At 39.3% G+C, this 68,145-nt stretch overlaps 3 protein-coding genes across 4 annotated transcripts; 2 read left to right on the top strand and 1 right to left on the bottom strand.

Moving 5' to 3' along the window:
• The first annotated feature begins 1,745 nt into the window (after nt 1-1,745).
• KRT12 (keratin 12) lies at nt 1,746-7,743 on the top strand. The gene is made up of 8 exons (XM_012452041.3): nt 1,746-2,315; nt 2,698-2,780; nt 3,746-3,902; nt 5,151-5,312; nt 5,405-5,530; nt 5,674-5,894; nt 6,482-6,552; nt 7,305-7,743. The coding sequence occupies exons 1-8, from the start codon at nt 1,746-1,748 to the stop codon at nt 7,400-7,402; spliced, it is 1,488 nt and encodes a 495-aa protein (XP_012307464.2). The 3' UTR covers nt 7,403-7,743.
• A 26,939-nt stretch (nt 7,744-34,682) lies between these two features.
• Nucleotides 34,683-50,436, bottom strand: KRT10-AS1 (KRT10 antisense RNA 1). Its single transcript, XM_064369248.1, is given in 7 exon segments — nt 34,683-35,120; nt 35,123-35,242; nt 35,245-35,347; nt 35,349-35,442; nt 35,444-35,776; nt 36,831-36,917; nt 50,357-50,436. Coding segments are annotated over 5 exon segments (561 nt in total). The 5' UTR covers nt 35,515-35,776; nt 36,831-36,917; nt 50,357-50,436; the 3' UTR covers nt 34,683-34,947.
• Nucleotides 47,025-51,442, top strand: KRT10 (keratin 10). Of its 2 annotated transcripts, XM_012452040.2 has the most exons (8): nt 47,025-47,633; nt 48,462-48,544; nt 48,905-49,061; nt 49,149-49,310; nt 49,399-49,524; nt 49,843-50,060; nt 50,405-50,781; nt 51,066-51,442. In XM_012452040.2, exons 1-8 carry the CDS (start codon nt 47,025-47,027, stop codon nt 51,170-51,172), a joined length of 1,839 nt encoding a protein of 612 aa, XP_012307463.2. In that variant the 3' UTR covers nt 51,173-51,442. The 2 variants fall into 2 exon arrangements, 1 of the variants encoding a protein (XP_012307463.2); XR_010339779.1 differs by lacking the exons at nt 47,025-47,633; nt 48,462-48,544; nt 48,905-49,061; ... (1 more) ...; nt 49,399-49,524; nt 49,843-50,060 and having other exon boundaries at nt 50,674-50,761; nt 51,066-51,154.
• The last annotated feature ends 16,703 nt before the right edge of the window (nt 51,443-68,145 follow it).

Here is a 68,145-nt window from a genome sequence, read left to right on the forward strand (position 1 = left end):
CAGTGTATAACTTATTAATAAAATTCAGTATAAACATCTTTGCAAAGAAACTGTTATTTACACCCAGAAATTTTATTTCCTATCATCAAATACAGAGCAAACTGAATTTAGAAATCTGAATCCAACAAAAAATTTCCAAGAATCTACAATCCATATTCTAGACCCAATTATTAAAGTTCAAGTGATAGTTGATTATATAAACTTAAGAGAAAAGCAGATTGTAAAATCTTATATTGAATCAATTACATTCAAAAATGTATATAAAATACTCATACAAACATACATCTTCTTTATGTTTTCTGCATCTTCCAAATTTCCTACAATAAATACATAGGGAGCTATATTTCTAAAAACTAACTATAGAACTATTTTGCAATGAGACATGTGGAGACTTGGGTCATCATCGCAAAGAAAATGTGTAAAAGAAAAATGCTTATTCCTTCTTATCCAATCAAAATGCTCACAATTTAAATTCCTAAGGGAATTCCGCCACCCTGGAATTGTGCTACTTTGTTTCCAGGTATCTGCAACTCTCACTGAAAGCAGGCTTCTTTCAAGTTAATGCATTTCCATAAGAATATTATTGTTTTCATGTCCAATGTATAAGCCATATCATTTTCAAAGGTAAATAGTATATCAAACAAGAAAGTATAAGAATTTTATGTCTTAAAAACTAAAGACACTGGATACAATTCCTTGAAGCATGCTTTGCAAAGTTTTCACAACAAAGTTTAAAATATAATCTGTTAGTTTATTCTATATTGTAAAATTTATCCTTTTACATCATAGCAGTCAACTGAAATGATTTGCTAGCTTCTTAAACTTGGGGCTTTAATCATTTCTTAATTTAAACTGTGTTTCTACATTCTCCTTTTTGATAACAGCAATAAAACCTGAAGTGTTTACACAATCCATTCAACTAGTCAACACATTTATTGTGCACCCATTATGGGTAATATCTGTCGAAGGAATAAACATAGTAAGTGCTGAGTGTACAGCAGTGAGCAATCAGACAAGGCAAAACTGCTGAAACAACCATAATACTCTACTCAAAAATGGTACTTTGCAGAATTGAACAATCAGAGGGAAAAGAAACATGCAACATCCTAATGGCAAGGTTTTAAAATCCTTGAAAATGCAAATTCCAGTATCAATCTGGAAAATGCATTCATTCTCCACCTTTCACCAGTGCATTTCACAGCTGCTTCTGAAGCTGTATTCCACTATAAGGTATGCTTGATCATGACGATTTCACATTGGATTGGTTTTTCCAAAGGAACCAAATGGTTTACATTGGATTTTCCAAAGGAAACAAACAGAAAAGATGAAGGAAGAACTTAAAAATGCTTTAGGTTTAGGAGGAAGTATTTAATGTATCCATTCAGCAATCATTCATTTTCTTCCTACTGTGTACAAGATGCCAGGCAGTACTGGGAATACAGGCAACAGACTAACTTGGAGGAGAAAAATTCCTTATGACAAGCAAACTCTACTCCACCCAGCTTTCTTTTTCATATCACAAATATTTAATGAAAATGATTATTCAATTATTTCTATATCAATGAATTTTCATTATACATAAATCATTCACTTGTTGAGCTGGCCAAAAACCTGGGGGGAGGCCCCCAATTTTGAGTGGAGAAAGTGAACTTTTCAACTGTGATACCCATCTTGCAGCCTATAAAAGGTTAGCTTTCTGGCTTACTGATACAACTTCCTCCAGTTGTGGCCACCTTCCCCAGGCTATGGATCTCTCCAACAACACCATGTCTCTCTCAGTGCGCACCTCCGGACTACCCCGGAGGCTGTCCTCGCAGAGTGTGATAGCAGGCAGACCCAGGGGCATGTCGGCTTCCAGTGTTGGCAGTGGCTATGGGGGAAGCGCCTTTGGCTTTGGAGCCGGCTCTGGGGGAGGCTTTTCTGCTGCTTCCATGTTTGGTTCTAGTTCTGGCTTTGGGGTTGGCTCTGGAAGTTCCATGGCAGGAGGATTGGGTGCTGGTTATGGGAGAGCCCTGGGTGGAGGTGGCTTTGGAGGGCTGGGGATGGGATTTGCGGGGAGCCCAGGAGGTGGCTCTCTAGGTATTCTCTCTGGCAATGATGGAGGCCTTCTTTCTGGATCAGAAAAGGAAACTATGCAAAATCTTAATGATAGATTAGCTTCCTACCTGGATAAGGTTCGAGCTCTAGAAGAGGCTAATACTGAGCTAGAGAACAAAATTCGAGAATGGTATGAGACACGAGGAACTGGGACTGGAGATGCTTCACTGAACGATTACAGCAAGTATTATCCACTGATTGAAGACCTCAGGAATAAGGTAAGATGATGTCTTTCGGAGGGGCTTTGGGAATTTCGTTTTCCTTTTTACCGTTACCATATCTTACAGTGATAATCACCTACAACTTTGATATTTTCCAATATGGCTGTACGTGCAGCAATTTTCTCATCCCAGGTTGTTTCATTCCATTTTATCATTTACCAAGAAGTGATTGTATTTCCTTTATCTTTCTGTAGGAAATCTATATTTCTTTACTTCTCAATATTACTTTATACAGACATTGTCTTAGAGAAATGAAACTCTCTTAAACTCTAAATAAAAAGCATTTAGCATCACCATTTTTACCTTTGTGTCAAAAACATATTTGTATAATACCAGTTTTTTAGGGCTTCATCTTGCGTGTGTCCCTCTCTTCTGCCAGATCATTTCAGCCAGCATTGGAAACGCCCAGCTCCTCCTGCAGATCGACAACGCGAGACTGGCCGCCGAGGACTTCAGGATGAAGTGAGTGGAATAAACGGAGGATTGCGGGCATGTCCCGCCACGTCTTCTGCCCTCCTGTCCTACCTTCACTGATATAAAGTATTTTAAATCTTCTGAAGTTCACATGCTCCATATATTTAGTGTTTTGGTAAATTCACATAAGGCGTTCTAGAAAGTAATCAGAATCTAATGCAATTCACATTAAATGTCCTTAAATTATAAGTTGCTTAAACCCAGGGCTATGGATCACCATATTTGTAGTGTGCCATTGACTCATGATGTGACTGACACCATAATTCTGCCAGTGTCTTAAACCTCAATTTTCCATGTATCAAAATGAGTTAATAATTTTTTGCCAAGGGGTTCAATGAAACCATCGTTTTCCTAATGACATATGCAATGGAAAATTACCCATGTACTAATTTTTATATTCCTTCCTCCTTTTCCATGCTCAACTCTCCCAGATATAAGGAGGAAATACTAATTTCCTTTTTGCTTCACAAAATTTCCACACACACAGGAAGTTGCAGTGGCCATGGTCCTGAACCTGTAAAATCTTGGTAAAAGCCACTAAAGAAGTATCAATGTTTTCAGTTAAATCATGAAGAACGTTAAGCAAAAAGAGCAACTTTTTTTCAATGCTTTTAGAAATTCCACTTAGAGAGGGGCTGCTGCTGTTTATAGCCACAGCAGCCAGCTAGAGGGAAAATTATTCCCTGGGATGCTGTGCTATTGGGATTCATAGCTGGTAGGAAAGTACTGCCTCATTGATTTTTCACTTTTCTTCTCCTCTCCAACTGAACTGTAAACAATGGTGGGGAGAAAAAAAGAAAGGAAAAACACAAAAGCAAAAACTGCATCATACACTACAGTGCTGCCATTATTAAGTAGTTGCACAGATTTAAGCAAGAAATTGACCTGAAGATCAGTGGCTTTGTTCAAATGGTTGTGTTGATTCCCTAGACTGCTGTGCACTTGGTTTTCAGGTATGAGAACGAACTGGCCCTGCGCCAGGGCGTAGAAGCCGATATCAACGGCCTGCGCCGGGTGCTGGACGAGCTGACCATGACCAGGACCGATCTGGAGATGCAGATCGAGAGCCTGAACGAGGAACTGGCCTACATGAAGAAGAACCATGAGGAGGTGAGTCAGACAGGGCAGCCTCACTCCGCTGCTTTTTTTTTTCTCCCAGACTCGAAAATTACAATTTCAAATTTAGAAATCTGGAGTCGGGACAAGTATGGAGAACACATTGTCTCCCTGTTAAAATGGCTATTTGTTTTGGATTTCTGTGTGATGTGTGTGTGGTGGTGGTGGTGATGGTGGTTCCTGTTAAGGCTTAACAAATTAGAGGCACTTCCTGATTTTGTCAATTTCATTATAAGGCAATGACAATAGGAATGCTAACTGTCCTAATTCAGTGATTAAACAAAAAAAAAAAACCAAAAACGGAGTAGGCCGGGCGTGGTGATTCATGCCTGTAATCCCAGCACTTTGGGAGGCTGAGGCAGGCAAATCACAAGGTCAGGAGATTGAGACCAGCCTGGCCAACATGGTGAAACCCCATCTCTACTAAAAATACAAAAATTAGTTGGGCATTATGGCAGACGCCTGTAATCCCAGCTACTTGGGAGGCTGAGGCAGGAGAATTGCTTGAACCCGGGAGGTGGAGGCTGCAGTGAGCAGAGATCATGCCACTGCACTTCAGCCTGGAGACAGAGCAAGACTCCGTCTCAAAAATAAAAAAAGTCCTTAAAGAAAAAACTGAGTATTTTAAAAGTTAAAGAACAAAAGTCTACCAATAATATATAATGTTATATATGTTGGAGAAATTGGTTATACTTAGCATAATGCACACACAGAGAACTCTGACGTCTCAAAGTGCATTTTGGAGGCTGGGTAAGGAAGGGATGCTGGCAATAGGAAGTTTCTACTAGATTTTCAATGATTGTGGCACAAACAGTGTGCAAGCCTGGGTACTGTCTGCAGCCCTCTGTTCGGCAGCTGTAGGTGAAAACCCCAACAAGTACACATCAGGCCTCCTTTCATGTAAAGAAGCAGGGCCAACTCATCCATTAGGCACAGCAGGCACAGCTCCCAGGGTCTGTGGTAATTTCAGGGATCCATGAATATGTCTTAAGTTCTTGTAAAATCAGAAGAAAAACAGGAATTTTTAGGTTAAAAAAGTTTTAATATATTGTATTAATATATTTGCCCTTATACCAACAGTCATAAAATAGAATTTTTAAGAGAGAGAGAGAGAGAGTGTGTGTGTGTGTGTGTGTGTGTGTGTGTGTGTGTGTAGGAAGAGGCGCAGGAGGACAAATGCATCCAGGGCCCACGAAGTCACAATGGGCCCCTGTGCCTCTCTCTCTCACGTGCTGCCTCCAGGAGCTCCAAAGCTTCCGGGTGGGCGGCCCAGGCGAGGTCAGCGTGGAAATAGACGCTGCCCCCGGAGTGGACCTCACCAGGCTCCTCAACGATATGCGGGCGCAGTATGAAACCATCGCTGAGCAGAATCGGAAGGACGCTGAAGCCTGGTTCATTGAAAAGGTAACACAAACAACAAAGCCTTTGATACATTCACAGGAAGGCCTGCGAGCGAGCGTGGCTCTCGAGTCCCCTGGCTGTCTTTACTGTTGCAGAGTGGGGAGCTCAGGAAGGAGATCAGCACCAACACCGAGCAGCTTCAGTCCAGCAAGAGCGAGGTCACCGACCTGCGTCGCGCCGTTCAGAACCTGGAGATCGAGCTGCAGTCCCAGCTTGCCATGGTAGGCTCTTGCGCAAAAAAGATGCAGCATCCTTTGGACTTCCAAAGAAAATGCTGCGTCCAAATTACATTAGCCCGTTGGCTGCCCTCCTCTTTTCGGTCCCCTCCATCGTTATGTCTCTACTGTTTCCCTCCCACGTGCAGAAGAAATCCCTGGAGGACTCGTTGGCCGAAGCCGAGGGTGATTACTGCGCGCAGCTGTCCCAGGTGCAGCAACTCATCAGTAACCTGGAGGCGCAGCTGCTGCAGGTGCGCGCGGACGCAGAGCGCCAGAACGTGGACCACCAGCGGCTGCTTAATGTCAAGGCCCGCCTGGAGCTGGAGATTGAGACCTACCGCCGCCTGCTGGACGGGGAGGCCCAAGGGTGAGCAGACAACGGAGGCTTCAAACACCTTCAGGGGCTGACCAAGCGTGGACAGCAGAAATAGAAGGAATGGGGATTTAGTTGACAGAAAAACAAAAGTCTAGTAAAGATATATCTGGGTTTTGCTTTGCAAAGTGTTTTCACCCATTATCTTACTTGATAATTGATAAAATGCTGCAGTGAACAAAGGCACCAGGTCAGAAGCAGATTTTAAATGAGTACACCTTGTACTACAAAAGTCACTCACTCAATTTCTGATATCAAAGACCTGATGATAAGAAGGACACATAGTAGCCATCTGAACCACCTACTCTAACAAGCTTTCCAAAAGTGACCAGAGTCTGGACTAGCTGGAAGAACCCAGGCCTACAAATTGGGAGTTCAAGATCAGTCTGACAACATAGAGAGACTCCCATCTCTATGAAACATTAATAATAATAATGTAGATAAAAACTGGGATGAAGATGTCAGAGTTTGAGGATTAAGTTAAAAGAATTAAGTTAACTAAGTTAATTTCTGAGAGTAGATCTTCTGTTAAAAGCCAGGCTGCTCCACTTTTTGATGTCATCTCCTTTGTTTTCTTACAGTGATGGTTTGGAGGAAAGTTTATTTGTGACAGACTCCAAATCACAAGCACAGTCAATTGATTCCTCTAAAGGTATGCAGAAACCCTAGAATCACCTAGAATAAGTCAGAATCACATTTATTAGTGCAAAACCTGTAAGATCTCATTGAACACTGTGTTATTATTAATTTTAAGTATATTTATATTCTGAGCCAAGGAAAAATATTTATGCATTCCTGCACAAAATTAGTAGTCTGTACTGTATTAAAACTTTTGGGGGCCTGGACACGTGGCTGATGCCTGTAAACTCATAGCTCTGGGAAACTGAGGTGGGAGGATTACTTGAGGCCAGGAGTTCATGACCCACCTGGGCAAGAGGGAGACAAAAAATTAAGAAAAAATTAGCTGAGTGTGGTGATGTATGCCTATGATCTCAGCTACTCTGGAGGCTGAGGCAGGAGGACTGCTTGAGCCCAGGAGTTAGAGGTTATAGTGAGCTATGATCATATAGACCTGTCTCTAAGAAAATTAAAATTAAAATTAAAAAATAAAAAGAATTGGCAATCCCAGGAGGGAAAAAAAAAACTACTGCTACAAGGTATTATGATCACCATAACCACCTCTGAATTTTTTTTTATGTTTACATGTGTGTACAAGGCAACACTGAATAAATTTCATTTTCATTGGATAAAATACATTTTTAAGAAGTAAAATTTACTTTTGAAAGTTTAATTAGATGGATTGTATTAACTGATGCTTAATTTAGAAGCTTACATTAAACAACCAATGTTGGATTAATCTCTGAAACACTAACTTTTGCCCTCTTATTCCATTTTTATCTTTAGACCCAACCAAAACGCGAAAAATCAAGACAGTTGTGCAGGAGATGGTGAATGGTGAGGTGGTCTCATCTCAAGTTCAGGAAATTGAAGAACTAATGTAAAATGTCACAAGATCTGCCCCATGATTGGCTCCTTAGGAACAAGAAATTTACAAATAGAAATTATTCCTTTCAGTATTAGTTCAGTATTTTTGTCTGTTTCATTTTCTTTGGATTTCCTATTCACACTGAGTCCTTTTTGCCCTTCTGAACCAATATCCAGTCACAAGTCATTTTAATCATGTTGATCTCTATAACAAATCAAAATTACCTTATATCTTTCTGGACATGGAGTAGTCTTTTAATGAACTTTCTTCTGGTAACCTGGAATATTTTTTAATCATAGAGCTTTAATCAAGTAGTGTTGTTTTAATAGAGTTAATTGTAATAAAGATGAATGGTAATAATGTGAAATGTATGCCTTCTTGGTTCCAACAGTAATGTCAAGGGCATAGAGAGATGTTTTCAAAATACTAATAATAAAATAGAGGCTGGGAATGATGACTCGCATCTATAATCCCAGCACTTTGGGAGGCTGAGAGGCAGGATGATTGCTTGAAGCCAGGAGTTCGGGACCAGCCTGGACAACATAGAGAGACCCCCATCTCTACAAAACACTAATAATAATAATAATGTAGCTAAAAACTGGGATGAGGATGTCGGGGTTTGAGGATTAAGTTAAAAGAAGATTCTTTTAGAACTTCCTTCCTTTTTCTGTAAGCCCATCAAGGCTGTAGCAAAATTAAATTGTCCACTACAGCAGTTGAGAGTTGTCCTATTCATGTTCTAGCACTATCTTTCATGCAGTCAAGAAACGCTGAGCCCTGACAATGTGCCAGTTTAGAGGCTTAGTGATGAAAAAGATATGGTCCTTGCCTTGAGGAGCTCATGGTTGAGGGCAGAGATAAACATCTACCAGGAATGGTTTACCGTGAGACTGGTTGAATAGAAGTTCAAAGGACACATGGAGGGAGAAATGAACAATTTTCCAGGAAAGGGAACAGGGCAAATACATGTGAAAAGACAGAGGATGTGAACAAACATTGCTCTGTTCTCCCTTCCCCTATCTGGCAGCAGTGAGGCCCAGGGTGGGGTCATTACTGGGGCAGGTCAGATCCACAAGTCGATAACAGAAATCATGTTCTGCATTAGGGAAAAAGGCAGCCAAAGTCTAAGACCTAATAGACGGTGGCTCAACGTGGGTTGCCAAATTCAAAACTCTAAAAGGAAAACAGGCAAAATTTAATGATTAAAAGCCTGGGCTCTAACATCACACTGGGATCAATTTCTGGTTCTGCTACTTAATAGCAAGTAACATGTTCCTCAGTTTTTTAAAGTGGAAATGTCAGCGATGGCTGCGCCTGCTTCATGGCATGGGTTTTGTGAAGATGAAATGAGGTAGTGTACCTAAAGCACTAGGAACCCGCAAAGTGTTGGCATCTAGAAAGTACTCAACATTTGTGTTTTATTGTTATGTACTGTATGGAACCAAAATGGGATGAAGAAACAAGGAGATGTGGTGAGCAAGGCGCGTCAAAGGAGCAGAAGGGAGAGGGAGGGTTGTGCTAGACTGGAGGAATTCCAGAGCTGAGTCTAAAAGCCAAGAGCTAGTCAGCCAACTTAAGCTGATTTGCTTCAGTATGCAGCTTTTCCTTTTAATATTATTTACATGGCCAGATGCAATGGCTCACGTCTGTAATCTCAACACTTTGGGAGGCCAACATGGGCAGATTGCTTGGGCCCAGGAGTTCAAGACCAGCCTGGACAACATGGCAAAACCCTGTCTCTACAAAAAAAAAAAAATTGCCGGGTGTTGGGGTGCACACCTGTAGTCCCAGCTACTTGAGAGGCTGAGGTGGGAGGATTACCTGAGCCTGGGGCGGTCAAGAATGCAGTGAGCTGTTATTGTGCCACTGCACTCCAGCCTGGGCAACAGAGTAAGACCCTGTCTCAAGAAAAATAAAAGAAAAAAAGATTCTTTAAGGGTTTCAGATCCTCCACTTACCTCACTTTATTATACACTCAGCTCTCTTGGTTCAGCACTCACCTTCCAGCACACATTCTAGGGTGACTTTACCTTTCAGACTCAAAAGGATTACAAAGTCTCTGAACAATCTCCACAGTCCCCAAGTAATAAATAAAGGATTCTACTTCCCCAGTGCTCAAAAGTGCCTGCAAATAGTTACTATTTTAAATAATATGTTTTCCTTACATCAGAATGGTGTGAGACCCAAAGGAGAAAGGATTTTGCGGAAGTATAAATGCAAGAGTCATTTATTAGCTAGTATCGTAGTTTCTCAGCATTCCCTTCTCTTGGAAATTATTTTCCATGAAGCTCCCAGAGACATCACTCCTTAAACAGCTTTTCCTCAGACTTCTCTCTGTGACTGAATGTTGGCTCAATCCTCTTGTCTTCTCTCTACACTTCCTCCCCAGGTAACTCATCAAATCTCTCCCCAGCCTCTCCTCCCCAATCTAATCCCACGGTTTTAATACCATCTACACATTGGTGACTTCTGTGGCAGCCTCCAGCATGGCTCCAGTGATTCCCGCCTCCTGGTCTTCATTCCCTCGTGTAATCCCCTCCCACAATTAACAAGGAGCAGATTTATTAAAGAAGTGATGGTATATGATCTCCAAAGACAGGTCACGAAAGCCTTTCAGTCCTTCCATGGCTTCCTGGATTGTACGCTCTGGGGGATGTTAGCTACTGGCAAGGTTATATCATGGGGGCAAAAACTATCTGAAAAAAAAAAAATCGTGATTGCACAAAATTTCCCACTGAAGCTCCACTGGCTAGGATTTCATGGCACAGCCAGCAAGACCCAAACAATAGTCCTTTTCTGATACTATCTCAGCCAAAATATCCTGTAAGTCTTCACTTGGCAAAGGAAGCATTACGTTACATTATGTAAGTTCACGTTGCCCTATTCTCACTGACAAGAAATGCAACTAGCACAGCATCTATCAGTCCCTTTGGGCTGCTAGAACAAAATACCTCAGACTGGGTGGCTTAAAAATAAGAGAAACTAGGCCGGGTGCGGTGGCTCATGCCTGTAATCCTAGCACTTTGGGAGGCTGAGGTGGGTGGATCACCTGAGGTCAGGAGTTCAAGACCAGCCTGGCCAACATGGTGAAACCCCATCTTTAAAAATAAATAAATAAATAAGAGAAACTGGCTGGGTGCAGTGGCTGACACCTGTAATCCCAGCACTTTGGGAGGCTGAGGCTGGCAGATCACAGCTACTTGGGGAGGCTATAACCTACAGTCTCAGCTACTCAGGAGGCTGAGGCAGGAGAATCACTTGAAGCTGGGAGGCAGAGGTTGCAGTGAGGGGAGATTGCACTATTGCACTCCAGCCTGCAACAGAGCAAGACTCTGTCTCAAAAGATAAAATAATAAATAAATAAATAAGTAAACAAACTAACTAACCCTGCGTGTTCAAGTCATTTGCAATGTGTTGATACTGGAAAGTTTATCTTTTAAAACAAGAAAGAATAAAAAAAAAAGCAAACCTTTTAAAATGAGCAACTTAATAAACTAAAATCGTCTTATTTAACTAATACTCAGGAGTTCAAGACCAGCCTCGCCAGCATGGTGAAACCTTGTCTCTATGAAAAATACAAAAATTAACCTGGCATGGTGGTGCACACCTGTAGTCCCAGCTATTAGGGAGACTGACGCAGGAGAATCGCTTGAACCGGGGAGGCAGGGGTTGCAATAAGCCAAGATCTCACCACTGCACTCCAGCCTAGGTGACAGAGAGACTCTGTCTCCAAAAAAAAAAGAAAAGAAAAAAGAGAGAGAGAGAAACATTTCTCATAGTTCTAGAGGCAGCTTCAGTGCCTGATAAGGGCCCACTTTCTGGATCATACACAGCTTCTTCACGACATATCCTCACATGGCAGAAGGGGCAAAGCACCTCTCTGGGGTCTCATTTATAAGGACAATAATCCCTTTCTCCAGGGCTCCACCCTCATGACCTAATCCACTCTCAAAGGCCCTACCTCCTAATACCCGGACATTGGTGCTTAGGTCTCAACATACAAATTTAGGGGGACAGAAACTTTCAGACCATACCAACATCCTTATGATGAGAGTCTAGCCCTCATTCACTAGGCCACAAGCCCTAATTCAACACAGATGTGAGATGTCCCTTTGGACTCAGCAAATAATGAATTGCAGAAGTGGAAGGTCTGTCTTGAAAGAAAAGAACTGCTAAGAAAAAAAACCTGAATAAAGAATCCTATAGCAAAAGACAAGAATATTGTTTATGATTATCCTAAAATCTAAAATTTTACAAATTTAAATTTTTACTTTTATATGCATATGTTGTGTGTATAAGCTAATGGAAGGTCTGGAAAATATTGTGTATATACTGAACTGTTATAGTAGTTATCTCTTGGGGATTAGCAAGAGGTTTGAAGAATACCTTCATTAAAATGTTTAACAAACAGCATATATGACTCCGATAATCAGAAAAAATAAATAACTTTTATTTTCCCAAACAAATGGTTTTGCAAATAGGTCACAGCAGGAAGGAACCGCCTAGAAAAACAGCCATAGGTTGCCAAAGCTTTATTTCTTTAGGCTTTGTAAGAGTGCCATCTTCTGGAGTCTGAGGAAATGAACCTTAAAATAACCCTGGCCAGGTTATTCCCAGCACTTTTGGAAGCCAAAGTGGGTGGATCACTTGAGGTCAGGAGTTTGAGACCAGCCTGGCCAACATGGTGAAACCCTGTCCCTACTAAAAATACAAAAATTAGCCCAGCGTGGTGGCACACACCTGTAGTCCCAGCTACTTGGGAGGCTGAGGCAGGAGAATCACTCGAACCCGGGAGGCGGAGGTTACTGTGAGCTGAGACTGTGCAATTGCACTCCAGCCTGGGCAACATAGCAAGACTCTGTCTCAAAAAAAAAAAAAAAATGAATAAAAAAATCAATAAACTAACTCTGCATGTTCAAGTCACTTTAGATGTGTTGATACTAGAAGGCTTATCTTTTAAAACAAGAAAAAAGAAAAAAGAAAACCTTTTAAAATGATCAACTTAATAAATTAAAATTGTCTTATTTAACTAACAATTAGTTTCCAAAAAGTTCACCAGTAAGGAGGCAGTTCTATAAGGCATAAAGTAAAAAGGAAAGTAATTATTTAGAGTTAAGAAAACCAACCAATCAATAACTACTCAGGCTTTAAAAATATTCTCAAATATTAAATGAAAATGAATTTTTATTCATATAGCTGAGTAAATGATTTTTTATGGGGTAGTAAATATTTCTTAAATCTTGGAACTGAATCCAAGATTGTGCTAAGCTAAAGAAACCAGACACAAAAGAATACATACTATATGATTCCATTTATATGAAACTTTCAGACAGATAAAATCTCATCTATAGTGACAGAAGTAAACTCAGTGGCCACCTGAGCTGAAAGGTGTGGAGGAATGGGGATTAACTGGTTACCTTGGAAGGGGCACCCGAGAACCTTTGGGACTGATGGAAGTGTTCTGTATCTTGATTGTGGTGATGGCTCCATTTAGCAAGCCTCTTCAAACTGTACGTTTAAAACAAATATATTTCATTGTAAGTACATCTTAACTCAATAAAGTCGATTTTAAAATAATAATTGAATAGTCTTTCTTCCGATGATGCTGTCCAAAGGCACAGAGAGGCCACGTAGGATCATCAGTGCTGTACTAGGGTGAGCTGGCTCTTAACCACTGATCAGTAAATATTCAGGAATTTTCCATGCTGGCAGTTTGAAACTGACCACGATGGGAACATTTACACAATGGAACTTGGGCTTTTAAAAATATGTTTCCCAGAAAACTGTTTTACACCAGTACACCGCTACACCACTGAGCATAGAGGTTAAAAGTACAATTCAGATGAGAAATATTAGGTTTATGAATACTGATGAATGCTGAGTGTATGACAGAATATAGTGTTTGCTAGGAAGAACAATGACAAGGAAAACCTAGCTGCTGCCACCCTCCCCCCACACCCATAAATAGAAAACTACTTGGGGCATTCCAAAACGGCAGGACAATGTATAAATATCATACACTGGTTGAAACAATTCTTTGAGATATCTGACCCTGCCCCCGTGGCTCCCTCATGGAGAACACCTTTTAGCTTGTTTGTAATCAGTGGTAAGTGGGCAACAGCTGCCTACTTGGTAGATGTTTGTGTTATCAGAAAACACAGAACACCTGTTTATTAATAATAATCACCTGTTCAGAGAGAATAAATACATGGATCAGAATTTGCTCGGGGCCTCTAGCCTGGAATGCTGTCAGCCCCTGAGGCTCCCAGCTCGGAAGGCTGCTGGGCCCTCCGATAGACCCACTTTGCTGTTCTATCTGGGTGTCTGCCCTTCATTTCCTTCAGCACCACCTGGGTGGGGGTCTCTCCCGCTGAGCTGGTACTCGGTATTCAGAGGCCTGAGTTTGAGTCCCAGCTCTGCCACTTTCTAATGGTTTTATTTGCCCCTCTGTTCTTTAGTTCTCTGCTCCCTAAAATCAAGGCAAAATAAATATCTACTTCACACCATAATTAGGAGAATTCTGTGGACCAATTCACACTTGGCATATAGTAAGCACTAAATATTACCTGCTATTATTGTGCAAAGAAAAAAAACAAAGTCTCTCTACAACTAAAGAAATTAACTGGTTTGTATATTTCCCCCAGACATATTTATTCTTTTTCTTCCCTTCATGCACAATCCTAAACTATTCCAGTTTTGAAAAGAAAATGTGCACTTTTCTCACCCAACATATGGGGAGGGGGGAATAATATTTATCTTCCCTCTAACCCAAGTTGTGAGCATCAAATAAGCCAGTATCTGTGAAAGGGCTTAACAAGTCATAAAGCACTTTGGAACTATAAGATTTGCTTTTTTAGAGACGGGGTCGCTCTATGTCACCCAGGCTGGAGTGCAGTGGTGCAATAATAGCTCACTGCAGCCTCGAACTCCTGGGCTCAAGTGATTCTCCCACCTCAGACTCCTGCCATTTTAGTCAAATGTCAGATGCCTGATGACAGGTGCAAACCATAGTGCCTGTGTAAACTGCTAATATTAATGTAGCTGCTCAAATTGAAGGGGAGGATTCTACAACTAAATACAGAATATATAAAATAAATTTTTAAAAACCTTACCACTCTTAGGAATTGTCATTGACAATTTTAGGGTTTATTTCTTAAATTAGCATAATATATCAGAATTATAAATAAATGCAATGCTTTACACACATGCAATAAATTGTTTGCAAAACTCAGAATAGATATTTTAACTTCATGGACTGTAAAAACATGAGCATCAAGCTTTCCAGGAAAAAAAATTCTGCATACCACTCTTCTTTAGAATTAAATCCATTGCAAATTTTAGTTGCTAAAAGATGTCATTGTTGTTTCACTATGTATATATTCTTAATGAAATGCAACTTTTTCTTCAAAATCTTGGAACAAATACACAATTTAGAAGCAGACCTCTGAATAAACCACCCTGACAACAGTCCACAGACAGCAGTGGGATCGAATCAAAGTTATTTAGATGGTATTTCAGGCTTTCTCAGTGAGTCATCATCTTACTCAGAACAAGTTATTCAACTTGAGATGACTCACCTTGTACAAAAAGACAACAATAAGATCACATATCATCACATTAGCCCGGCATTTTGAAATCCTTAAAAACACCGTAAACACAGGTCACTATGACCTTGGTTGGTCAGAATATGGTCATTTTAGTTACTAATTTGCACTTACTGATCTCCTGAAGTTATATATACACTACCAAGTTTCTGCTAAGTGTACTCATTTCGAAATATTTCATTCATTTGCAAACAACATGGGGTTCTAAAGAAATCACGTCGGGCTGCAATTTCACATTTCAAATAAACAGAGCAACAAGTATACCTTTTTTGACATGCTGAAGTGTAATTTTTATTTTTTTAACAACATTCGGTTGGCATTTGAGGTATACCAGTGGGGCATCACATATGCATTTATTTGTGTATTCATTCTGTAACTATAATAGGTTTATTGCCTGGATGTTCATAGCCAGTCAATACCCAGAGGCACCAGGTTGCAACAGAGACAGAGGTTTAGTGGTAAGTCTGCCAAACAAGGAGAAAAGGGGAAACCTCTCAAATCCGTCTTCCCGGGGACTCTGGGGCTAGGGTTTTTAAGAGTTTTGGAGTGAGCCAAAGCGCAGAGATTGCTGATTAGTTGAAGAGTACAGGGTGAAGTCCCCGGACAGGGAGAGGAAGAAACTGTACTCTCGTGCTCATCTGGTTTGTCTGTGGGAGTCTTTAAACTGGTTGGCGTTAGCAGTTCCACTGCTATTCAGGATCTGCTTAAGCAATTCTTAAACAAAAGCCTCATGATTCTAACATTAGAAATCCTATCCACAGGAACAATGGGGATGCAAATGGTCAGTATCTAAGGTTATGTGATTTTTAGGTTACAAGGAATGGGTCAAAGTGCAGCCTGATTAAAGCTTAATTATAACTACATTTCTGTCCAGAATTCTCAATTCTGTGAGGAGGGCTTCAATTCCTTCAACAAACATTTACTTAGCACCAACTATATGTAAGTCTCTACAGAGTCTATTGAAAATAACCTCAGTTTTTATGAACGAAAGGCAAATACATGATAAAGTTGCATATAGTTTTTACATTGTATATTACATTTTTACATGGGATAAAACTACCTCCCAAGGTGCTTTCTGGTGTTTTCACTGGATACCCATTTTAAACAGCCTTACGATTCTGGATGATAATTTTAACATTCCCTAGCTTATCTACTATGTGACTGAGTAGGCTGATAAATAATAACATAAGTTTTTATCATTAAAAAAATACAAATATATATAATCAGCAACCAATAAAGAGAGATAATCCTGGAACAAAAACTGCAGAATTCGATCCAGGCTAATCAGAATCCCGCAGTGGTGTTACAGGAAAGCAAAACAGTGAAGTCCATTTCTCAGGGTCATTACTCAGAGGCTGCGGGTAAGAAAACGTCCTGCTGGGGATGTGAAGTTAGGAGAATTTCACTCAGTTCCCCTCTGTGAGTCTGGAAGGTGTTTTTACAGCTTGCAGAGCTGAAGGAGCTAGAACTGAATGCTGGCCAGCGGGAAGATGAGAACTGCTCAAGGGAAAGGAAGGTCTCAGTAGGGAGGAGAACCTGATGAAAGTTTTAGTCATCATTATCATGATTATCTGTCACCTGCAGGGTACACAGGGAAGAGTTGCATGACAGAGGAGATAATTTCTGAGGAGTTAAAGGACAATATAATATTAAAGCATCAAAGACACAAAGCTGAAGTAGCAGGTTACACAATTATTTGTCAATTTGTCCAGAGGGAGACATTTTAGCTGCACTTTCCAAAGCATTGGCATCTGAAAACTTAATCATATAAAACTACATTCCCAACATGTATAATATGTATCATAAAACACTTGCTATGCACGTATATCCAAATATCTTATATCTTTATGATAATTTATCTGTGAACTAAAAATCTATTTAGGATCATTATGGGTCATCTAACTTGTGTCATTTTGTCAGAAAAAAAAAAGTCACCAAATAAGAAAGCATTATTATTATTATTATTTTGAGATGGAGTCTCGCTTTCTCACCAGGCTGGAGTGTAGTGGCACAATCTTGGCTCACTGCAACTTTCACCTCCTGGGTTCAAGCGATTCTTCTGCCTCAGCCTCCTTAGTAGCTGGCACTACAAGCACGCACCACCATGCCCAGCTATTTTTTATATATATATTTTTAGTAGAGACGAGGTTTCACCATGTTGGCCAGGATGGTGTCGATCTCCTGACCTCGTGATCCACCTGCCTAGGCCTCCCAAAGTGCTGGGATTATAGGCGTGAGCCCCCACGCCTGGCCAAGAAAGCATTATTTTAACTGACTTTTACATTTTAGTCAAATTGAACTTCAACCAAACAATACAAGAAAAATGATTCTTCTATCAATGTTGGTCTAAAAGCTTCAATTGTAGCTTTTTAATTAGGTCAAGCTCCATGATCTTGAATCCCTAGATGTATTCATTCATTCGACCGGTACCTAAGCATATCCTGGCCATATCTGGCATTTTGCTTCCTCGTCCAAGCCACTATTCATCTCTCTCACCCAGCTGACCACACAGCTTCCATCTGCACCCACCTCCCTTCCACTCTCTCCACCACAGCTGGGGGTATCATTTGAAAAAAGCTGATCTAGTCACTCCATTGCTTAAAACCCTTCAAAGGCTTCCCATTGTCCTTGAAATAAAGGCCAAAACTCAGCAAGGTATGGCCTGGTCCCTTCTTCCCCCTCTCAAATTGTGTGCCTTCTCTCTCTCTATCTTCACCAAACCTACTGACCTTGTTTATTTTTTGATATATTTAAGGTATACAGTATATGAAGTTTTGATATACATACACTGAGTGACAGCATTACTACAGTCAAGTAATTCTAACGTGATGCTCCCTCCCACTCTGGCAGCTTCTCACAGACTTTCCCTCTTTACCTAGAATGAGCCTCCTCCCCCATTTTGACCAGGCTAACTCCTAGTCACCAGTCAGGTCCTAATTCAAACGTCCCCTCATTAACCAAATCAGGTTCTCCTATTCTACCCTCTCATAGAATACTGTAGTTATTCTTCACAGCTCTTAGCACAATTTGCAATTCTTCATTTATTTGTGTGAAAATTGAAATAATGTCTGTCTCTACCACTGTACTCTCCCTAAGGGCAGGAGCCATGTCTGTTTTGCCCTCCACTGTAGCCCTGGCATCCGTGTAGTACAGTGCATAAAACAGTACATACAGCCTACTGAATAGGAGACAACCGATACCTGTTGACTATACGTGCAAAGAATATGCACAAATGCAGCCGGACACAGTGGTTCATGCCTGTAACTCCAGCACTTTGGGAGGCTGAGGCGGGTGGATCACGAGGTCAGAAGATCTAGACCAGCCTGGCCAACATGGGGAAACTCCGTCTCTACTAAAATACAAAAAAAAAGTAGCCCGGTGTGGTGGGGAGCAACTGTAATCCCAGCTACTCAGAAGGCTGAGGCAGAAGAATCACTTGAAATGGGAAGGTGGAGGTTGCAATGAGTTGAGTTTGTGCCACTGCACTTCAGCCTGGGCGACGAGAGCAAAAAAACTCCGTCTCAAAGAAAGAAGAAAAGAAAAAAGAAAGAAATATGTACAAATGCTAGATGATTCATTCAATAAAAGCTGGAATAATGCCTGTATTACTCTCCTGGGATCAAGCGGTCTGTCCGCCTCGGTCTCCCAATGTGCTGGGATTACAGGCATGAGCCACCACACTGGGCCACCTGTATTACTCTCTAGGTACCATCAAAAGCACTCAATAAACATTTGTTGCACAAACACTGAATGGTGGCAATATATTTCTTCTATTATTTTCTTGAAATATTCATCGATTTTTATCTATTGATTTCTTAACTCCAAATTTTCCAACACTTATCTTTGGAAAGACTGAACGAACAAACTCTACCTTATCAAGGCACAGCAGCTAAGCAGCGGCCACCACAAAGGAGGCAGAGGATGCCCTGCATGGATTCCATTTGAATCTATTTGTTTTGGTTACTCTATTTCAAATATGCTTGCATCACATGAAATGGAATTCCACTTCCTTCCTTCCCCTTAAATCTTAATAAAGGAATTAGGCTAGCTGTTTAGAACTAAAAAATCCATCAAGAAGTTGTTTGCATCTTACTGAGATATTTGTTGAATTCGATTAATATTTCCAGAAAAACCTCAAGATACCTGTCACTCTACAGGGACATAAAATTCTCTTATCTAATATGTACAGTCTTTAACTTGACAATTTCACAAGGCATATTGATATAAATCATATTGCTCAATATCTGGTGACTCAGTAGAAAGTGATCTTCACTTTCAACAAGCAGTCTTTGAATTTATGATGCTTTTCCTTAAGGAAATTAACCTGAGGACTTTTTCCCATACATCCAAAGAATACTAGAAGTTGTTTTCAAAACATAGAGTAACTTGGTTTCTATGTAGTATTTATAAGAAAAGAAAGTATCTGTAGATATTCACTTATAAAGGCAACCTTGGAATCCTCTAATTCGTCATTAAAGTGTGCTTCGTATGTAGGCAATCATCTAACTATAGATACAAAACTGACTTCTCTTAAAATGGCTGATGGAACAATGGCTTTGCATGAAAATACTGAGTCAGGAAAAGTAATACTCTTGGCAATCTAGATCAAAATACAACTTGTTTCCCTAACTAACAGAGGTGTTCTATCTAAAAAAAACCACTTTTCTCTCTTCTTGGTGGTCTAGCGGTTAGGAATAAAAATTAAAAATAAATAAACACAATACACTTTTCTCTCAATCAAACTAATATTGACTGGGCACTATGGAAGCAGATGGGAGCAGACTAGTCAGGTATGAAAATAACCTTACCTTGCTTCAGGTATAAAGTGACCTGCCATAGAAGTTTGGAAGAGGAAGAGAATATAAAGGGCTGGGGTATGAGGACCACTCTTACAGCAGAAAGCATCTGAGCAGAGCCTTGAGGAGTACATAAAATTTCAATATATGGTATTAAATGGGAGAGAATCAGCAAGACTAGGACCAAAAAGCATGCCCTCTGGAGTGCTTTCCCATAAGACGAAGTACTCATCTCATCAGCTAAGAACCCTAAGTTCCTTGACCCAGGTAGTCTGCACTTCCTTTTTAGAAGACAAATTTTTGTATCTTATTCCTCCTCAAACGCTGGGTCATGTATTATTGTCCATCCAGAAATAAGTCCCCAGTACTTAACGCAGCATCTGGCAGAATGTGAACATGCCAAATAGATGTAGGTTGAAATGATGTTTAGAAACATCACATTAGGTTTACACATTGTTAACACATGATTGAAAAATTCAGGTAAATGGATTGACTAAAATCCAATGAAAACTATTAATTAAGCCTGTCATTTGGTATAGCTTAAAATAAAAGCCTATGTGGATTAAATTTTTCATTTTGGATCCAATTATGCTGTCACATAGGTACAGCTCTACTATATGAGTCACCCAAAGTTCTATTAATCAAATCCGGAATAATAATATAATAATGTGTTTTAATCATTCTAATACAGCAAATGAGACACTGGGAAACAAAACCAACACTATCGTAAAGTGCCTGCCAATCACTCTTCACTGGGGACTGTGTCCTGCTCAGCAGTGGGATAACAGCAATACCTAGGAGTTTAAGAACCCAGAAGAAAAACCACGAATTGTCAGGGAAATTCAGCTTAAAGGGAAATAAAAATCCAAGGTGTATTGCTAGATTTTGCAATAACTACATGTGGCAATACAGAAATGTGATTTTAATTGGAGGAGGAAGATAATTATAGCTTGCAAGCCAACTAGCTAATCTAAGTGACAAACTTTGGCCCCACACCCATGAAAAGAGGGTGAACCCAAAACGGGAGTTTATCAAGTTTCCATTACAAATGTGTTCAAGACACCTGAGCCACCCTGAAACCAAACCCCGAAACCAAGGCGTGGGGGTGGGGGGTTATATGTTGCTGATAATTAAATTTAAATAATTTCTGTAAATTTAAATATGAAAACAACAAATTCTGTGTTATATCTTTGGAATTAGCATTGTTCTGCTGATCAAATGCAATGGTATAAAACACAGTTAGCAGGTGTTCCTGAAAAAATATTCCTTGAGCTAATACTAGAAACAGAAAAAGGGGTCAGGTTAATCCTATGGATTTAGAAGTGATCCAAGTAAAGGCAACTTACATGATAATGGAAGTGAAAACCACGTCATCTAAGGAACAGTTGAATGAACTGATGATCCATAACCTGGAAAATGAAAGACATGGAAAGGCAGAGTAATCTTGTCAAATACCTAAAAGATTCCCCAACAGCAAAGCGATATTCTGTGTGGCAGATTTCAGTTAAATAGAAAGATAAACTTTTTTTAATAATTAGAGCACTTAAAAGGTAGGTGGAGTGGTGGCCAGGCGCAGTGGCTTACACCTGTATTCCCTGCACTTTGGGAGGCCAAGGCAGGTGGATCACGAGGTTAGGAAATCAAGATCATTCTGGCCAACATGGTGAAACCCCGTCTCTACTAAAATACAAAAAATTAGCCGGGCATGGTGGCGCACGCCTGTAGTCCCAACTACTTGGGAGGCTGAGGCGGAATCACTTGAACCCAGGAGATGGAGGTTGCATTGAGCTGAGATTGAGCCAATGCACTCCACCCTGGGTGACAGAGGGAGATTCTATCGCAAAAAAAAAAAAAAGAAAAGAAAAAGAAAAAGGAAAAAAAGGTAGGTAGAGTGCTTTGTGAGACAATGAGTTTCTTGTCACTATTAAAAATTCCAGTAGAGACTGGAGACATCTGATAAGGGGTTCTGTTTGGTGTTTAATATTTAACAAGAGAAGCAAGAAAGGACAGACATCTGTGAGTACCCACTATGTAGAAGACACTTTGTGTGTGTTATCTAAATTGGTAGTCTCAAATTTATGAATTGGATATTATTTCTCACATGAAGATTAAAAGAGATTAAGTAATTTACCATACACCTGTAATAGGCAATGCTAGAAAGGTGAAGCCTGGTAATGACCTCTAACGTCCTTTGCAAATTCTGTTCTGGTTGAAGCCATCACAGTGAATGCATTAGTGGTCTAGATAATTCTATCCTGATAATTTGTCTATTTATCCAGTCTGGCATTATATCTGTCAGAATTTCCAGAGACTTTTGGCCAAAAAGCATATTAGCTTCGCCCACGACATTAAACTCAAAAGATAAATCATACCTTAGGTTCTTTCCAGCTGAATTCTGTAATTTTGATGACCAGAATTCCTTGCAACTCATTTAAACTAGAAAGGGCAGAGTTTTTGTTCACATGGGTCAATTCAGGCAATTGGTTGTGGGCTTCTGGATTAATTTTATTAAGAATAATTCTGCAGCCAGTGTAGGTTCAGCAGGAGGATGTGTAATCAATTAGTAATGTCCGACATGAGTACGGGGCAGGAGAGTGGCAGCAAGAATGACTTGTGTTTGTACTCTCTAAGCTCCACATTTTCTAAAACTGCTTTTCTATTTTTAATCATAAGCTCTTGAGTGAATACAGTGAGTAAATTACTTTACCAACTAACTGTTGAAAGTAATGCTTAATGATAGTCTTCCTAACACCACACATGAAGGGTACAGGAATACATAATGAAGCAAACAAAAGGTTGCCCACAAGACTAGGCTGATTATCAAAAGGGTTTTTTAAATATACATTTAATATAAATTTGAATTACTTGAAAAAACTCATACCACAGTCCAGATTCTGTTCCTCATAGCCCTGCAGGTCCAGAAACTAGACTTCACCATGCCCAGAGGTAACCCGACACTTGATGACAGACTTACAATGACTATTCACACAATGCTGATGCATAGATTAGAATGTCAATTTACTGGTAATGAGGGATTATCTTTCCAGGTGTCCAAGCCTATTTTCCTGAGCACTCACTTTCCTGCACATTCACCACAATGGCACTTCTAAAATGTAGACTTTTTTCAGTCATTTCTAGTGATACCATATGCCTGTTCTTTATGATAAGTTCCCAATGATAAAGTGTAAATGGCTCGTACAACAGATGGTTTCCTGTGTTACTGATGTGAGCTCTTGAACCATGTCTCTTATTTCTGATTTCTCTCTCCTTCCAGTTACCTACCTGTGCTATCTGGCTTACTGGTTCCCTGAGTGTTCTCTTTTTCTTTTTCTTTCTCTTTCTTTTTATCTTTTTGAGATGGAATTTTGCTCTTGTTGTCCAGAGTGGAGTGTGCAATGGCACGATCTTGGCTCACCACAACCTCCACCTCCCAAATTCAAGAGTCTCCTGCCTCAGCCTCCCGAGCAGCTGGGATCACAGGCATGCGCCACCACGCCCAGCTAATTTTATATTTTTTATTTTATTTTTCATTATTTTTTATGAGACGGAGTCTCACTCTGTAGCCAGGCTGGAGTACAGTGGTATGATCTTGGCTCACTGCAACCTCCGCCTACTGGGTTCAAACAATTCTCCTGTCTCAGCCTCCCGAGTAGCTGGGACTACAGGCATGCCCTACTTTGCCCAGCTAATTTTTTTGTATTTTTAGTAGAGACAGGGTTTCTCCATGTTGGCTAACTGGTCTCAAACTTCCAGCCTCAGGTGATCCGCCCACCTCAGCCTCCCAAAGTGCTGGGATTACAGGCATGAGCTGCTGCCGCACCCAGCCCTCTTTTTTTCTTTTTCTTTTTTTTTATCAGAGGAAACATTTCTGAAATACCTCTAAAGAGCTACAAAGTTCTACTTGCTTTTGTTTCCCAGTATGTTCTGCACCCAACCAGCTTGTCTTCGCTCCACCCTCGCTTAGCTCCACACCATTCTTTTTTCTTTTATGCTCGCTGTGTGTGCTGCAGCAGTGCAAGACATAGATGGCTTCATTCCATCTCCACCTTCTCCTTCCCTAATGGCAGACAGTCTGGTTTCTGTGCCCCTACATTGTGCAGAAAATTCTTGCACCTATATCTCCAAGGATCTTGCAACACTATCATAGACATTTATTTCTAGTCCTCATTCTCCCTGGTCTCTATGCAGAATCTGAAACTCAAGACCTGGAAGAACCTCCTTCTGGAAACCCTACCAGGTGAATCATAGCATGCTACAATCCGTGCTTGGTTGCCTGAGTTTTTTTCCAGACTTCCAGATCACTCCTATTCACTTCCTTCACTGGGTACTTTCCCTCTGTGCTAAGCCTAATTTTGAGGGTTTCCTCACCATTCAGCCTTAACCTTCTGCTCTCCCTCTTATAAAATCCAGTTATTCTAAAGGCTTCAACTGCCACCTCAATATAGATAAATTTTGGCCTTCAGCGCTCTCCTAAATTATTTCAATTTCAATGTTTCTTTTAATTGCAAAATTGGTCATATTATATGATCCTTAAACTATAAAGACTGAGAATGTGTATTAACTGTAACTGGTAGCTTTGAGAGAATTTATTCACTATTGGAATCAAAGGACAACAGTATTTCTAGGATATTTTGAGAACAAACAGCCAGACTGCAAAGGAACTTTGCAGTTCTATTCATACCTGACATCTTTAACACAGCTGGCCATACCATCTATCTTCTCAAAATTCTCCTCTCCACTGGCTTTTTTTTTTTTTTTCTGAGACAGAGTCTCACTCTGTCACCCAGGCTAGAGTGGAGAGGCTCAATCTCAGCTCACTACAACCTCCGCCTCCCAGGTTCAAGCAATTCTTCTGCCTCAGTCTCCCGAGTAGCTGGGACTACAGGCGCATGCCATCATGCCTGGCTACTTTTTGTATTTTTTTTTAGTAGAGACAGGGTTTCACCGTATTGGCTAGGCTGGTCTCAAACTCCTGACCTCGTGATCCACCCACCTTGGCCTCCCAAAATGCTGGTACAGGTGTGAGCCATCGCCCCTGGTCTCCACTGGCTTTCTTGAACTTGTCTCCTGGATCTCCCTTTTATCTTGCAGTGTTATCTCTCAAGCCTTTCTGATTATGATTAAATGTTGCAGCTCCTCAAGGTTTTATCCGTGGTCCTGATCTTTACTCATTCTCCCTGGGAAATCTCACGTAGTTCATGGTTTCTCTTTGCCAGTAACTTCTAAATCTAGCCACAATTTCTCTCCTAATCTCAGACCCACACTGCAGCTGCCTATGGAATCACTTCACCTGAATGTTGATAGGTACCTCAGGTTCAATCTTCCTTTCCCTAAATTGGTTATCTTTCCTACAAACACTGCTCCCCGCTTGCATTCACGTATCAGTCAATAGCATTTCCTGAAGTTCAAAACTAGAAACCTCCTGTCATCTCAGACACCCTCCATCATCAACCTGCCAACAGCCAAGTCAAATGGCACCGTATCTATTACTATCTTCCCATTCTTACCACTGCACTGACACTTCTGTGAAATTTTCGTTGTTTCTTCCCCTCCCCAAACTCTTGCAAATTCTCCCATCTCATCTCCCTTCGTCCAGTTTCCCTCCAATCCATCTAGTGCACTGTCAACAAAGTTGTGTTTCTAAAAATTCAGGTCATGTTCCTCACCTGTTTAGCAGCTTTCAATGGTCCACTCCATGACTAAGGGATCAAGTCCAAATTCCTTAGAATGGCATTAAAGATCTTCTCTCTTGTGGTCCAAACCTATTTTCCAGTCTGATTTCTTGGCACTCACTCTCATAAACTTGATGTATTAGCTAAACCAAACTTTTCACAGTTCCTCAAATATGTCATGCATGTTTATGTCTCCTTTATACGTGCTGGTCCCTCGGCCTAGATGTTTTTATTTCCCCCATACAATGAATTCTAAGTCATTCTTTAAGACATCATTCAAAAGACATCTCATTAAGTCCTCCAGAAACTGATTTCTCTTTCTTGGTGCTTCATATACTTTAGATAAATCTGTATTTTCAAACTCTTCATCCCATTTTGTAATTATCTGTTCCTTGTCTGCTACCCTTTGACCCAAAAGATATGACTTCCTTGAAGGTAAGGACCACATCTTACCTATCCTTGCATCCTCAGAACCCCAGTAAAATATATGACATAGAATACATATTCAGTGAATTGTACCAAAAAAACAAATGGGACAGTCAGAGCCAAGATACTGCCCCTTCCCTTCAGAAGGTGAGGAAAAGAGGCCTGGAGACAAGGTGCCTTTCTTGCTACAGTTAATTTTACAATCGAGTTGTATTAATTGGAAGAATACAGAAAAATCTTTTCTTCCAAATCTGTACCACCACAGTGCCTGAGATTCCACTTGGATTGTTACCTAAGTATTCCACTTAGATGTGTTACCTTTCCTACAAACACTTCTCCTCCTCTGCATTTACATATCAGTCAATAGCATTCCCCAAAGTTCAAAACTAGAAACCTCCTGTCATCTCAGAGGCCCTCCATCATCAACCTGCAAACAGCCAAGTCAAATGCCACCATATCTATAACTATCTTCCCATTCTTACCACTGCACTGACACTTTTGTTTTTTTAAATGTAAATAGCTTCAGTGAAAGCCTCTCCAACCCTACCCACCTTTGGCAGTCAGTCAGTAAGTCACACCTTAGACTGAATTAGACTCACCAGATGGTTATCTTCCTAATACCTATTCCCACGGAAGGCTCAGAAGCCTCAGTAGGGAAAGTGGAGAAAACAGAAACAGAGCAAGTCAAAGGAGGAAAAACGAAACTGGCATGTGGCTTTGGGGTACCAGGCAGCGACTTCGGAACACAGGATAGCTGGCAGCGGGTGGGAGAGTGGTGTGGCAGAGAGGGAGAGGGCAGCAAAACGAAGATCCAGATGCGAGGATGGAAACCTCAGCAGGTACTGGTTCTTCTACTCCTCCCCCAGAGACGGGGGAAACACCCTCTCTCACACTGAGGAAAAGCAGCCCCACCTTGGCACACAGGCTTGGCTCTTCAGGGGAAGAGCTCATCATCATTGTTACTTAACTCTGTTAACCCCTGTAACTTAACTACTCTTCCCACCCACTGCCCCCATAATCTTTCCTTTCATCCAATGAGGAGACAAGGAGAAGAGAGGTGAGCTGGTTTCTGTAATTCCAATAGAGAAGCCTGCCACAGAGAACTAGATATCCTCTTAGCTTATTACCTGATCCCAACTGAGATATTCTCTTTCCTCCTACCTTACCTGCAGCAGTGAACAGGTTTTCTGAGAGGATTGGAAGAAAGTCAAGAAAGTTTCTAAACAGCTAACAATATACATCTAGGAGTGTCATCTGCCCTGTGAAGCCTGCGCCAACACATGTTAAAGAAATTGAAGCAAAAGGCTGACCATGAGAATGTACAACCATCATTTCCAATTCCGTATCTGCACTTGTAAACCACTCTTTCTCCTGGCTTTCCTATTCTGCCACTTTCTTGGTCTTGACCACCTCAATAACCAATCAATAATCAAATAATAATTATCACTCTTTCAACTGGCTTTTTTTTCTGTGTCCATGATGGCATATCTAGACACTAACATTCTCCTAACTGGTTCCCTTGCTCCCAGTCTCTCCCAAACCAATCAGAATACTTTCAACAGGCTAATCTTCCTGAAGCAATGCTTTTCTCGAGTCTCTCCCCAACTCAAAAGCAATCTGAAGATTGCAATATGGAGGTACTTATCAGTGGTTCTCAATATATTTTTTTCCTAAAGCAGCTCAAGGACACAAAATATTCCCAATAGTAACAATTTATTTGCAGTGGTGCTTGGCAAAGAGGGAATGAATTCTGAATCTCTGGGTGGGAGTGTTATGTTGCACATGATTTCTGAAACTTCCCGAAGGTAAATGTGATAATTAGAATAATAAAGGCACATACAGAGTACTGTTGTTACAGAAAGAAGGTGATGTCCTTTTCCAGCCACTTTTCCTTTTCCTATGATAGAAATCTCCATACCCTTTCCCAGAAGGGATAAAGAAAGGAGGGACCTTCGGGGGTGAATCTCTTCTGAGGGTATCAACATGTCTGACATCGATTAGGCCAAAAGGCGACTGCCATGCCGACTTGAGGGTCGTAGTCTACTGGCCTCACTCTACTTCTGACACAGCCTAAACACCAACACAATCACAAGGACTACATCAAACAGAAACAATTTCACTCCTTGGTTAAGAAATGGTCTTAGACAAGTCACATCCACCGTTTTTAAATTTCATTTACTCTTCTTTAGAATGAGGCATTGGAAATCATCTCCATGATCCTTTCCATCTCTAAAATGTGAAGATTCTATAGACCCATCTTTTTTTTTTTTTTTTTTTTTTTTGAGACAGAGTCTTGCTCTGTCACCCAGGCTGGAGTGCAATGGTGCAATCTCAGCTCACTGTAACCTCCATCTCCAGGGTTCAAGCAATTTTCTTGCCTCAGCCACCCAAGTAGCTGGGATTACAGGGGTCCGCCACCACACCCAGCTAATTTTTTGTATTTTTAGTAGAGATGGGGTTTCACCATGTTGGCCAAGCTGGTCTTGAACTCCTGACCTCAAGTGATACACCTGCCTCAGCCTCCCAAAGTGCTGGGATTATAGGTGTGAGCCACTGCGCCCGGCCTAGACCCACATTTTAAACTGTTGAAGATTTGGTATCAGCAAAAGACGCAGTATGTAGGGCATAAAATTAACATTACCTGATCATGAAAGAAAAGAAGATGATCAAGAGTTGTCTCAGAAATCAGTTCTTTTCATCTAAACTATTAAGATACACATATATCTGTGTTAAACCATTTGCCCAAGGTCATGAACATGTTAGCATCTCAACTAAGAAATAAAAACCATATGAAGTAGAACGTAGCTGCTGTCCCCTCAGGAGAGGCTCCTGAAAGGGGGTGTGCAGTCCTAGTGTGTGCAGTAGGAGGAGGAGATAGCAGCCCCTCTCACCGCTTAGACTTAGCCAATCGGGACACTGAAATTTGAACAAGAGACCAATGTCTGGGAACAGACACTGGAGATCATATCAGTTGTGTGACTTTTGCTGTGGTTTGTGTAAACTAGCCCTCCAAAGCACCTCAGCTTCTCCTTGTCCTCCAATTCTTATATCCTACCTTCCATTGATTCTAGAAGCCAATGATACCCTTCTAGTAAATTATCTTCTTGTTTAGTGCAAACAGTCTGTTTCTAACCAACGTAATTAAACTATGAAGCCACCTGGGCCTTCCTGGAACAGTTTCTCAACTCCATCCTTCATTTGTCCCCACCCGGTATGCACACCTCTATCTTTCCACATTGGTAGGCACCTGCTCTGTACCTGGCACTATGCTAAGTCTTAAGAAAGAAATGTGAATAATGTGTGGTCTGGATCCTACATTTTGATAAGCAAGTATTCACCCTTATTTCATGGTGTTGCAATTATTCATTTTCCTATTAACCTCTTTGAGAGTAAAGACTCTATACAAGACCTATCATACAGTAGGGTCCATGCAGGAAACAACTGGCCACTCAAATTAGGATAAGTCAAGGCAAATTTAAGAAAAGAACTATTGATAAAGGTGTGGGTTTGGTGTAGGAAACCCATCGGGGTAGCTAGTGTCACCCCCATGCCTAAAGAACAAAGAAAGTTAGCTAGAAAGGTAAAGTCACAGAAAGGGCCATCTCGACAAAAGCTGTGGTGTTCAATAAAAGGATCCAACCAAGCTGCAGAGGTGGCGAGGGGAATAAATCCCCCAAACTCATTCTCCTCCCTCCCTCCACTGGGGTCCCCACTGGGCAAACATAATGAAAGCCAGAGGGCAAGGTTATCTTCCTGGTGCAAAGAGCAGAATGGAGAAAGGTGGAAAGAGGATATGGAAGGGCAAACAGCTTTATAGGGTCAGCACTCAATACATGTATGTTCAATTAGATTATTGCTACTACATGTTTGCAATATCTAGTTTCTCTTTTCTCATTTTATTAGTTCTCCAGTACCTGTATTCACATTCTTGTTGGCAGATTTTCCTGATACATGCCAAGTTCAATTCTCTTCTTCCTCTCTGCTATAGAAATACACACACCAATACTAAAAAGAAAACTGTCCTGAATCTAACTTCCCAATAATCAGTGTCTCCTCTTGAAACCCTGATGAAAGCTGAGATTCCACTATCTTTCCATGTTCTTCTCCCCTCATTCTCTGAGGGATTCCTTAATCATGCGTAACTGTCCTCCTCTCCATCCTGTGCACCTATCTGTAACAAAATAATGGGTCTTTAGGGCCATAGGAGGCTGATGCAGAGAAGACAGAACAATCTCTTTGCTGTGGGGACAGAGTGCAGTGGAGGAGATGGAGATCATGGCAAAGGGAATGAGCTGGCACAGAGCTTCCACTTGCAGACATTTTGGATTCTTAGGAGAGACTGGGAGATAAGAAAGGAATAAGTCACAGAAGGAAGGCTGAAGAAGAGGTAACTTTCAGAAATTCAGAAGGAACTCCAGGAACAGAACTCAGACGTGGGCGCAGGAGCTGGAAGACATCTGTGTACAGAGCAAGGAGGGGTAAAAGAGAGAAACGTGCACCATCTCTTCAGTCTACTCCCCCACATGTATTCTAAAAAGACAAAATCACACTTTTGTTTAAGGCCGGTCTTTTCAGGGGGCAAAGTGCAATTTCAGCAGATTTCTGCCCAAAATAAATTCTCTCCTTCTCACCAAGAACTGAAATTTCTATCACAAGGAACAACCTTTCATTTCATAATTAAAGGAAAAGCTCAGAATTCAAATGTCTAGGTCCCTGAATGACATACAGCAAATACTACTATGTTTCTACAGTGTAAATGAACAATATCATGTCTTTTCCCTAGACAGAAAAAGAGTTAAAGCACAAGAAAGCCCATGGCTTCAGATGAAGTGCAGACTGAGATTTCAACCTAGAGAAGAAAAAGGGAAGAAGGTATAAACACAAATGGAAAACTTTGCCAACTTCTTAATTCTGTACAAAGGCAACTCTGTCCAGTTTAGGGTATGCAGGGATATCTAGAATCAGTGCTCAGACACTGAGTGTAGGAGGGACCTTGATCAAGACACATGTATGACAACTGAACAAAACCAGGGCTCATAAGAGTCCCATAAGACTTCCTGGTACATACCGGGCATTCAATAAATATTTCTTGAATGACTGTGTGATATAATTAGGGTTATGAGTTTTAGAGACTGCTTTGGGCTAGAGCGGGGACCAGGGAGAGAACGAGCATTCATTGAGAGCCTAGTATGTGCCAGATGCTATCACTTGTTTCTCACCAATACTCCAAATTCTTTTGTAATTTGTACAGATGAAAAAACTGAGATTCAGAGACGATAAGTAACTTTGTTCAAGCTGAGAAACAATAGGCTAGGACTCAAAGATCTATTTAACTCTACAGCAGTATGCACTACTCAGACTCCTTGGAAAGGGCCCTGAGGTAAGCTTGGAAGGTTTCATGGAAAAATAGATGCAAACTGAGCAAGAGCATGAGAATGTTTAGACTATAGGGTCAGAATGAAAGAAAGGATCTCCGTTAGAAGAATGCCTGCAGTGTTTCAAAAAATAGTTACTCATCGTAATTCAAAAGACAGTCATGAAATGGTGGTCTTCTCTGTTTTTCCTGCACACACAGTTTTCTTATATGTCCCTAACAACCTGATGAAATAGCACTTGAGTATATATGGCTCATCAATCACCAAGATGAGAAGATTGTTAACAAAGAAACCTATACTTCAAAAAAAATTATTAAAGATTATGTAGACAGACAGACAGACAGACAGACAGACAGACAGACAGACAGACAGACAGACAGACAGATAGATAGATAGATAGATAGATAGATAGATAGATAGATAGATGATAGATAGACAGACAGTCCAGGTCACAGAAAGGCTAAGCCATTTACAATGGCCCCCATAGTGCACTGACTTTGGGGCTAAACTTTAACTGTCGATCTCTGCTACACCTCCACACAATGGCTTGTTCCTCTGGGTTGTGGCAGCACAGCACTGACCGTGGGTCTGTTAAGGCTCAGGGAGAAGCTATGTCATTGTAGGGACCTGAAGACAGCACAGAGGGCCATGGTAGCGGCCATCTGGTGGCTTCTATGGTGTTGAGGGTAGGCTGGGTCCTGGCACAGGGTGGAGTAGCATGAGTGCTGGACCAAAGAGGGGCCTGTGGAATTCTGGTGGCTCTGATGGTGGTGGCCTTCTTTCAAGTAATGAGAGGAAAACCACACAGAATTTAAACAAATGCCGGGCCTATTACCTTGACAAGTTACATTGCCTGGAAAATGCCAGTGCTGACCTTACACTCAATAAGATGGCGTGAGAATTTGGGGGGGGAAAATTGATGGTCAACCTTGAGACTGTAGCAAATATTACAACGCTATCAAGTACCTTAAAACTCAGGTAAGTTGTCTCAAATGTAGAAAATACAACCCTTTCTCCTGGCCAGCATATATTGTATCTGATTAATTGATGCATCTAATGTTGAGAAAAATGTCTAACGAGCATAAAAATTAACATGAAATGGTTCAACATTCATTTGAAAGAGAAACATTTATCCTGTATTTCAGAAGCTCTAAAAAATGTATTTAGCTGAAAAGTTCTGTAATGGTTCCAGAAAAATTTAAATTTAGTTTATCTATTTATACAAACAATTTTTTTACACAGGGTCTCACTCTGTTGCCCTGGCTCGAGTACAGTGGCACAATCATAGTTCACTGCAGCCTCACCCTCCCCTGCTTTAGCAATCCTCGCACGTCAGCCTCCCAAGTAGCTGGGACTACCGATATGTGCCATCATTCCCAGCTAATTCATTTTCTGTAGAAATGGGGTCTCACTATGTTGTTCAGGCTGATCTCCAACTCCTGGACTCAAGTGATCCTCCATCCTCAGCTTCTCAAAGTGCTGGGACTACAGGCATGAGCCACCATGCCTAACACAAATATAATTATGATTGACAGATTTTTAATTATTGAAATCCATGAAGTAAATAATCTGGACCTAATGGCAACCAACATATTTTGTTGAATTATATGGGTCCTTTTCCTCCCTTGAAGGTAACAAATGTTACTTTGGAAAATGCCAACATTCTGCATTAGATCCACAATTCCAGGCTGTGGATGACTTCAAGCTCAAGTAAGTCAGAAACCATGTAAAGAACTGATACACACACACACACACACACACACACACACACACACACACACACCCTCCCTGATTCACTTTAAAGTTACTATAAAATTTACAATATCATTATTTCATATTAAACACCTCAACATAAAATAATCTCTTATGTTTAAATTACAATAGTGGCCATAGGCTAGCAATCTGAAAACTCCCAGGCTAGCAATTTAAAATCTCATGTATGGTGTATGACTCTCCAATTCATAGGTCAGAGACTTGGTTTTTATAGAACTGCAGGAGGTCCCCCGTACTGTATTTGAATTTTTTTTTAAACTAGGGAGACATAGTCTTCTTAAAACAAAGGTGCATTCCCCTGTACTTGAAAAAGAACTTGCTTCCTTTCCTCGTCAAAGAGCAGGGGAGAGATTTTCACTCTTTCATGACGGTAATAAAGTTATTCCTACCATTTACTGAACATTGATGCTGTGCTAAGTACTTTTGTACATTAACTCGCTTAATTCTCACAATATTCCCATTTTTGCTGGGCGTGGTGGCTCACGCCTGTAATCCCAACACTTTGGGAGGCCGAGGCAGGTGGATCACTTGGGGTCAGGAGTTCGAGACCAGCCTGGCCAACATGGTAAAACTCCATCTCTATTAAAAATACAAAAATTAGCCAGGCATGGCGGGGCACACTTGTAATCCTAGCTACTTGGGAGGCTGAGGTGGGAAGGATCACCTGAACCTGGGAGGCAGAGATTACAGTGAGCCAAGATCATGCCACTGTACTCTAACTGGGTGAAAGAGAAACTTGGTCTCAAAAAAAAAAAAAAAAACCTGTAATATTCCCATTTTTATGAGAAAACTAAGGTTCAGAGAAGTAATTTGCCAAAAATGATAGCTGAACATGGCAGAGGTGCAAATTGAACCCATGTCTTTACACCCCAGTGCTGTGCTCTATAAGCTCCAGTATATGAGATGTTCTATTACCACTGGATGAGGAGACCTCCATCTAAGCTGTATTGATTCTTCTAACAGGGCTCTGTTCAGATACCAGAGTAAAGTTGTCCTTTATCAGTGTGTTGAGGCTAATAGCAAGGGCCCACAAAGTGTCTTGGATGACTTGACTTTGAACAAGACTAACCTAGACTCGCAAATGGAGATGGAGGAAGTGAATTACCTCAGAAACAATCATGAAGAGGCGGGAAATACACAAAATGAATGTAAGGTTTCAGTATGTCAATACTTGTCAAGATGTGGTGGTGGTGGCTATCATTATAAGAGACATTCTTTTCATAAAACACAGGTAAAGTAACACAGACTGTAAGGCAAAACGTACTCCTCAGGGTGACAGTGAAAATCAAATAAAAATTACTTGTACTAAAACATTTTGTAAAAATTAAAAATATTATTTCTTTATATTGATCCTAAATATTTTTACAATAGGGTTGCCAGATAAAATACAGGACTCTCTGTTTAAATTATAATTTCAGGTAAACAATGAGTAATATAACAAATATGTCCCAAATATTGCATGGAATAGTTATACCAAAATTAAGTAGTCAATGTTTATTTTAAATTCAAATTTAATTGGCATTCTGTATTTTATTAAATCTAGTAACACTGTCTCCTATAATTTTTTTAAAACATTACAAAATATTTCTAAACTACATTTTCAGTTTTAAATGTTTAATCTCTTTAAACAATCATCTTCCAGATGCAAGATCAAGTAACCTGTGGCATTTTATTCTACTCTGGATCAGGAGATGAAGGATGACAATAATAAGGTAGCTTATGTTGAGATAAATGTAGAAAACAAACAGCCTCAGGTGTGGACCTTAACTGTCCTGCTGAACCAGACGAGAGGGTAATATGAGGCTTTGCCAGAACAAAGCCACAGAAAGGCTAAGGCCTGGTTTAATGAAAGGTAAACCTATCACCACCAAAAAAATTTAAAAAACCACCCAATATTAAGCAGAACTCACGAAAACTAGTGTAAGTATTTATATTTATTTTTATTCCACTCTAACACCTCAGAGTAGAGAACTGATGGGCAGGCATCGGCTTCTGCTGACAAGGGCCAGCCGGCATGAGATTGCTGAGCTGAGCTGGACTCTCCAGACACTGGAACTCGAACTCCAGGCCCAGTGGCCTCTGGTAAGATGCTGCAACGTGAGCCCCTTGAGAGACATTGACTTGCTGAAGATGAATAGGAAACTGAGAGCCTCCGGTCCAGCAGTCGAAGAGCAATCACTAACCAACACCAAGAGGACAAGGAAGAAGAGTCCTCCTCTCAAACGACGTCCAGTAGCACGAAGAAGAGTCCCAAAGTAGTAAAGAAGAGTCCCAAAGTGGCAAAGAAGAGTCCCAAGGTGGCGAAGAAAAGAAAAGCAACTCAAGGGAGAGCCAGGAAGAAAAATGCTCCACAAAAATCTATGGCTTTAAGGACACCTGAGGAAGGGAGCAGATCAACACCAGCCGGCCAATGACCAGCTGAACTAGGAACTCCATCAGAACGAGCTGCAGCTGGAGCAACAAAGTAATGGGACGCAACCATCTCAACTATCTCCCTGAGCAGTGAGTAATTTCAGGGCAAGCCCAGAGACCTAGGATGCATCTGAGAAATCTCCAGAGGTGTGACCCAGAGAACTCAACAACAGGGTACGCCCCATGGTGATGAAAATAAAATGAATCTGTTGTAAAATGAAAAAAAAAAAGTTACAATGTGTTGCTTTGAAGTCCAGTGGTATATTCACACTTGACATGCCTGATCACAGATACCTCAAAACATTTTGTGTCTCCACAGTATAATGTTTGCCCTGTAAAATTTAAAAGCAACTCTTTAATTTTAAACTATAGAGAAATAGTAAATTAGGGTAAGAGGGAAAGACACAATACCAAGAGTAAATATACTTACAATGGTTTCTTTAAAATTACAAATTAAGTTCTATGTGGTACTAGTTTATGCTATTTTGCACTATTTTTCTACATTGCAATATCTGATGAATCATCTTTTTACTTTTGTTTTCCATTCCTTTTCTCTTTTAAATTTTTTTAAAATTTTATGGATACATGATAGTTATACATATATACGGGGTACATGTGATATTTTGGATACAAGCATATGATGTGTAATGATCAAATCAGGGTAATGGAGATATCTATCCATCACCTCAAATACTTATTTCTTTGTGTTAGGAACATTCTAATTTCACTCATCTAGTTATTTAAAATATACACTGAATTACTGTTAACTATAGTCACTCTACTGTACTACTGACGACTAGATCTTATTCCTTCTAATCGTAATTTTGTACCCATCAACCAACCCCTCACTATCCCCCGTTCCCTATCCCCCACCTCCCTACTATCCTCCTAGCCTCTCTGGTAACCATTAAAATACACTCTATCTCGATGAGATAGATTTTTTAGCTCCCACAAATGAATGAGAACATGCGATACCTGTCTTTTTAATCTAGTTTGACAGAAACTAAAAGTAACTATTGTTAGAATACAGTTACCCCAGTATAGCTTGTGGGGTCTTCATCCTTGGAGAGTTTTGAGAAGGAAGGAAGCAGGGGAGGGAGGGAGGCAGGAAATTCTAACTAGACCAAATTTAGTATTTATATTCCAGATGCCAAGAAACAAAAATAATGTAACATCTGATAGCTCTGTAAATATGCACTCATTTATATCCAAGCTTTAGACTAGAAAATTCTAGCTCTACATTTCAACCAAAATTGTCAATATGGAAAATATTTGGAGAGACACCAAAAAGTTTAATAGCTTTTGAATTTATACAAGTTGGAAACTTTCAAAGCAACAGAACCCCTCCATGTCATAGTTTACTACTGAATTAATTCAGATACACACCTTGTATTCACCATTGTAGTCCTCAAGACTTAAAAGTTAAAACCCTGATGAAAAGTGGTTAATCTCCATAATGGGTGTTAGCTCCATCTGAAAAAGCCAGCATTATAAAAGGATTAATGCTTCAATTATGCACAGTGGCTAATTGCTGTGATTTGTTATTTTAATGACTAGTCTGCCAAAGAGTTAGGAACCTCCATAAACCCAAGCCAGAGGGACCCTCAAGAAGTTAGGGCAGAGTCTAGCCTGGGAACAGACAGGGCCTACAAGTCTGATCTCCTCCAGGGCAGGACATATTGCCTCATTAGTTCTTTTTCTTTTCAATGTAGTCTATTTTTTCATCATGAAAGCAATGATAAGGAAGGCTTGTCTCATCTGAAAAAGAAAATAAAATCCCTTATGTTCTTGTTAATTTTCTAAGTTATATAACTGGAAAATGCAATTTTAGGTCATTTCAAAAGAGTTTTAGGAGTTACTCATTGTTTAAGTCAACAACAGTGTGCTTAAAAAAGAAAAAATAGTTACTCATTATGTTTTTTAAAAGCTCTGAAGATGGGTCTGTGTTCAAATACCACCAAAGTCCCTTTATTGAATAGTTTCGGGCATGCTAAATTTTAACTAATTTATTTTCTTTTGGGGGATTTGTGGGAAACAGGGTCTCACTCTGTCACTCAGGCTGGCATGCAGTGGTGCAATCGCAGCTCAATGCAGCCTTGACCTTTCTGGCTCAGGTGATCCTCCCACCTCAGCCTCTTGAGTAGCTTGGCCCGCAGGCAGGTGCCAGCACGGTGGGCTAATTTTTTTTTGGTATTTTTTGTAGAGACAGGGTTTCACCATGTTGCCCAGCGGCTCCTGCAACCCTCCCGCCTGAGTTCCCAAAGTGATGAAACTACAGGCATCAGCCACTGCACCGGGCCAACAAATTTCTTAGTTAAAATAAAATTTCCCTCATGAAGTTGCCAACAGGATTTGATGAGACAAAAATGTGAGTAAAGTTTAGAACAGGCCCTGGAACATAAAAGAAGTCTCAATAAGCTCAATAAACTCTAATTATCTTAGGACTAACTTTGCAAATGTTATTTGCATATTTGCTTAATGGGTTTAATACAAGGAATCAGAAGTTCTTTGGGCATTATCAATCATCAGCCTTGTGAAAGAAGCCACAGAATAGTACGGTAAATTTTCTCTGTTACTATTGTGTGTTACATTTAAATAATTATTTAAATCTATTCCTCTACCATTCTTACAACCCCCTTACCAAAAAGAAAAAGAAAAAAAGAGTGATTCAAAGACAGATGTCCATTTATCATGAAACTGACTTGTTTGATTCTATAAGGTCAAGTATTCTTTAAAAACCTTTAAAATTAGGAAATTAATTTGACTCCCTAAGACTTTTTCCTTTAAATTTAAGCACATTACATATACTCACTTAAAATCACTAGAGTGGGGGATTACTGCTTTCACTGTAAATATTAACCTCTGTATGTACCATTTCTAGTCTAAAACTTTCTCTACTCTATTTAGATCTGTCCAGACTCTCTAAGTAAAAATTAAGAAGTTATACCCAATAATAACGTTATTTTCTCTCATATCCAGTCATCCTCGAAATGACCAATTGGATAAACAACCACAACTGGACCTAAAGGAATTTTCTTAGATTTATAACGGGGAGAAAACAGCCACTGAATTTTGAACAATGTTCAGTTTCAATATTTTTAAATTGGGGTCTGTTTGTTTGGTACATTCAGCTTCACTATTTTTTATGAAAACTAAAAGGAGTATTATGTTTCTATTTTATGTTCTATTAATTATCCTCCTAATGCAGCCAATTCATAGTGAGCAATTGTCTTTACAGAATGAAGTTATTTGCCTGAAAAGAAATCTATGATATACTAATGAAATTTAAAAGCTAAATCATGTTATATTTCATCCTTAATTTACAACATACTCATAGGCTAGCTAGCCAGAAAACCAACTAGAATTGTCAATTCTCCTAATATAAAAAAATTCAAAATTTTTAATTTTTTATGGATCCATAGTAACTGCATTATTCAGGGGGAACATGAGATATTTCAATACAAGCAACAATGCATAATAATCACACCCAGGTAAATGGGGTTCCCATCACCTCAAGCATTTATCATTTCTTTGTGTTACAAACATTCCAATAATATTCTTTTAACTTAAAATGTACAATAAATAATGGTGACCATAATCACCCTGTTGTGCTATCAAATACTAGATTGTATTTGTTCTATCTAATTACATTTTTGTACCCCTTAACCATCCCCACTTCCCTGCCCCCTCACCCCACACTACCATTCCCAGCCTCTGGTAACCATTATTCTACTCTTTATCATCTGTGAGTTCAATTGTTTTCATTTTTAGCTCCCACAAGTGAGTGAGAACATGAGAAGTTTATCTTTCTGTGCCTGGCTTATTGCACTTAACAGAATGTCCTCCAAGTCCAGCCAAGTTGTTGCAAATAACAGGATCTCATTCTTTTTTATGGCTGAATAGTACTCCATTGTGTATATGTACCATATTTTCTTTATCAGTCCATCTGTTGATGGATACTTAGGTTGTTTCTAAATCTTGGCTACTGTGAATAGTATTGCAAAAAAATATGAGGTGCAGATATCTCATTGATATATTGATTTCCATGCTTTTGGGTATATATCTAGCAGTGGGACTGCTGGATCATACAGTAGTTCTACTTTCAGCTTTTTGAGGAACCTTCATACTGTCCTCATAGTAGCTATACTAATTTACATTCCCAACAACAGTGTATGAGGGGGTTCCCTTTTCTCCACATCCTCACCAGCATCCATTATTGCCTTTCTTTTAGAGAAAAGCCATTTTAATTGGGGTAAGATGTACAACAAATTATTGTGACTCTAATAATTATTATATTCAACTGCAATGAGAATTTGAGTCATTTCTCTGATGATATACGATGTTGACCCCCTTTTTAAATACCTATTTGCCATTATTTTTTTTGTTTTTCCTTTTTTTTTTCTTTTTTTTTGAGATCACTCTGTTACCCAGGTTGGAGTGCAGTGGCATGAGCATGGCTCACCTCAGCCTCCCAAGTAGCTGGGATTACAGACACATGCCATCACACCCAGCTAATTTATTTTTATTTTTTGTAGAGATGGGGTCTCCCTATGTTACCCAGCCTGGTCTTGAATTCCTGGACTCAAGTAGTCTTCCTGCCCCAGCCTCCCAAAGTGCTGGGATTAGAGATGTGAGCCACCATGCCTAGCCTGTATGTCTTCTTTTGAAATCTGAATATCTAGTCAGATCTTTTGCCCATTTTAAAATAGATTTTTTTTCCTATTGAGTTGTCTGAGCTCCTTATATATTCTGGTTATTAATCCTTTGTCAGATGGATGGTTTGCAAATATTTTCTCTCATTCTGTGAGTTGTCTCTTCGTTGATTGTTTCCTTTGCTGTGCAGAAGCTTCTTAATTTGATGTGACGCATGAAAAAAAATCCAGTTTTAGAATAAAGCTACAGATATATTTTAGCAGGTTACTAGTATCAAGATAATCTCAATAGATCCAAGACAAGAAAAAAAAGTGATCTTTAATGAAGAGGAAAGAGTGAGGGCCAAAATGTTTTCTTAATATATATATATGTATATAGTACATTTCCATTCTAAGGAATACATCTTTATATACTTTAAGAGATTTTAAAATTCCTATGCAGAATCTTGGCTTTCTTATCATTCTAACACATTCTTATATCAAAAGGTATCATTATTTCCTTTAAAGCAAAATTAAATTAGTTGCCTTTAACCAGCCTTTATTTAAATTTTTAACTTGCACTATTGCCAAAACATACAGGCCAAGAGTTTAGAGGGAAAAACTAAGGCAAAGAAAGTGGGGAAAGGCACTGAGGCAATATGAAAACATTCCGAGAACAATGAGCACTGGGTGCAGCAAGAGCACAGGCACACTCCCTTCTCTAAAGGAGCTTAAACGTCATATCGCATTGGGAACACTAATAAGGAGCCCAGAATATTATAACAAGTTACAAAACACAGGTTGTTCAACATAGGAAATGAGGAGAAAGGGACAGCCATGAACCACAGACTAATGGTAAGAAGTCCCTGAAGGAGATGGCATTTAAGTCAGAGTCTGGAGTTGAGGTAGAGTAACTCGAATAAGCAGTAAAGTAGAAAACAGGCATTCTAAGCCAAGAGCAACAAACACAGGCCTTAAAATGGAACAAAGCATAGTATCTTACCCAAGAGTAGGAAGAAAGACCTGCTTAACGGATTAAGTAATTAAAGGATTTTTAAAGGAGATGCTAACACACATTTTTTCACTGAATCATGGATTATTATCATTATCCATATTTTAATATTTAATATTACTATCCATATTTTATAGGGTAGTAAACTGAGACACAGAAAGCTGAGTGCCTTGCCCAGGGCCACATAATTACTTTATGAACAGAATGCAGCACTCCTTCCACTCCCCACCCTGACTCACCGGAGGCAGCATGAGGTTGGACAGACAAGAGTAGGACAAGGTTATGGAAAAGACTTAATCCATCCACAAGAAGTCTGAGTATGTTCATGAAGTGATGACAATACTGTTTCAAGAACATCAGTCTTGCCACAGTGAACAGATCTTAATTGACAGTGCTGAGTCAAGAAAACCACTTCAGAAGCTGTGAAGTAATCTTTGTGAGAAGGTGAAAGCCCAGATTAGGGCAGTTGCAGTGGGGCTACACAGAAAGAAACAAATACCTCAGCCATAACAAAGAAAAGGTGACAAAATTAGTTCCTTGGTGGATGTAGGAGATGAAGTAAGAAGCTTAAAGTGAAAGGAAGTGTCACTCAAAGAAAAACATGTAACAAAGTTATCAAACTGAACACCTTCTCTCTACCCTACTTTCCTTTCCAGCCACTTTCTCCTCCTCAGGAGCCATTTTCCAACTTCTCACCCTATCCTTTCATTCCTTCCTATTCTGAAAGCATCCTGTGGGTTGGACAGTGGGTTAGCCTATGAGAAACAGAGATCACAAAACAGTAATAACAACAAAAATATATTCATTTTATTCTATGTATGCAAATCATTGTTCTAAATGCTTTATATTTATTAACTCATTTGACTCCTACTACAACTCCATAGTGTAAGAAAAATTATAATCCCTACTTTAGAGAGGAGGAAATTGAGATGAAACCTCACAGTAAGTGGTGGAGCCTGGATTGTAACCCCAGCAGTCTGACTCCAGGACCCACCCACTTACTCTGCTACACTACCCTCAGAAGCCTTCAAGTAGTTTCCATATTTTTGTGGTTTCCATCACAGTAGTTTCAGAAACATCGCGTGATACAGGAGTGTCTGCAGATTTAAGATGCCTGAATTTTAGAAGTTAGCCAATGAGAAGACACTACCAGTTGATACCTTAGTTGTTCTAATTACTCAGCTATCTGAGAAGAGGGTACCAAATCTATCAAATAATGATACAATTTTCTACTCTTCTTTGACTCTACAGGTAGTAACCACAAAAGCATATTAAGCAATTTGCACAGTCACAGAACAGTCAAAAAGAAAATGCCTGACTCTCAAACTTCATGTGATAAATAATAGAAAAATCTAAATATTTAGATCAACCTTGCCATCTTGAGATATAACCTGCATTACCAGATTTGTCCTTCTGCAACTACTTAAATTATGTATATCTCAACTGCTCAGTCAGAAAAAGAAACTTGCAAATAGAATCTTCAGCTAGAAACTTCAAAAGAGGATTTTACTTGAAGCAAAATAATAAAAAGGACCCCAATCCCAACAGTGAGACAAGTCAGGCTGGTAACAAATCTGAATCCACAATACGCTTCCAGAGCTCCAGCCAAACTAACCCCATGCGAACAGCACATATACCACAACTCAAAATTCAGACGCTATTAAAGAAGAAATTGATAAACTGGACAACATGAAAAAAAAAATACCACAAGCAAAGTCATCAATTCCAATATTGCATATACCTCATGAATTACCTCACCATTACTCAATTAAAACTGTCCTCTGCAAGGATGCCAATGGTTCCAAATTGCTTTCCTCAATTCACCTTTTCGTTGGCCTCTCAGGTGATCACCTCACCGTGTTCTCTTCTCCCTTGGCTTCAACCATCCTCTTTCCCCCATTTGCTGGTCCTAGATGTCCTTCTTCTCAGGATTATTCTCTAGCTCTACTTCTTCCCAGCCCCTAAAGTGACTCCAAAAGTTCAGAATTAGACCTTCTGTACATTTGTCTCTAAATTCCTTCCCTTAGGGATCCTAACTACTCCCTTTCTGACAGAATTCAGAAAGTCTGCTATTCTGAACCCTCTCCTTAACTGCAGTCCCATAATTGCTTAAAGAAATGCCAGATATAGGTGACTGGGATGGAGGCAGTAAACCACATTGCCATGTATGTACCTATGCAACAATCCTGCATGTTCTGCACATGTACCCCAGAACCTAAAGTGCAATAAAAAAAAAAGAATGTTTCATGAATATCCTGGTATTACCTCAAATTCATGTCTTAAACCAAACTCATCTTCAATCCCAAACTTTACTTCACTATTCTTTCATTGTGCACTCACACCACACCCACACACACACACACACACACACACACACACACACACTCTCACCACACTGTTAGAATCCCTCTCTGCAATCCCTCAGAACCCTGAACATTGCTCAACTGTAGCCCAGATTACGGTATATTAGAATCTCTGATTTGTGGGTATGTTTGTTTGCCTCTCCAAGTAGACTGTAAACTCCTTGAAGGGCAGGAACTATATCTTGGTCACCTATGCATTCACCAAGCCATATTGCAGGTGCTCAATAAAACCTGCTGAAGGAATGAATAAATTAATATATATAGATGATCTACTCCAGCCAAACTGGTCACTCAGTGTCTCCACCTGCTTGGCATTTTCACAGTCCTGACTTCCCAGAACAGTATACTCTCTGCTGCTGCACACATGAGAAATCCTACTCATCCTTACAAGACTCAGCTTAAATTTCAACTCCACCATGAAACTTTGTCAGGTGGCCCCATTTCAACATGACTCCTTGCTCATTAGTCTTAAGACTGCCAGTCTGGTGTCAGGAAAACTAGCACCTTTGTAACTGTATCTCTTGATTCAAAACCAGGCTATATGTCATCACACAGACACTGCTGATAGATAAATACATACATATATACTCTGGCAAATTCCTAAAACTTTTAAAGGCTTAGGTTTTTCAGCTATTAAATAATACCTATCAGAGAATCTGGGGAGGATTAAAGAAAACCATCCAGATCATGGCAGATGTTCAATAAATGTTAACTCCTTATCCCCACACATCCAAGCCCCACCATCATTTTCATTTATATAGCACATAGCACTTAAGCTGATGGTACACGTTATGTCTCCTCAATTAGATTGTAACTACTGGCAAGATCTTTAAGGACAGGAGCTGTATCTCATTCATTTTTCTATCTTTTAACTACCTATCAATGCACTTTACATACTGACACAATAAAAATCGAGCACAATAAAATTACAGTTGCAGTGGATTATAGCAATCAAAGTGTAAACGGTGCCAAGACTAGAATCATAAATGTTCATCCAATTTAGCTGTAGAATTATTATGTGGCACCTCTTAATTTTAACTCATGCCAAAGGCTGATTTCAACAAATGACAGCATGAATAAAGACAAATCAATTTCTACAGTATATGAGTTAATAAGTAATCTTTGGTAATAATAGTAAAGGTAGCTTAAATTAAATGTTACAGTATTAGAAGGCCCTCCATACATGTATTTGTTCTCCTGTACTTTTATGCAAAGATTTCCTTTCACATATTCTTTGGTTTAGTATGATTATAACAGAGAACTCTTCATACCACTTGTTAACTAACTGAAAGGGGATTAAGATTTTTTAATTTTCCACTGGAGGGAGAAATTATAAGCCAATACTAAAACAAAATTGGTAATATTAAGATCTAAAACTTGTGCTAAGTATAGGTAAAATCAATCAAAATTTAATTAAAATATTTCTTTGCAAAAAGCTTTCATTAATATCAAGGTTTCAACATCCTCTCTGAAGTTACTGGAATCTTTTTTTCTTTTTCTATCCTCATTTATCATAGCCTTATTTAACTGTACATTATCTTCACCAAGAATCAATTCCCACGGTTGAGTTTCATTTTTTCTTTTAACTACTGCCCGACTTGCATGTGCTAACAAGTTGGAAGAGTTGGGATTTGCTGGATAGTAACCTCTACTTTAACAATTAACATTTGATTAATGATCCCAACCACATTGCCCTTTCCTGCAAAAACCATTTATGTGATTTTCATAAACTAAAATGTGCAGGTATAAATTTAATTTGAAAAACAATTACTACAAGAAGAGTGTGTGCCAATCATTAGCCTTTCAATATTTTCATGATTCCAAGTCCTTTTTGTTTTGTTTTTTCTCCATTTAGAGAAGTTTATGGTAAGAATTAGAGTCATTCAGTTCCATTAAACCAAATCCACCAGAACAGATAATATATGTACACATTGGTACAGTAGGAAAGAACCAAGGAGTTAAAAGACCAAGTCTCTAATTCAACCACCTGTTATATATCTTCAGGAAAAATCATAACCTCTATAATAACCACCATTCCTATCTCAACAGTTTGTTCTAGAAATTTTAAAATCACAGTATCACAAACAGCACTACATAACTGTAAAACATGTATGCATACATATATACATCCAAACAACAGCAATGCCATAGCCCATGGGTAGACATAATCTTATACAATGTACCAAATCCCAATTTACTTCACTAGACAAACTGTTACACCAAATTCTGTACACAGTATATCCAAGAAAATGTGTTGTTTTTGTTGAGAAACTGAACCTAGCTTGGGAACACAAGTGCACAGTCTAGCTCATAATTTTTGGTGCAAGTATCATTCTCTAATACGGATTTACATTTTTGCAAGCAAATTTTTACTTGCAATCCTAACATATCCAAATTCTCCTCTTTCACTCTCAGAATTTAGTATAAAGTACTACAAGTTAGTTCTTCAGATTCTGTGCTAAGAAAATTATGCAGATTTTCTGCATTATTATGGTCTTCATAGAAACTTTATGAGTTTAAAAGTGCAAAACAATCCAGGATAACTTCATGATTTCAGATTTTTTTAATGTTAAAAATAATGCCATCATTAATTTAAAAATTCTATAATCATTATTTCCACTTTCTTACACAAAATATTAATATACTCTCATTTGCCAAATAAATTAAAAGATCCTCTAAAAACACAATCTCCTAAATTGTTGTTTTATGGCTTTAATGTTTTATGTGTGGCAACTATTGAGGCTAGTTAAATTTTTAGAATTTTTTTCTTTTTCATTCTCTACAGTTGTCTACAAGATTCCTTTTTTTTTTTTTTTTTTTTTTTTTGGAGACAGGGTGTTGCTTTGTCGCCAGGTGCCAGGGCTGGAGTGCAGTGGCACAATCTCGGCTCGCTGCAACCTCCGCTTCCCGGGTTCAAGCAATTCTCCTGCCTCAGCCTCCCGAGTAGCTGGACTACAGGCGCACGCCACCACGCCCAGCTAATTTTTGTATTTCTTAGTAGAGACGGGGTTTCACCATGTTGGCCAGGATGGTCTCGATCTCTTGACCTCATGATCCACCCGCCTCGGCCTCCCAAAGTGCTGGGATAGAGCCTTATTTTATTGCATGATCCTAGCAGACTTTATGATATTTGTTGTTCCAATTAAAACTGTTTAAAACATGAATTTGAAAAATCTTATTTTAACTATAATTTTGTAGCCAAAACTCTTTTCCAAGCTTTCCAAACATTCTATGCAACCTGAATCAGTGCTGAAAAAAATGGATCTTAACAGTTGCTCAATGTTCTTCAACAGGTGAAAAGCGTAATAAAACATGCTCATCTGATCTCCACCCATTTTCAATTTCAACATAGCAAACCTCCTGTTTATTCTTAGGGCAAATTCAAAATTGTACATATTGGGATTGGTTATTACTGAAGATAATTTATGCAATCATAAGCCAAAGATGCTAAGTTGGCAAAAAGAAAACCATGCAAGTAAGCAAACTCTAACACATGTGTAACACACCCTCTCAAGATATAAAGGCTTGTCACTGTCCTTGGTAGCAGGCACTCCCTTAGCTAAACAACATCACCATGTCTCTTCGATCCAGCTCAAGCAAGCACTACTCTTTCCCTATCCAGGGAGGAGGAGGAGGAGGAGGAGGAGGAGGAGGATCATCCTTCAGAATTTCGAGCAGCAAAGGCTCCCTTGGTGGAGGATTTAGCTCAGGGGGGTTCAGTGGTGGCTCTTTTAGCCGTGGGAGCTCTGGAGGCTGCTTGGGGGGCTCATCAAGTGGCTATGGAATATCAGGAGGTTTTGGTGGAAGCAGCTTTGGTGGAGGCTATGGAAGTAGCAGCTTTGGTGGAGGCTATGGAAGTAGCAGTTTTGGTGGGGGTTATGGAGGAGGCAGCTTCAGTGGGGGCAGCTTTGGTGGAGGTGGGTTTGGAGGAGGCTTTGGAGGAGGCTTTGGTGGTGGATTTGGAGGAGATGGTGGCCTTCTCTCTGGAAATGAAAAAGTAACCATGCAGAATCTCAATGACCGCCTGGCTTCCTACTTGGACAAAGTTCGGGCTCTGGAAGAATCAAACTATGAGCTAGAAGGCAAAATCAAGGAATGGTATGAAAAGCATGGCAACTCACGCCAAGGGGAGCCTCGTGACTACAGCAAATACTACAAAACTATCGATGACCTTAAAAGTCAGGTAAGAGGTATTTTTAAATCCAGCTTCAAATATCTTATCCATGTAATCCAGACAGATGAATCTTATATTAAGCACAATGTGGCTGTTCACTATGTTTACCTATGTTACTTCCTTACTTCAAAAATAACACGGTCTCATCAAAGATAAAGATCTGTGAAAGTATGGTCATGGCAATCTTCATCCAGCATGTATGCTGCTTGTCTTAGTGAATGGCAGATTATTGAGAACTTTTCAGGTTTTAATGAGCATATAATGAGTCCACAGTTAAAATATGCCAGATCTTTACAAATGTAGAAAATGAAAAATAAATCATGAAATGAATCAGAACAAAATGTTATTCAGACGGATAACAAGCCATATTCAGTACCAACATGGCAAGAAACATGAATTTTACAGTATGAAAATGGGATACTGCTTAACTCTAAGGAATTTCTGAATTGTACCTATTGTGTACTAGTTCAGAGTATATTTATTTATATTTATAGTGAGTTAAACAAACACAGGTGTGAGTCAGTCAAAGCGTGGCTGAAATACATGGAAATCACATAGTCTAAAAGAGGAGGGCACACTTGCAGGAATACAGCTATATAATTCCAGTTTCCAGAAAGGGATAATTCACATACAGAAATACAAGAGTGAAGAAATTCCAAGAGAAGAAATAATTTGAAGTTAAGTATAAGGGTAAGCCTGCAATATTTTGTATTTAAAATTTTAAAAATCCCCAAGATTTTGTAAGAGAACAACATAAAACTGCAGAGACATCTATGTCACTATAAAAGCCATATCTGCATCTGACTTCTTCTTAAGTAACTGTGCCTCTCCCTCTAGATCCTCAACCTAACAACTGATAATGCCAATATCCTGCTTCAAATCGACAATGCCAGGCTGGCAGCTGATGACTTCAGGCTGAAGTAAGTTAAGTGATCATTGTATAATACTATCACAATGAATACATCAGTTGTTTTTAACAATGACTTGGAATGCCCACAATAGCGTTTACATTTTCCTGAATTCACCCAAAGTTAAATAGTATTGGAGTCATCTGAGAAATTTTCCATGTCAGTATTACCTTTTTGACACGGAAGAAAATGCATTTTCAAGTAACTGCTAAGCTTCTTTCCATTAAACCATTATTACTCCTAAGTGAACTAGTACATGATAAGTATTGTCACGACATGAGATTAACTATGTATTTGCTTTTTAAAGAGTCTCTGCACAGATACATCTCTGTATATAAGTTATATCCAGTATTGATATCATGCTTGTTTCAGGTATGAGAATGAGGTAGCCCTGCGCCAGAGCGTGGAGGCTGACATCAACGGCCTGCGTAGGGTGCTGGATGAGCTGACCCTAGCCAAGGCTGACCTGGAGATGCAGATTGAGAGCCTGACTGAAGAGCTGGCCTACCTGAGGAAGAACCACGAGGAGGTAACACAAAAGTTATACTTGTCCCAGACAAAAGAGAGTTCATTATGGTCACCATGTCGCCATTAAATCTTTCCGTTCCTCAAACAGGAAATGAAAGACCTTCGAAATGTGTCCACTGGTGATGTGAATGTGGAAATGAATGCTGCCCCAGGTGTTGATCTGACTCAACTTCTGAATAACATGAGAAGCCAGTATGAACAACTCGCTGAACAAAACCGCAAAGATGCTGAAGCCTGGTTCAATGAAAAGGTAAATTAATCTTCCTTTACAGGAAAACTCATGGAGGTTTTATCATTTCAGAATTTTCTCATCTCTTTCCCTGTTTTTAATACTCTAGAGCAAGGAACTGACTACAGAAATTGATAGCAACATTGAACAGATGTCCAGCCATAAAACTGAGATTACTGAATTGAGACGTACTGTACAAGGTCTGGAGATAGAACTACAGTCCCAACTGGCCCTGGTATGTTAACGCTCATGAAATGACTTCACCTTTATCATACAAAGTTTCATGCTTACCTAAGAATATGCAATGCAAGAGAAAAATGCAGAGCTGAGGGTAAGAAAGAGAAAACAAGCTGAAGCTCTATGTTAGCGGAGGAAAAGTACTACCCGAATTGATCTAAAAGTGCTGAAACCGAAATGGTGCCATTAAACATAAAACAAATTCCGTTCATTTTCTTAGTCTTCTATATAATGCCTTATTAAATAATTAAATAAGCGTCACTATACTCATATATGGCAAGGGAGTCGCTAAGCCACAAAAAAAAATCCGTTTCAGAAACAATCCCTGGAAGCCTCCTTGGCAGAAACAGAAGGTCGCTACTGCGTGCAGTTATCACAGATTCAGGCCCAGATCTCCGCTCTGGAAGAACAGCTGCAACAGATTCGAGCGGAAACCGAGTGCCAGAACAGTGAATATCAACAACTCCTGGATATTAAGATCCGACTGGAGAATGAAATTCAAACCTACCGCAGCCTGCTAGAAGGAGAGGGAAGGTAAATTTTAAAATGAAAAGTTATCCCAGTTTCTTTTAATCAATATTCCAGATAGCAAGGCTTTTCTAAACCCCAAGAAGATGCCAGAGAATGAGAGGAAGGGAAGAGGGGGGTGGAGTACAGTAAAAGGAGTACTCAACCGTGATCTCACTTTCTCATGAATTTGGCCCAAAATGATTCTTAAGAGTTCTGTTTTCAAAATATGGGTTTTAAAAGATATACCTGGCAGGGTTTTATTTTCTCAAGACATGTTTTGCTTATTTTCTAAATTAACGACAAACTGGAAAGCTACCTACCGTTTTCCAACGTTAGAGATAACCGACTGTGACCTCACCCTGTTTTAGTTCCGGAGGCGGCGGACGCGGCGGCGGCTACGGCGGCGGAAGCTCCGGGGGCGGCTACGGCGGCGGTAGCTACGGCGGCGGTAGCTCCGGCGGCGGCTACGGCGGTGGCAGCTCCGGCGGCGGCGGCGGCAGCTATGGCGGCGGCAGCTCCGGCGGCGGCGGCGGCAGCTATGGCGGCGGCAGTTCCGGCGGCGGCGGCGGCAGCTCCGGCGGCGGCGGCGGCAGCTCCGGCGGCGGCTACGGCGGCGGAAGCTCCGGCGGCAGTTCCGGCGGTGGCTTCGGGGGCGGAAGCTCCAGCGGAGGACACAAGTCTTCCTCTTCCGGGTCGGTGGGCGAGTCCTCATCTAAGGGACCAAGGTCAGCAGAAACTAGCTGGGGTAATCAGAATTAGTTTTAACTTCCTGTGATGGTTTTCTTGCGCTTTAAGCTCTAGAGCTGTTTTAAAAAATTAAAAATATTAGAGACGGTTCCGTTTGCATTTGTTCACAAAGTACCCTTAACACCAACCTTGAAAAATGGCATAATCAAAATGTCGTACCTTAAACATTTTTTGGACTTAACAATGTAAAGTTGAAATTTCCTTCTTTTTACAATATTTGCGTGTTAATTACTAAGGACGTCTACAGACTGTTTAAATTTTTTTTTTTCATCATTCACACAGATACTAACAAAACCAGAGTAATCAAGACAATTATTGAAGAGGTGGCACCTGACGGTAGAGTCCTTTCATCCATGGTTGAATCAGAAACCAAGAAACACTACTATTAAGCTACATCAAGAGGAAAGAATCTCCCTTCACACAGACCATTATATACAGATGCATGGAAAACAAAGTCTCCAAGAAAATACTTCTGTCTTAATGGTTTTTGAAAACAGGTTCACTCCTGGAAAATAAGGTGTCTACAAGGTGTTTTGTGGTTTCTGTATTTCTTCTTTTTACTTTACCAGAAAGTGTTCTGAAATGGAAAAAAAAAAAAAACAACTTTCTGTTCTCATTTACTAATGAATTTCAATAAACTTTCTTACTGATGCAAACTATCCAAATTTGTCAGACTTTACTTCAGTGCAAAATATTATTTAAAATTAAAGATTAGTAAGCCATAGCATTTGAAGGTTGTTGTATCCAGAAATTCAGAAGACAGAATTATTGTCCTAATTTTTCTGAGTAAGTTTTTTAATCTATGGGTACGTTCAGACCACTGTCAGTAAATTCACTGAGTAAAAAATTCTGTAAATCCCCAATATTACTCTTTAAGATAACAGTATGTGGAAGGCTCCCAGCTCTCTGGCTTTAAATTATTTCAATCCTGGAAATTCTGAAATATCAAGTAAAACCGCCAAAATAACAATAATCAGAAATGTTATATTTTCTGATTACCTGACTTCTCACATTCACCTGTTCTTATTTTCTTCCAGTCACTATATTACTTCTTCCCAATTGCTATATAGCTTAAGAGGTATCTTCTAACAGCAGCCCGATAAAATCATATCAATCCCAGCAAAATTATTTGATGTGTATCAGATGAACATGAGAAACACTATCAGGATGTACTGATGCCAGTGTAACCAAAAGGACACCAGTCTCTGCCTTCCCCAACTGTACCCAGTGATCAGGACTGAAGATCTGATACTTTCATAGTCAGCCCAATCACATCCTCAGCCAATAAGGGCCAAACTAACATTACTTAGCACTCTACTGGGGATCCTCTGAGGGGAATGAGCTGGCATGTCCCTAAGACTACCTTGTGTCCTCTGGTGAGTTCTTGGATTATTTATGTCCACCAAGTAGCAGCTTTCCTCCATATCCTTCATTGAGATCCAGATCTGAGCCCTGATCCCTGTGCCATTTGGTTGGCACTCCACTGTGTAGATGCTACCCTCTGCACCCCAAATTGATGACAAGAGCCTTGTTTCAATGGGATGGATCTCCCTGTAGTTAAGGCTTCTTAACCTACCTAGCACCAAATGTTAGCACAGCCCAGAGGCTCTTTTAGTTCACATGCCTCTATATGTGGATATTTGTACCAGCCATTCTTCTTGGGGGCCAATCTTCTAAGGTCCACTGTTGAAGTTCCAACATGCCATATTATGTAAAATCCTGAAATACTGTCAAGCCCTTACCTTGCTGTGTAAGGACTCTGAGCTTCTACTGTGTAAATAGTGTTATACTGCCTGCTGTTCAGAAACATCATCTTTTAAAATACGTATTATAAGGTTAACCAAATCCCTGGGACCTATTGTATTTATAGTCTTATAATCTGAGATTGCTATTCCCCTTATTCTGAAGAAATAGATTTTTCATATTCAATACCACTGATAAGAGACAAATACACATGTTACTGTGTGATAGCTGTGCTTGCTACCTCGTTTGTCTCGTTTTTTGTTTTTTGTTTTGAGACGGAGTCTCACTCTGTCACCAGGCTGGAGTGCAGTGGTGCAATCTAGGCTCACTGCAACCTCTGGTTCCCAGGTTCTCCTGCCTCAGCCTCCCAAGTAGCTGGGACTACAGACATGTGCCACCATGCCCAGCTAATTTTTGTATTTTTAGTAGAGACAGGTTTTCACCACATTGGCCAGGATGGTCTCAATCTCTTGACCTCGTGATCCACCCGCCTCACCCTCCCAAACTGCTGCGATTACAGGCATGAGTCACCATGTCCAGCCAAGTTTGTCTTTTTTACCCATTCTGTCCTCCTCCCCCAAGCCACAATCTTAGCTGGTCAGGGTCCTCTATCTGGTTGAGTGGTGACCCAAACCTTCATTCCTGAAAAGTCTGCATACATCAATGGTCCTGTCTTCTGACCATTTCAATCTTTCAATACCTCCATAAACAATTATTTATATTCTCTCTGATAAAGTAACTATTTTATCTCTGATAAACAGCGGCTTTCTTGACTGGACTTGGATCTCTGTTTCGTTTTTTGCTTTTTGCTTTGTTTTAATGAGACAAAGTCTCACTATGTTGCCCATGCTGGTCTTGAACTCCTGGGCTCAAGCAATCCTCCCACCTCTGTCTCTGAGTAGCTGGGAGTAAAACAGGCATATGCCACAGTGCCCAACACTATGGTTTAATAAAATAATCTGTCTAAACAAGCAACTTGACTTTAATAAGGGCATTGGTATTTATAGTTAAAAAAATAGAATTATTTTTAAAAATTGTTAAATAAAGCAGGGAACTATTTTTACTAAATAGACTTGCATGTAGCTATTAATCAACAAATAATATACACATTCTTACAGATCTTAAAGTCATTATATAATCCTGCTATTTAAGCAGGGTAGTGTCCATCAGATTGGCAGAGCCAATTTGGCACCCATGTGAAATAATAAATACGACACAGCAAAAGCTTGTTTCTCCAAAGATGTTCTGTCATGATGCTAAAGGCCTTAAAGTTTTGCGCCCTAACCTTGGTGCCCATGATGGCTTGATATTTTGCTTGGGAGTGAAAAAAATAGCTTTGTTAAGGTCACCTTTATCAGGGAAGTAGCTTAAGATTAATTAAATAGAGTCCATTTAATATTTCTCATCTATATTGCATCTTGAGAATGGGAATTAGGGAACGAGCTTATTCATGGTTATCAGCATGCATTTCAAACACAGTGATCCCTGGACTTCCTATCATGGTACTGGCATTTACAAATTATGTCACTTTTGGACAAGTTACTTCAACCCCTCTGAGTCTGTTTACTTATCTATACAATAAGGATAACTACCTTATATGAGAGAGTTATAGTTAAACTAAACCTGCCAATAAAATTAATGATAATAGTAGCCTTTAAATAACACCAGGCATTGTTCTGGGTAAATTAATGATGGATGGATAGATAGGTAGGTAGGTGGGTAAGTGGGTGGGTGGATGGATAGATAGATAGATAGATGATAGATAGATAAGGTAGGTAGGTATACTAAGTGCATGTAATATGTATATGAACTCATTTAAACTTAGCTACTACCCTACAGTTTGTTTTCGACACAGAACCATAGTTATCCTTTTAAAATGTAAGCCTAATTATATTAGATCGAATTCTAAGTCTAATTATATTTACTCAACGTTCTTCAATATTTCTCTTTTGATGTTCCCTGAGCTGGAATCTTCTTTAACAAGATGGTCTTCCCTACCTCTTTCAAGCCTTTGCACAATTGTCACCTTCTCGTTGAGACTTACCTTGATTTTCTGCTTAAAATTTTATCCCCTCAATCTCCCATCTCCCCTATCTGCTCCACTTTTTCTCTTTTTTACAGCACTGTTTCCAACTTACTATACAATGTATTTATTATTAGTCATTGTTTCCCCCTGCTAGGTGGTACATTCCAGAAAGACAAGGCTTGATGTTCGTCTACTTTGTCCACTCATGTATCCCAAGGCACTAGAACAGTGACTAACACAGGTTAGGTACCAAAACATAGATATTTTAAAGGAATGAATCATTACATACATACTATTATTATCGCCATTTTACAGATGAAGAAACTGAAGCACAATTTAAATTAATTCAAGACTGGAACTAAGAGTCTAGGAAATGATTATATATAAGTGGACATTAGTATATGATAGAGGAAGAATCTAAAACAATAAGAAAGTAAGGTTTACTCAGTAAATGACAAATTATTAAACCCATAACAAGCATACTAGAAATAATCCAAATGAATGTTTTAAATACCCATGTAAGTAGTGAAAGAAAAGCAGAAAAAAGTGTGTAATCACATTGTTTTATTCTGAAATAATTATAGACACACTGGAAGTTGCAAAAATAGTAGAGTCCAGTGTACTCTTGATTCATCTTCCCCAAATGACATCTTCTGTAGGTTAGGATACAATATCTAAAACTTTAAAATTGGCATTGGTACATCACTGTTTACAGAGCTTACTCAGTTTTTATTTTTCCTAATCTGCATTTGTGTGTGTGTATCTATACAATTGTACCCCATGTATAGGGTACAGTTTTTGTAACCACCACCAAAGTCAAGATATATAACCATTCCATAACCACAGAAGAACTCCTTCATGCTACCTTTTTGTATCCACATTGATGCCTCTACACTCCCTTCCCAGTTCCTGGCCCCTGGCAACTACTAATCTCCATCGCTATAATTTTACCATTTAGAGAATGCTATGTAAGTGTAATCACACAACCTGTAACCCTTTGAGACTGAACATCTGTGTACACATTTTGTTGTAAACATACGTTTTCATTTCTCTAGGATAAATGTCCGAGCACACACTTGCTAGGTCGTGTGGTGGGTGCATGTTTAGTTTTATAAGAAACCGCCAAACTGTTGTCCAGAGAAGCTGTACCATTTTATATTGCCACCAGCAGTAGTGAGAGAGAAAGTTTTTCTGCATCCTCAGCAGCATTTGGCATTATCAGTATTTTTCTAATAGGTATGTAGTTAGACCTCGCTGAAGTTTTTTGTTTTGTTTTGTTTTTTGAGACAGAGTCTTGCTCAGTCACCAGGCGCCAGGTTGGAGTGCAGTGGCGCGATCTTGGCTCACTGCAAACTCCACCTCCCAGTTCAAGCAATTCTCCTGCCTCAGTCTCCCTAATAGCTGGGACTACAGGTGTGTGCCACCACGACCAGCTAATTTTTGTACTTTTAGTGGAGACGGGGTTTCACCATGTTGACCAGGATGGTCTCGATCTCTTGACCTCCTGATCCGCCCGCCTCGGCCTCCCAAAGTGCTGGGATTACAGGCGTGAGCCACCCTGCCCGGCCTCACCGAAGTTTTCATTTGCATTTCTCTAATGGAAAATGATGTTGAATAGCTTTTCATGTGACTATTTGCCATCACTATCTCCTCTTTGGTTCTGTTCGTGTATTTTGACCATTAGATCGCTCATTTGTAATTCACAGTTGAATTTTTGAGAGTTTTTCCTAGATGTAAGGTCTTTGTGATATGTAGTTTGCAAACTATTCTACCAGTCTGTGGTTTGTCTTTTCATCTTCTTTAAGTAGAGTCTCACAGTTCTGATGGTTAGAAGTCTGAAATCAGGGTGTTTTCAGGGTAGTAACTTCTCCATATGTTGGAAGGAGAGAGGGAAGAAGGTAGAACTAATAGCAGGAAAACAAAATACTACCAATACCTGATCTTCGGAGGATTTAGGCTCCTGAGACTAAGCCCAAATCCGAAGTGGTGAATGGATTTTATTGCTTCTGTTTCTGGAATAATTAAGACTATAATGTTGATTAAATGTATTTCTCAATGAACTAATTATTTGTAATAAAAAGATTTTAAAATGCTACAAGTTCTAGGTTTCTAGGTCAATGATAGGGTTTGGATCTGTAACCCCACCCAAATATCATGTCCAGTCGTAATCCTCAGTGTTGGAGGTGGGGCCTGGTGGGAGGTGATTGGATCATGGGGGCACATTTCCCCCTTTGGTGCTGTTGTTGGGATAGAATTCTCACAAGATCTGGTTGTTTAAAGGTGTGGAGCACCTCCACCCTCTCTCTCTTGCTCCTGCTCCAGTCATGTAAGATATGCCTGCTTCTCCTTCGCCTTTCACCATGATTGGAAGCTTGCCGAGGCCTCTCCAGGAGCAGAAGCTGCTATGCTTCCTGCACAGCCTGCAGAACCTTGAGCTAATTAAACCTCTTTTCTTTATAAACTACCCACTCTCGGGTATTTCTTTAAAGCAATGCAAGAATGGATTAATACAGTCAAATGCCCACCCTTTCTGCATACCCAGCTGAAGCTCCCATTGTGCTATGCTACTCAGCTGAGTTTCTTTCTGGGTTTCCTTTCCTTTTCTGTGTGTAATTTAAATGCCTTTTCTACTGAAAGTGAAAGTAAATATTTTTCAACTAAGTGCCAAACGTTGCTTCAGTGTTTTTTTCCCCCTTAATTTGTTTTATCTCATGGAATGGAAATGAAATGAGGCTCTTGTAGGCTGGGATTTCTGAATAGTATTCCCAAAAGTGCCACAAAAACTTTAAGCAGCGAACTCCCTAACCCCTAATTTGTTAATTGTTTAAGAAATAAGGTAGATGAGCATAACAAAAATGTCACTTGACATAGATGAAGAGTTTAGTTCTTTATCTAACAGATGAATAAATGGGTGTAGGCTGTTTCATCTGACTCTCCCTAAGCAGGTCTTGTAGTCTTATGCAAAATGCATAAGACAGCAAGACCTGTCCCACAGGAATGTCACAAGATAGTTTTTGAACCTCAGATGAGAAATAATGGATGTTTTGTTATTTTCACGACTATTTTAACTGGCTAGAACAATATGAGCATGGAAGTGTTTATTTTAGTATGGCACTCAACTCTTCATTTTTCTTTTCAATACCCGTTCTTAAAAAATATCATCAGAGCCCATTTTTTGCTGCTGTAACAGGCTACCTAAGACTAAATAATTTACAATGAACAGAAATGTACTGGCTCCCAGTTCTAGAGGCTAGGAAGTCCAATATCAAGGTGCTGGCATCTGACAAGGGCTTTCTTTCTGTGTTGTAACATGGCAGAAGGCATCAAATAGAAGAACAAAGAGAGAAAGAGTAAGAAAAAGAGAGAGAGGGGATGAGAGAGTGAGAAAAAGAGCAAGAGGGGGTGAATATACTCCTGCAATAACGGCATTAGTGCATTCATAAGGACAAAGCCCTCATGACTGAAAGACCTCTTAAAGGTCCCATCTCCCACACCATCACAATGGCATACCATCATAATGGCAATTAAATTTCAACATGACCTTTGAAGAGGACACACATTCAAATGACAGCAATCCCTGAGGCTCATTTTACCACTGGTAAATGTAGACGACAGAGACTACTACACATGCTAATCTAAAGAGTGTGGTTGCATCACTACCCATGAGGATGGCTCAGAGTTCTCTATTTCTCATACTTAGCCTTCGATCCACATAATGGGTGACCTCTGTGAGATGAGAGAGTAAAAAAAAAAAAAATGGTTTCTCATCTCCTTCCACCCTAGACTTTATGAAAAGAAAGCTATGAACCAACAATCAAATTTAGCAAGAAATCACCTGAATTTCTATATATCAGTAATGAATAATTGAAAATAAATTTAAAAAGCAATACCATTAACAATAGTACCTGAAAGCATGATATATAGGAATAAATCTGAAAAAATATGTGCAAGACTTGTATGCTAAAAACTGTAAAACACTGACGAGAGAAATCAAAGAAAATCAACAAAAATAGATACACTATATTCATGTTTTGATAGACACTGTTGAAATGTTAATTCTTCCCAAGTTGATCTAAAGAATTGAAGCAATTTCAATCAAAATCAGCAAGCTTCTCCATAGAAATTGACAAGCTAGATCGTAAAGTTAGAGTCTAAAATATATATGGAAAAGAAAGGAGCTAGAAGAACCACAACAATTTGGAAAATATAAAGAGCGAAATTTGAATACTCATACTACCTGATTTCAAGAGTTACTCTAAAGCTAATCAATACATTTGGTATTAGTGTGGAATTGAATATAAAGTCCAGAAATAAATCCATACATTTTTTCAACTGACTTCCAACAAAGGTTCCAAGGCAATTCGATAGAAAAGTGAAGTCTTTTAAATAACTGATGTTGGAACAATTGGACAGTCATATGAATTTTTAAAAAGTTAATGAAATGTAACCCCGATTTCAAATCATATAAAAGGATTAACTAAAAATGGGTTATAGAATTAAGTGTAAGGGCTAAAACTATAATACTTCTTCAAAATTAAAATGGGAAAAAATGTGAGTGACATCTAATTAGGCAAAAAATTCTAAGATGTCTTAGACAACACACAAAACACACAAACTATACAATTTTAAAACCGATAAACTCCAAAATTTTAAAGTTTTGCTTTTTGTTTGGGGGTTTTTTAAATAATTTCAACTTTTATTTTGGATTCGGGGGTACATGTGCAGGTTTGTTACATGGGTATATATAGCATGATGCTGAGATTTGGGGAAAGAATGATCCTGTCACCCAGGTAGTGAGCATAGTAGCCGACTTTCTCTCCACCCCCCTCCCCCAGTATTCTCCAGTATTTATTGTTCCCATCCTTATGTCTATGGGTACACAATGTTTACCTCCCACTTATAAGTGATAACATGCAGTATTTGGTTTTCTGTTCCTGTGTTAATTTTCTTTGAATAATGTCCTCCAGCTGCATCCACGTTGCTGCAAAGAACATAATGTTGTTCTTTTTTATGGCTGTGCAGTATTCCATGGTGTATATATACCACATTTTCTTTATCTAGTCAACCACTGATGGGCACCTAGATTGGTTCCATGTCTTTGCTGTTGTGAATAGTGGTACAATAAACATGCATGTGTCTTTTTGATAGAACAATTTTTTTTCCTTTGGGTATATACCCAGTAAAAGGATTGCTGGGTCTAATGATAGTTTTAAGTTCTCTGGGAAATCTCCAAATTGATTTCCATGGTGACTGAACTAATTTACATTCCACCAACAGTATAGAAGTGCTCCCTTTTCTCTGCAGGCTTGCCAGCATCTTTTAATAATAGCCATTTGGTTGGTGTGAGATGGTATCTCATTGTGGTTTTGACTTACATTTCTCTGATTCTTAGTGATGTTGAGGATTTTTTTCACGTTTGTTGGCTACATGTGTGTCTTCTTTTGAGAATTGTCCATTCATGTTCTTTACCTACTTTTTAGTGGAGTTATTTGGTTTTTGCTTGTTGAATTGTTTGCGTTCCTTATAGATTCTGCGTATTAGACCTTTATCAGATGTTTAGTTTGCAAATATTTTCTCCCAGTCTGTATGTTGTCTGTTTACTCTATTGATAGTTTATTTTGCTGTGCAGAAGCTCTTTTACATAATTAGTTCCCACTTGTGAATTTTTGTTCCTGTTGCAATTGTTTTTGAGGACTTAGCCATAAATTCTTTGCCAAGGATGATATCCAGAATGGTATTTCCTAGATTTTCTTGTAAGGTATTTATAGTTTGAGGTTTTACATTTAATTCTTTAATCCATCTTGAGTTAATTTTTATATATGGTGAAAGGTAGGGGTCCAGTTTGGTTTTTCTTCATATGACTAGCCTGTTATCCCAGCACCATTTATTGAATACGGAGTCCTTTCCCTGTTGCTTATTTTTGTCAACTTTGTTGAAGATCAGATAGCTGTAGGTGTGTGACTTTATTTCTGGGTTCTCTATTCTGTTCCACTGGTCTCTGTGTCTGTGTATGTACCAGTACCATGCTGTTTTGGTTACTTTAGCCTTACAGCATAATTTGAAGTGGAGTGATACCTCTGACTTTGTTCTTTTTGCTTAGGATTACTTTGACTATTCATGATCTTTTTTAGGTTCCACATGAATATTGAAATAGTTTCTTCTAGTTCTGTGAAAAATTACCTTGGTGGTTTGATAGAAATAGCATTGAACCTGTAGACTGGCTTTTTATTTTAACAATATTGACCCAATATCATTATTCACCCAATCCATGAGCATGGAGTGGTTGTTGTTTTTTTGTTGTATTTGTTTGCATCATCTATTGAAAGTCACCATCAAAATAATTTTAAAAAGCCAAAGACTGGGAGAGAATATTCACAAAACAAATCTTATAAAGGACTAGCATATAGAATATAAATATAGAAAACTATAACTAAATAACAAGAAAAAACACAACCCAATTTAAAAAATGGACAAAAGACTTAAACTGACATTTTATCAAAGAAGAGATATAAATGGCAAACAAGCACACAAAGATGCTCTACATCATTAGTCATTAGGGAAATACGAATTCTAAACATAATGACATACCACTACATAACCATTAGAATGACTCAAAAAAATTTTTTGACAGGCAATAACAAGTGCAAGTAGGGATTCTGAGCAACTGGAACCCTCATATATTGCTGGTGGGAATGCAAAATTGTAGCTTGGCAGTTTCTCATCATGTTAAACATAGACTTAATGTACAATCTAGCAATCTTACTCATAGACATTTATCCAAGACAAATAAAAATATCTACATAAAGACCTATGAGGAAAATTTAGAGAGTTTTATTCATAATCATGAGATCTGAAAATAGCCCAAATGCCTGTAAACTAGTGAATGGGAAAATATAAATGGTACATCAATAGATGAAATACAAAAGAAACAGATTACATTACCCTTTGAAATTAAAAAGCATTATGCTAAGTGAAAGGCGCTAGACTCGGAAGGCTATATACTATAGCTCATTGATATGACATTCAAGAAAAAGCCAAACTGGAAGGCTAAAAGCAAATCAGAGTTTGCCAGAGGGCAAAGGGAATGTATTTACCACAGAAAGGCACAAGAGAATTGTTTGGAATGATGAAGTATTCTCGTATTCTCTGTCTTGTTTATACTGGCCATTGTACAACTGAATTTGTTTGTCAAAGTTAATAGAACTGTACTCTAAAAAACAGTAAATTTTACTTTATGTACATTAAACCTCAATAAACTTGATTTTTTTAAAAAATGAAAATTAAAACCAGCAACTGAACATTTAGCTTTTTATTTTTCTAGTGTGGTCAGTTTCTGCTGTATTTTCACCTCCAAAAAAATAAAGCTTGTACTCTGTGGACTAAGGAGCATGAAAATTTTTTTATAGCAAAAAAAAAAAAAAAAAGCACAGGTAAATAATTTCCTTATAATGGATTTTTTAATGAACATATTTTATGAATCATATTATTAATCTACAGAACTAAGGGATTAATTAAAACTGAACCACAGCCTGCCTGTAATCACACATGTTTATATTTGTGCAGCCTGTTATTAGAAAGAAAAGATGGAGATGCCATAACACACAACCTTTAAAACTCCTCTGATTCTCCTGGAATGGTGTTTTGGTAGTTGGTTTGGGAATGTGAATGAGTAATGTTTGGACAACTGGCTTGCTTTTGGTGGGAAGAGATAAAAGGAGTTGGTATGTAATTGCTACTTGATGGCAAGCCAAAATAAATGTAGAAACTCACAGCAATGTGTCCCCTCACTTAGGTGTATCCTCACCTTTCTTAGCTCCATGGTGATCTCCCTGTCAAGATTTTTCTCCAATCAAAAGTCCATCTTCCACTTTCTCTTTGGAAAAAGAATGCAAAACACTGTTGCTACTGCCCATCATCCATTCCCTTTCACTGACATCTCCCCAAACCCACCTATCATTTTTTTGCCTTTTAAAAATAACTGGAATTGATATAAATCAACCCAATGCCTATCATAGACCTTGGTTCACAGTATACATTAAAATATGTATCGGTCAATCATTCATTCAGCTGTGTCAGGCTCTGTGCCAGGCAACAGGGATTAAAAATAGTGAATGAAACACAATCCCTGCCTTCAAAGAACTCAGAAGTAGAAATAGACATACAACTACACAGTCATGGTAGAAAGCACTTCACGGAAGTAAGCCCAGGTTGCTATGGGAGGTTGAAAATGCAATAGTCCTCCTTGTACAATTGAGATGATCTCTAGCAACCTATGACTTCCAAAATGTCTACAGGAAATCTACATATACATTCAAATTAAACTTTCTATTATTTCACTGTTTTCTTGTCTGTCCCGTCAGTAGAGCTGATTACCTTCTGCAACAATGGGGACAAAGACCTAGATATCACATCTTGGCAGGAACACCATGCTTTACAATATTTATTTGTGGAAACTATGTTAAGAGGGGAAAAATGAAATAACCACACTGGAATTTCCACTCTGTTCTAATTATTGTAAAAGCCATTTAAACAATGATAAGACTCTAATGTTCATAAATACCATTTAGAATTATATATACAATTATCTCCATGTGCAGGATACTATGTTATGTGGTAAGGACATACCAAAGTATGTAGAACAGTTTAACATTGTGTGTGTGTATAGATCTTTGCAATTCTCAATACACTTATGTCTATATGTAGAAATCATCTTCCGAACAACCCTGGGACATATGCAGGGTTCAGAAATATGTAATGATTTCCCCAGGTCTCATGGATAGCAGGTGGCAGAGCTATGTCTTGTATCTGGGATTTCAGATTTCAAGCCTAGAACTCCTTCCTCTATAGCAGTGATTACTAGATATTTTTTCTCACAGTAAAAACATTTGTGTATGCACCCCCAAGATGTACATATTTATTTTAAATTGTATCAAAATATATGTGCATGGATATATATACGTATATATATCATGTATGTGTATATATGATATATCATATATATACATATATATTGTATATATATACCCACACACACACTATCATCATATACATGTGTGTATGTATATATATGATATATCGTATACAACATACATATATATGATACATATACATATACATATATGTATACATATATATCATACTATATGTATATACTATATATAATATATGTATATACACTTATACACATATATGTATATATACATATACATACATACATATATACATATACATACATATACATATATATGATATTCAGTATATACTATGTACATATATACCATATATCATATATATACATACACACATGTATATGATGATAGTGTGTGTGGGTATGTATATATATATATACTATCCGATAGCTTAATGTACAACATGTATTTAGCATAAAGAATGTAGACCCAAATCTTTATTTTAAATTATCTTTTTGAGAACTCCAAATTTTGTCAGCTGATTTCTTGTGGAATATTTCTTGCAGAATATAATACCACCATTATGATGATGATTATATCATATTTTACCCAATAATGTGGCTGACAAAGAACTCTTAACAGAAGTGGAAGTATCACGTCTCTCATTTTTTGTTCTTCAATAATGCTTTCACGATTCTGTTATTTTCCGGTTGCTGTTTCTTTGCACTTGTTTGTTCTGGTGGGGAGGGAGAATTCACTCCATTAAAAGTAGCAAATACAGTCCTTAAATACAATTGACATAAACCACAATGTCGCAGTGCATTGTGAGCAAATAAATGAAGATGTCATTATCCACTTCTCTACATTGTGGGATGCCCATTCTTTTCTCAGAATATCTCGAGTTCACTGAGAAGAGAGATTGACATAAAGTTAAAATCAGAATGCCAGTGTCATTCTTATATTAAATATAAAAAACATAAAAAATCTAATTTAATTGTTACTTTCTAATATAAAAACTTAAATAGAAGTTCTGACATCCTCTTCCTCCCGCTCGATGGGTTGCCTGCATCTCCTAAAGGTACTTGGAGACCAGTGCTCTGTGGTTCTCAGCCCTGCTCCTTCCTGTATTTGGCCAGCAGTTCTCACTTACATTCTTTTTTTAAAACAATTATTTGATTCACCCCCTTTACTATTGAGAAATGAAATTCATAGGTAATATATCCTTCAAACACACAGTTTATCCTAGTATATGGAGAGGAGCAGGGGTGGGTACTATAAATATTACATGTATAAAACATATACTTATCATTTCTATGTTTCATATATATATATATATATATATATATATATATAACATATAGAAACTGGCTGGGCACAGTGGATCACTCCTGTAATCCCAGCACTTAGGAAGGCTGAGGTGGGCAGATCACAAGGTCAGGAGTTTGAGACCAGCCTGGCCAACATGGTGAAACCCCTGTCTCTACTAAAAATACAAAAATTAGCCAGACATGGTGGCACGCATCTGTAATCCCAGCAACTCGGAAGGCTGAGGCAGGAGAATTGCTTGAACCTGGGAGCTGAGATCACGCCATTGCACTCCAGCCTGGGCAACAAGAGCAAAACTCTGGCTCAAAAAAAAAAAAAAAGAAAAGAAAAAGAAACTATGTGTGGGAAGGTTATATTATCTATGATTATGATCTACAGTATGAAAGGTTACTGATAGATGTAAAAGAAAAATGGAAGGAAAGTTACTTGTAATAAAATTATTTGCATTTCAATATGAAAATGTTCAAGCATGATTGTACCAGAAGATGTAACAAAGTAGTCAAATGATTGCACCTATATGCAAAATCAATGTGAATGCAAAAGGTACAAAAGAAGACAGACTGAAAAAACACTGCTGACTTAAATACAATGAGTACCAATGTTGCTGGTGATGGGACTTTTTAAATGACTCTTGATCAAATTCTGGGCAAAATAAAGTTAAGTGCAATCTTTCTTTGAATTACACAGCAGTTACATTCCTGAAAAATTCAGTTACAACTTTGCAAAAAAAAATACTTTGTGTTTTTACATAAATTAGAATTCATTTCCAGACTCAGGTAATTATAAACAGGTTTTTCACTTTCATGAATGTCCCATGGTTCAAAAGTCATGTAATACACAGGACAATTCCTTGATGTGCATGACTGTATCATGCCTTTCAGTATGTCTGGCATCCACTCCCCCACCCCAAATGCCAGCAACGACCCCTATCATTATGATGACCACACGTGCACAGTTTCACACATAGACACACACAGCCACACATACACACACACTCCTCTCAGCAGCAGTACCCCTTCCACAGACACTGAGGACTAGGCTTTCATTTCCAGTGTATCAAGAGTCTCCATAGAGGTCGGGTGCAGTGGCTCATGCCTGTAATCCCAGCACTTTGAAAGGCCAAAGTGGGCAGATCACATGAGGCCAGGAGTTCTAGATCAGCCTGGGCAACATGATGAAACCCCATCTCTACCAAAAAAATACAAAAGTTAGCCAGGTGTGGTGGCACACCCCTGTAATCTCAACTACTCGGGAGGCTGAGGCATGAGAATTGCTTGAACCCAGGAGGTGGAGGTTGCAGTGAGCTGAGATCGAACCAATGCACTCCAGCCTGGGCGACAGAGCATAGAAATAAACCTTGTCAGCATGTCCCTGGGAACACCTTGGTTAGTCCTTTCATAAACTAGATTTTCATCTCAGTGAGATGAGGTCTGTCTGCCTTACTTATAGCTAGCTGTAAACCCAAACCTAGCACAATTCTCAACACTCAAACAGATGAGGCTCAAAAAATATGTAAAGCCAGTGACAAAATCAGTGAGTCACCTACAAGTGGTGGACTACAAGATCTCCCAAGGCCAATCCAGGGATACTGGGATTTTAAAAAATAAAACAGAAAAGATAGTTCATGTCATTCAGGGTCTCCCAAGTGCTAGGAACTTTGCTAGCTCTCCATCTTCACAACTTTCTTCATGGTAAATATCCAAAATAGAGTTTAATAGAGTAAAGGCTGTCCCCAGTAACAGCAATTTCCCCCATAGCAGGTAATTTAAGGGCTTGAGACACTGAATAATAACCAGTGAGAGCACTTCTAAATGCAAATCTGGGTGGTGTCACTCAAATGTCTTCCAATGGGGCTATTTGTTCCCCTCTTTCTCAGGGACCAAGAGAAGGACTGAAATAAACAGTTACATATGGGAGTTTCATAAAAGCTGTAAACCCTGGTGCAAAGAAAACCCTCCCTACCGTGAACAGAGCAGAGGAATGTAGCAAAACCAGCTGTGTCCAACAACGGATGAAGCTGCTGAGCTGTATCAAGGTCTTGGTGCACCAGCCTTTTTCAGAACAATCATCCCCAGGATCTTGCCAGGAGGAGGGAAGGGATTTGGAGTCCCTGAGACTTTAATTCAGTGGATGGAATTCACTCATTCATTCATTCAACAGACACCATTGAGCATCATGTGTCAGGCAATGTGCTAGACCATGGAGATACTAAGTTGAGACACAGCCATTCCCTGTCATGCATGCCAGAGTAAATGTATATGTCAGGGGCCAAGGACCATGGACAAGGCACCATGGCATCCAAATCAGAATGGAATGTCAGGGAAGGTTTGCTAGAAGATGTGGCTCTTGAACAGAGCCTTGGTGGATGGTAGAAATTAAATATTTTAAAAGGTAAGAAGGGCATTATAGGACAACTGGGGGCATAGTTGTTACAAATGCTGCACTGAGGTACCCAACTTCAAAAGTGTGATCCATATAATAATATCTCTACAGAATCTTTATTTCCTTGTTGTTGTTTGTTTTTGAGACAAGGTCTCACTCTGTTACCCAGGCTGCAGTGTAGTGGCATGATCAGGCCTCACTGTAGCCTTGACCTCCTGGGTTCAAGCAATCCTACCTCATCGCCCGAGTAGCTGAGACCACAGATGCATGCCACCATGCCTGGTTAATTTTTCCTTCTCTTTCCTTTTTGTTTTAGACAGCATCTTGCTTTATCACCCAGGCTGGAGTGCAGTGTTATTGTCAATCAGGGCTCAATGCAACCTCAAACTTCCGGGTTAAAGTGATTCTCATGCCTCAGCCTCCTGAGTAACTGGGATTACAGGCACACATGACCACTCCCAGCTAATTTTTGTATTTTTGATAGAGATGGGGTTTTGCCACGTTGGCCAGGCTGGCCTCGAACTCCTGATCTCAAGTGATCCACCCACCTCAGCCTCCCAAAGTGCTGAGTCTTCAGGCTTGAGCCCAGAATCTTTATTTCTGATCAACATCGGGAGTAGGGTATTGGTGATTGGTGACATAATCCCAGAAGATGGCGATATACAGTGGAAACAACCACAGTTGCAAATGCTGGCATTATCACTCACCAGCTGGAGAAAATCCATTTCCTTGCCTTTTCTAGCTTCTAGAAGCCACCTGCATCCTTGGTTCATGGCCCCATCCTTCATCTTCAGAGTCAGCAGCAAAGCATCTTCCAATCTCTGTCTCTGCTTCCATCATCCCATTGCCTTTTCTGACTCTGACACTCCTTCCTCCTTCTAAGGACCCTTATGATTATATTGGACCCACCCAGATAATCCAGGATAATCTCCCTATCTCAAGATCCTTGATTGAATCACGTCTGTAAAGTTTCTTT

The sequence above is a fragment of the Aotus nancymaae genome, unplaced genomic scaffold (genome assembly GCF_030222135.1).
Source record: "Aotus nancymaae isolate 86718 unplaced genomic scaffold, 86718_ANA_hifiasm-v0.15.2.pri h1tg000089l, whole genome shotgun sequence".
Taxonomy (NCBI): domain Eukaryota; kingdom Metazoa; phylum Chordata; class Mammalia; order Primates; family Aotidae; genus Aotus; species Aotus nancymaae.

Bases quoted from the DNA above. Each gene is read 5' to 3' on its own strand.
- KRT10 (XM_012452040.2), top strand. From the start codon at position 47,025: ATGTCTCTTCGATCCAGCTCAAGCAAGCACTACTCTTTCCCTATCCAG. The intron at 47,634-48,461 runs GTAAGAGGTATT...CTCTCCCTCTAG, and splicing joins TCGATGACCTTAAAAGTCAG to ATCCTCAACCTAACAACTGA. The intron at 50,061-50,404 runs GTAAATTTTAAA...ACCCTGTTTTAG, and splicing joins CTGCTAGAAGGAGAGGGAAG to TTCCGGAGGCGGCGGACGCG.
- KRT12 (XM_012452041.3), top strand. From the start codon at position 1,746: ATGGATCTCTCCAACAACACCATGTCTCTCTCAGTGCGCACCTCCGGA. The intron at 3,903-5,150 runs GTGAGTCAGACA...TGCTGCCTCCAG, and splicing joins TGAAGAAGAACCATGAGGAG to GAGCTCCAAAGCTTCCGGGT. The intron at 5,313-5,404 runs GTAACACAAACA...TTACTGTTGCAG, and splicing joins AAGCCTGGTTCATTGAAAAG to AGTGGGGAGCTCAGGAAGGA.